We start from the raw sequence: 72,089 nt of genomic DNA, 5'->3' as shown, positions 1-72,089 counted from the left end.
CACCTATTTCCACCAAAAAACAAGTTTTGGTCAGGAGAACACTACAACACTCAGAAATCACCTGGTAGCTTCCCATCTTGGCTATCCAGCTTTACCTTCTGATACAAGTCGTAAAACAACCACACCTTTCAGAATCAACTATTCAGGCTTCAACACTCTCTTCGCTTCCCTCCCTAAGACCAACCCTTATCCTTCACTTTTGTGACCGAAACAAGTCTGGAACGACCATTTCTTGGTTTAGGCCGGATTTGTACATATTGATCTCTCGAATCTAAAGTACTCCCGTGCAGTACATTGTTTAGGGTTTAGACTCGTTTCTCACCCACACACGAAATTACCGAAATCAACACACAACTATTTTCACCCTCAAATACCAGGTCAATTCAGAAATTGATAAAATTATCTATTCAAATAAGACGATTAATCTTATTCTTAGCTTAATGAATATTTACAGAGCACAAGATGACAGATTGACACTCACGGAAATAAAAGACCTATAATTTATATTGATCTTACGACATCGTGAAATCGAAGCCAGTCCAATAATATGTGATGTTATGATCACGATTAATTACGAAAATCTTCATTCAACAGGGATCTGATAAAATCACGAATTTCAAACATTTGATAGATATAACACGCAACAAAAAAAACATCAAGAAACAAACCCTTGCCACTAATTTCCCCATCTCAAAAGAATACATGATGGGATGAATCCAGAATCTTGCTAACAAGAGGTTGGATGAGCAAGAATCTCACAACCCAATTTCACGTGATAGTCTTCAGGTTTAGTTTCTTTATCTTCATGGTGATCAAGAGATGATAATCCTAAATCATCTGGAGTGGTTAAAATTGTATCAAATGTGAAAGTTTTTCTAACATGACCAGGTTTCTCACACTGGTAACTAGTTTTTTCGGAGACATAAATACGAATAAGCACCTCCTTACTTATGATCACTGCAATGTATTCCAAGAACTCAAATGTTTTTTTAAAATCCATAAAAAGATCTTTGTCAACAGACCCTCTTATATTGCATTCCATAAACAGACTGTTTGACAATCTTTTAAGACAGCGAAGCTTTTTACTCTTAACAGGTCGTTTCTTGTTTTTAACAATTTCAGAGGAATTTCTGTTTTTTCATGTTGGTTTTTCATAATCATTCATGGTTCTTGGGTGAGTCAAGAGCATCCTGTGAGACACTAAGTCTTGAGTAAAATAGCCTACGAAGAATCGTTAAGGAATTCAGATGTACGTCTATAGAGACTTCGTCTCCGTCCATATAGTCAGACTGCTTCAAACACATACTTATTAGGTATTAAAGTGCTTGCCTGCTCTGATACCAATTGAAAACACTGGGGGTGAAAAAATACACAACAAACTTTTTCGTAGGCAATATGTATATATGGACTAACTCAACACAACTCCGAGAGTTAAAAACTCAATCAAGGAAAATTTTTAGAGATATATCTCTTACTCTCTCTTGTTGTTAGAACGTTTACAGGACTGAATCCGTGGACCTAACTACAAAGAGAGTTCTTGGAAAGTACCAAAGACCAATATCTAAGGATCAATCAGGTCTTATCCAAAAAACAAGGTCGGTCCTATCTACTGTGATTGATTAACGCACAAATTATGATATTTTAATTATAATGATAAATAATATAATGAGGAAAAAATTTAACAAAGATACCGGAGGTTTTGTTAACGAGGAAACCGAAAATGCAGAAAAACCCCGAGACCTAGTTCAGATTGAACACCAAACTGTATTAAGCCGCTGCAGACACTAGCCTACTGCCAATTGACTTCGTTCTGGAATGTATTTGAGCTCGAACTCCGTCTCCCACTGATTCAGGTACAGTCGCGCTCCTTATGCCTCTTGAATCCCAGCAAGGATACGCGTAATTGATTCACTTAGACGGTCTCACACCAATTAAGAGTTGCTTCAACTCAATTGAAGTCTTTAAACCAAATCTGACTCCCATGGGTTAATCCTATGATTGATTTCCTGATTTACGATCTAAACAAATGATCATATCAAGCAAAATATCCAGGTGATGGAAATCGATAGCAACTTGACAAAAAGTCTGGCTATCCTCAAAATTCGGACTTATGCAACCCGAAGTGCATCCTAGATTATTATTCACCTCACAAGTATAAAACTCGCGGAATCAACAAAGTTTGAGACGAAGAGAACTTTGATGATTACTATCTATCTTGATTGTTGGAGCGAGCTCTACAAACAATCAAGATCAGGATACTCGAGTTATCAATATAAAAGATAACCAGACCTGGCTTCACGAATCCTAATGAAGTTTTTGTAGTTGCTAAACGCTAAAAGCGTTTATGGAGAGGACGACTCTAGACACAACTAGGACATGCCAAAAAGTAGTGCCGGGATTCAAAGATCCCAGTTTCCAAGAGTTCCATATAGACTTCAAAGCCTAAGTTGCTTTAGGTTTAATCTAAGATAGCTTTGGAACCAAGAAAACAATATTCACCGTTAGATGAAAGCTTTGAATATTATTCACATATACAAGATATACACTCCGGTTAGGTAAACTGTAACCGAACCATGTATAAAGACCATGTCCAACTTGGTTAGCCGAAACTAGCCGATTTGAACTTTAGAAGCTTAACACTCATTTTCATGTTCACTAAGACATTAATATTCAGTCACAATTATGTAATAAAATGAGTCTAGCGTTAATTAGCTAGAGAATTGATCAAAAGCAAATCATTTCATTGAAATAATTTAACTGCAATTGAATTATAATCGACATAGTTGGTAAATGTACAAGGTACAATTACTTGAGTTGTTCATGAGTCGGCTGAGCCACGGTACACAAACCAGTTTGCAAACTTATAAGCAATAACCGAGTTCCTGAGTTAACAAAACTTTTTTAATTCACGTACCGGTTTGCAAACTTAAGTGCAACTCAAAGTTCCAGAGTTGATAAAGCTTTTTCAGCTCACGTACCGATTTGCAAACTTAAGACTCTATCCGGTTCCGGATTTCACATAACATTTTCAGTTCACGTACCGTTTTGCGTAATAAACTAGTTCGAGAACACAGAACTGTATTGACTCGCATACCGGTTTTATTAACTTAACCCGGTACCCTTACCACATTTCCAAAATGGTTTGCATATAAATATGCATACCTACCCGGATTATGAAACAAATAGATTTTCCCATGATGTACATACGAATATGCATATCACACAAATCTTAAAGTCGATATATAGCTACTCTGTTACGTGTACAAGTACATGTAACACGACTTCAGACATATAACAGTTTTCTCAGTTTTTAAGACTGATAACTTTGCCTTGTATTCCGAATATAATAGTTCTATATTTCTCTAAATCAATTTGAAACATTCCTGAATAACATCAATGACACATATCATTGTTCCAGCCTATTTTCGAATGATGATTTGGTTCCGAACAATAAAGCTCTCCACCGAAATTTGATCAAGTATGAACAAATGTTCATTAAGCTTAGTCATTATATTTCGAGAAATTCGTAAACTAATTAATTAGTTCTTGACTCGAAATTCTTGTCTATGCAATCTAGTCTAATTAGTTAAGCGACAATCGTCTCAAGGATAGGAAGGTGAATATAATTTGAGAAATAGGTGGTTCACTCTCTTTTTGTTGATGAAATTCTCCAAAATCTTGGGTTGATCTTCGCCTTCAAATAGTAGAACTCAAATGATGAATGGATCGTTTCTCAACTACCTCTATCCTAGACTGAGACTTAACTAATTGTAGACTAGAAATCAAGATATAGTTTTGAGAACTAAGTTTGAAAACAAGATTGATATAACAATACTTGTGAGTTTGATCGAGCAATTTTCTAACGCGTATGCCATGTATTTGCCATTTGTTGGCCTTATATTTGCGTAATACATAAATTATCGTAAAAATACCATAAATCAATGATCTCGAAGATGTAATAAAAAACAACCACCAGTTGGATAGATGATTTTGTTCAAAGCATTTCAAATCCATTAATAATCTACTCTTTAAAGGGGTTAAGGGGGTGAACAATGAAGCATGTGTCATTCCCCTAAGTGACTGCGACCGTCAGATGGGCTAATCGAAGGGATTTGGTCGTTGTATCCTGAAATAGATCATGGTTCACCAAATATCCACAGTAATTTTGGTTAACCAAATAGTCACTGATTTTTGGATTTTTTTTTTTACTAGGAAAAAGTAATTCATTAAAAGAAAAGGAAATTACAATCAAGCATTATGAAAGCTTGGTGGTACATGCAGCCACTCACCCAAGTTTCTGGTAATTATACTGTATTTACATGAGATGTTAGCTACAATAGTCAAATTCCTCTTCAGAAATTCAACGCTAACATAATAAAACCCTTAAATAATGCAGACAGTCATCTGAAATAGTGATATTAAACCAGCACAACTGTTGTTATTAGAGTTCAAATAATAAAGCAGTAGCTTTGCATCACTGATGATACAAATTTTATGTTTGTTAAGAGATTGCATCACTTTACAGCTTTAAGAAGTGCATAACTCTCTGCCTCTCCAGCGTTTCTCGCTACTCCAGGATGATTTTGCATCATAAATCTAATACCTGCCAGATTAGTATCCTTATTGTCGTAGGAAGCATCACAATAGACTAAGACACATTCAATATGTAGCTCTCTTAAAATATCATTGAGGTTTCTAGGTTGATTACTCACCAGATTAATAGATGGAAGTGCAAAATTTAGATATTAGTCTTCAACCAGCTTGAGATCCATTATCGCGGTGCTCTGGTGATTCAAAGCTTTGTTCTGAAAGATGTGAAAACATCTTTCTCTCCATATAGACCAAGCAATTGTGAAAACCTCTAGGATGTTGTCCTTAAGATCAGGAACATAAAGCCATTGTATAATCCAACCTCTTATACTAAGGTTCATATTACAGTCTAGTGTAATAAGATCATTATAGGGTGCCGCAGACCAAACATATTTAACAAAAAAACAATGAAGGGAAATATGTTCAGCTAATTCACCTACCCCTAGATTACACATAAAACAAGTAAAATCATGATATTAATATCGGAAAATGGGTCATTTGTCCAAATATTTTTAAATCACGGTTTAAATGGACGGGTAAAAAATAGTTTGGGTGAAATGACCAAAAAAAAATAGTAATGATGAAACTGGTTTTATCCTAGCTTAAATTTAAAAAATAACAAGGATGAAACTGGATACATCCTGTGCAAATTAAAAATAAGAAAAAATATTTGAAAATGGGCACGATGAAACTGGTTACATCCTGCCTATTTTTACATTTTTGTCCATTTAAACAGTATCAAAATCTAACTGTCCATTTCACCCAGGAATTGTTGATTTTGATCTTTTTAACCAATTTTGTGTATTAATATCTACTAAGAAGCAACTTACATGACAAAATATTTTCATGACACTTCCATACAAAATCTGATCCGAACTTTAGGAAGAATATTTAACCCCCTCAAATCTTTATAGGTTGCGATATTATAATTAGGATTATTCATGAATGCAATTTGACTAGAAATGACCTTGTAAGCTGATTTTACTGAAAAATGACAAATATTTTTCCATAAGGACAATTAAGTCTATCTTGACCATGTTAACTTTCCAGGTATTAGTGTTTTTTTTACAAAATCAGAAACAGAGTAGTCTGGGAAATGTAACGAAACAACTTGGGTTGAATGCCATGGGAACAGAAATATCAATTTCAAAATTTGACACACGAAAAATAGTACAATTCCACCTATGTGCGAACTACGTGCATGCCCACTTGATCATTGTAGAGGCATCACTGATCGAGATAAAAAAAATAATTATTTAATTTAAACAATTCTGAGATCGGAGCATCTAGGATCCGGCAGGAAAAAACCCAACCGTTTCCATGGAAGAATCCAGACTATATACCACATAGCTAATGCGAATCTAATGATTTACAGCCGTTCAGCTGATTTTATCAATGGATAAGCTATTAATCCAACCGATATGTTTCAATGTCGATAAAAAAAAATTTCTTCTTTGATACATGGTATAGGTCCGGACCTGTCCCCTGGTAGATTTGAAGATACCGAGCCTATCCCCTCCCTGAATAGACCCAGCCCAATCCAATAATTTATATAGAGGAATTTTCACGAGATTTCCGGACTCTCAACTTTAGAACGGAAACTTGATCCACTGACTGCAAGTATGAGAATCGGGCCAACTAGGCTAGCCCCTGTTAGTTTGGTGTCTATAATATTGACACATGACATGGTCTGGTCTTCCGTGCTCGTTCATGATAAAGGAGAGAGAGAAAGGGTGTGTGAAGCCATTAACGACTAACCAGCTTCAAATATTTTTTTGATTCCCAAATTCAAAGGTTTACTCTGAACCCAGTAAATAGTGTCACAGATGACCTATACTCTGCAACAACTCTCTCCAATTTTTGCTTTAAATCCATCAAGGAAGAGAAGAAGTACCATCAGTTTTCAAATTCACTGCTCTTCTGAATTCAGTATAGAAGAAAAAGAAGGGTAATGTTATGTTATTATCCTAATGACAAAAAATTTCTCGAAGATTTTTTGCTCTCTGGTTTAAGTTAATGGGTTTTCTTATTACAGATTTGAAGAGCAATCCAATGTGGTATTGGTGGAGAGATATCGAAATGGTACAGCAAAAAGGTCAACTTACTTTCCTTTCTTTTAACTTCAATTATATTCAGAAATGAAATTAAAACCAGAAATAACTAAATTTATTATTGGAGATTAACTTGATATGGTTTTAGTTTCATCAGTTGTTAATCTCAATTAGTCAGTCATGCACGGATTGATCTTAGTAGAGTTATTGTCAGAAAAATGTTATACCAATCAATCACAAAAATGTATTGAGGCAGAAATAGTGTCTTGTTGACAGTTTGTTAAGACTTAAGACCTATTCCAATATTGTCTAGGTAGTGGGAGATTGCGTAGTTTATTAACGCCTGGGCAAGCTAGCTAAAGAGTGTTCTTTCTTTTGCAAGATATGAATTTAAGAAAATGAGTGTCACTGAAGCGCGGTTCAAATGGCTTATTGAGTATTGATAAGAGTCTTAATTTGTAAGTGTGTTAGTTTATGGAAACTTGAATTGTTCTGATTTTGTGTTGTTTGTCCTGCATTTTTGTGTGACCAAACCAGGTATGTTATAGATGGCAATTCAAAGGTACAGACATTTTTGGAGGAGCAGAAAGCAGTGACAAATGACTCTGAGTTCTCTTCCTCGTTCAACACAAAAGTATCGTGGCTTCCAGATGGTATTAAGGTTTTCGTTTTACCTTCAGGATTTCCAGGTAATCATTCTTTTGCCATCAGAAGTGAATACTGATTAAGACTTTCTGGTTTTCAAGTCGAATTGATTCTTTATGATTTCTTTGTCTTTATTTCACCCGATCAAACACAGGTTCGGTGTCGGATGATTACTTGGAGTACATGCTATTACAGCTCCCTACTAATATTACCGGATGGATTTGCAGCATATTGGTCACGTCAAGTCTGCTAAAGGTCTTCCTTCTATAACCAGCAGTAACTGGTTGATATGTCTTTGGGTGTAACTGTAGTAGCATTCAGGCAAACTGAATTTATCACATCGAAGACTTCTTCATCTATTTGAAACTTTTATCCTACGATAAATGATTATTAACGGCATAAATATACCAGGCTGTAGGTGTAGGATCCTTTTCTGGAACTAGTGCTGCTGCAACTGCCGCCGCAATCAGGTAATTTGTTATTCTGCTGAGTTTGTACAGTATTTGATTAAAAGAAATTTCATGTGTAATGGCATATATTAAAAAAGGTCTCTTTTATATCTTATATGACTTAATCACTAGAATGGAACTAGTTTAGTTTGACTAAGAATGCTGCTACATTTCTAGAAGAACCTCATCGGGTTTGGAGCTAATCTTTGCACTAACTCCAACAGATGGGTGTCAAAAGATGGTCTTGGCACTCTTGGGCGCTTTTTCATTGGTCTGGCAATCACCACAGGAAGCACTCAGAAATTAAAAGATTATGCCTTTATGTATTCAACCTGAGAACCATTATTGCTATCTTTTTACAGGCGGGCGGTTCGGAGATCTTTTTGATAATGACCCAAAACAGTGGCGTATGTATGCTGACTTCATCGGCAGTGCTGGAAGGTTCTCATAAACACTTGTTTTGCTTTGAGCTGAGAATCATATTTGTTTGGAAGTAATACCTACGAGTGACTATAAATGAAATCGTTATGCAGTATCTTTGACCTAACCACACCACTGTTTCCCGCATATTTCCTACCACTTGCCTCTCTTGGAAATCTAACCAAGGTAAAATATCACGATGAGCTTATAAAATCTGCCTGTTAAATCAATGTACCATTGAACGCATTTTAGCACACTGATGTTGTCTGTACTGATTGATTTATCAATCTAGAAAGATGAATTTATGAGTAGGTTCTGTGTTTATCTAAACAGGCTGTAGCTAGAGGATTGAGGGACCCTTCATTTCGGGTTGTCCAGAATCACTTTGCTGTCTCAGGAAACCTCGGAGAGGTTGCAGCAAAGGTATATCCTAGACTTGGTTCAATGCATGTCCACTACGTTTCTCTTCTAGGCCCATCTTGAACCTGATTTCTTCTAAAAATCAGCCTAAAATTAACTGGAACCCGGATATTGAAGATCTGGCCCTAGCCAGAGGTTCAAATTCCCCAGGGTAAATTTTCCTAGTCCATTCTCTGGATCTAGGGTAGGGGAAGTGGTTTATCCCCGACACCTTACCCCATAGTGGTTGCATTTCCCTACTTTTCGGCACTGGTATAGAATTCATCCATGTCCTAGTGCTTGCTCTTAGTCGCACCAGTTCTATACTGAGTTCTAATACACAATGGATGGTTGGAACCAGTGGACTAATCCACTGTATCAAGTATGTAGGGGTTGTCCTTTGTACACATTAACATATATGCGTCATGTTACATGGACAAATTAGATTCTTATCAAGGGCACACATAAAGGATAACTCCCAATTGCTTATACCCCTTCAGAATAATTCTCAATTGATTTCTTCGGGAAGAAGTTTGGGAAGTAACAGCACAGCTTATTGGTCTGGGTCTTGGAGTACTGGTTCTGGTATATATTAAGATTTTTCTCAAGTTTTTTCGATGTTTATGACTTATTTCTTGTCACTTTCATTTAGTAGCCTTATTCTTCGTGGGACGACTGATTGCAGGACTCACCTGGCATACAAACATCATACACTACATTGACGCTCACATGGTTGAGCATGCGCCTGCTGCACCTTTTGTTACGTTACCAATCTCTTTCAGTTCTTGTATTTAATACAGTAAGCAAGTCTTTGTCGAGTTTTTTATGTAGTAATTATGTTGACACCAGACCACCTTCCATCATGGGGTATTCTGGCTCGAGTCTCCATGCCATGTATGCCATCACACATGGGTAGATAACGTTTATCGCTTTTCCCTACTTTCTTGCAGATAAATCTCAAATGTGCCCGTATGCTTGTGAAATCACATGTTTTGCATTCTGTTGTTCCAGGTGATATTTCACCCTTCTCGGGCCTCACCAGTCTCTAGCTGTTTCCTTGTTTTTTGAGTGACTGCATCTGATTGAACATGTTGGATTCAGGGTATTTGGAGTGCAACAAGAAGGAAAATTTTTTATCCTGGCAAAAATTCTTAAAACCAAGCATTATTTTTGGTGTATCCTTGGAAGAAATAATTGACGGGGAAAGATCCTTCTCCAAGGTAAAGTTAGCGTCTTCCACACTATCGTCATTTATAGCTTATCAATTAAACACATCTCTTAAACATAGTCTTTGGCTTTGCTATCCTATAATCTCAACTATAACTCAAGCAGCTTTTATTTGAACTGGTAACTTTAGAGGAAGCTGCACGCATGGATTTCCATTTAGTTTGATATGTGCAAGTAACCTGAGATTAAGCTTAACATGTACTTCGGTGTTGATACAGGTGAAGGCACTTCTACAATTATATAAAAGAGAACAATATATCCTAGTTGTGAATCAGCAACTGCAGACAGAATTCCAAGTCTTTATTTCATTCAAGGTAGTAAAACTCTCATTTCACATGTGCTTCAACTGTGAAAAGTTTGGGTGAAGAAAAGGACATGACTAGTAAGTTATTGTAACCATGTGGCAGGTCAATGCGACAGGTTTATCAGTCTTGAGAAGCATATGGCAGACATATTGGTTATATGAACACTGGCAAGGAAGAGATTCCAAGAATGTATTTGATCAACTTCAGGAAAGCATGTCGAAGTTGGATGCAAGGTTTGATGATTTTCTTAAGCAGCTTGAGGAAGCTGGATGGGATGTCAAGCAGATAAAACTGAAAGTACCCACTGAAACTTTATTTGAAGAAATGCTTACCACATAGCAGACAGTGTAAATGGTGATGATTTTAACGATTTATTTTTTAAAGAAAATGGTGATGATTTTAATGATCTATATTCCAAGAAATGGATCTCCCTGAAGCCTCATCTAACAGAGAAAGGATGCTTCAAAAAGAGAAAGTAAAGCATGGAAAATACAAGACTGGAATTAGCGTTCAAGCCTTCAACCGTAATGACTGAGAAGTGTCACAAAGTGGCTGTAGTTTAGTGGTAAGAATTCCACGTTGTGGCCGTGGAGACCTGGGCTCGAATCCCAGCAGCCACACACTTAATTCTTTTTTACGTACGGCATATTTCTTCATCATGAAAGGAAAGAAGATATTTGCATGAAGCTCAAAATAGTTAGTAAACTAGATTGTTCCCTTTTTCATGTGACATTTTGTAATAATACCACTGTATAAATAACCTTCATATTTCTCTCTTTCTCATCACCGAAGAAACCAACTTTTCTGTACAGCAACTATTCAGATTGATCCATGGTTGCATCACCAAGCGGAAGCCACCGGCTTAGGGCAGTTTCTGTGGCGATTTTCATCTTTTTCTTCATGTACTGCTTCCTTTTGAGTAGTGGATTAATCACTATTCGAATAAGAAAAATCCCATTTACACTGTCTGCTATGTGGGAAATTCATTAATGTGACCTATCTACTTATTTTGATGATCCTGCTAAAGTATTTTGTTTTTCATGTGATATGGATTTAATTCTAATTTCAGTTTTGGTGGTTGACTATCTTTGGGTGAAGATGAGCATACCTAACTAACCTGAACATTTTCTGGGAAATATATCGTTAAAGTCTTGATCATCGAAAAGAGATGGTGGGAAATTCAAAAGAGTGCTTCAGGCTATATATATTTTTCCTTACTACTAATGTAGCCAATTTGGGATCCAAATTATGCCCGTCTCGAGAACATTCAACTCTTTTAATAGCTTAAATCCTAGGCTAATATGTCCAGGTGTAGTTCTATCACTGTTCTATCTTATCAAAAGAAAAGTTATGCCCATCTCTAATAGCATTTCGCTACTGCTATATATTGTTTTACACAATGGATTGTCGTGCATATAGTATGATTATTTTTTTGTTTTTATAGGAAACAAGCGTTATAGCATCTCACCACACGCTTTACAAATCTAAAGTCTCGACAGATAAAGTCTTGGATTCTGGTTCTTCACCGGGCTTAAAATTCCACTTCGAAAAACTAATCGTGAAGAAATGTTTAGCGATCTCTTAAAATTCACAATGATTTAATTATAGAAAATGTTGATGATTGTGCTAATTGACAATAGGCAATGGTCCTCATTGTGGTTTGCAAGTAACTTTTTGATTTTAGGTTTCACAATTTGTGTCTTCTTCTATTGATACTCTTTGTAATTTTAGAAATTTCTTTGTTTAGCTTTACTTTTATTTTGTTACATATTATGTGGGGTTTTCGCTCTTTGTCAGTTGTATTCGCCTGTACATGGTTTGTGTGCATTTTAATATATCCTCGTTGACCGATCAAAAAGAAAATAAAAAACAAATATTTGCTGCTTTATCGGTATAAGGAGTTGATGCGACTAGTTTTAGTAAACAAAAAAGGGTCTAACAAAACATAACAATCATCCGTGATGGAGCTACTAAACCAACACAGATTGTTATTTTTATTTTTCAAATAATCCATAAAAGATTTTGCATCATTGTGGAGGATGATGGAGCTCAAATTCTTGATTTCTTCCCACTTGATGGCTTCTAACACAACCAAACTTCCTGCCTCTTCTGAATTCCTTGCTACTCCTTAACTGTTTTACATCCCCTGTAGGTACCTACAAGAGAATTCGTAAAAGTACCAATGCACATCATGTTCGTTAGTCTATTTAAACTCAATGAGACTCTTCACGCGGTGTTGACCAAGACCTTTACAAGTTTCATATTACAAGATTGTTTTGCTTGAATCAAACACGACTTTCATTGGTGAAACACCGCCTCTAGCAGATGGTGTTCATGTTGCATCTTAAATTGCAAAATAACCACATCCGTAGTTTGTCAAATTCCTACGTATATTTTGGAGATATCTTTTATTTAAGTTTTTTGTTATTTTCACGCACAAGGACGTTGATGTTGTTAGAGTATTGCTCGGTCAAACTCACATATTTTTGGCAGGTCAAGCTTGTTGTCAATTTTAGCTGATGAAAACTAAGTCTTGATTTATAGTTTACTAAAGTCAGTCTCCGACTAGGATTAGAGCACGATAGTTATGTATCAGATATCAGTAATCGACCTTGAAGAATTTGACACTGAAAACGGTGTTAAAGAAAACTTCATCAACAAAGGTATGTGAAGAGTGACTATCGTATTTGCTCATATTATCTATCATTCTATCTACTGAGACATCTAGTACGACTTTAGTATTTTAATGAACATTGCAAAAAATATTGCAAGTTATAACGAGTAGCCAAGTTAGTTCTTAAAGTTCACAAACTTTTTCGCCAGTTTACGAACTTGAACTTGTAAAAATAATGAATTGATTTTTAGTATCTCAATTAACTCATGTACATGACTGAACTGGTCAGTTCGCGCGAACTAATCAATTTTGAGATAGTACTGGACACTATTTATTTCAGCAAAATCGAACTAATTGCTCGATTCGTGAACTAGTTGGTTCTTGATGTTTCATATGCACTTTTATTTTCAAGTATACAGACTATTCTTCAAAGTTCGTGAACTTGTCAATATTAAAAACTCCAAAGTTACGAGACTACTTTTTAGTTCACAAACTGTTTTGAACTAAAATAATTGGTTGTAGAATTACTTAACCATGGCTCTATGGCAAACCATATAGGGACTCTGGTTGCATACATATTTGTAATTCAAAGTAACTTCTCACATGTTTCATGTACAATATATATAGAGATGTTTCACTTACTTAGCCGTTTTATACGAGGAAATAGTCCACGAAATTAGGTTTGTTTGTAAGCTACCAAAGTTGTTCACCAATATAAATAGAGGACTTCATGCACACTAGAAACTGAATCTTGTCACTTTTGTTTCCTAGTTATTGACTAGAGTCTTCCTATGAAAACATAGACTTCCTCTAAGAAACATGATTATCTTACGACTTTGAAAGACATCGTTCGTGAAGCCCGATCAGGCTATCTTTTACCAGATAGTTCATGTTATCCGGATTTTGTTCTTATTAATCTTTTAAGTTCTCGAAACTTTAGTTAGGAACTTTATTAATATAAACCACAAAGTACTATTCGTCTTAGACTTTGTGATTCCACAAAAATAGATATCTAAATCACCTCTGGTTAATTTCTTTAGATTGTTCTTGTGAGGTAAAATTAATTAGCCATCTCTATAACTTTTTGAAAAGAGTAAGTTCAACCCAATCTTAGAGTTTGCTTCATATTTTTTTCCTTGATGGTCCCTCATATAACATATTGATTTCCATACCTTGATTGAATATTTTTTTTTGAAGGAAATCAGATAGGCTTCCTATTAGAGATAAAATAGTCATGAAAGTCCTTACTTACGATGGAGAAATTCATATGCATGTAAAGGACGTTATCTAGGGGAATCGTGTTGCATAGGATCTTGCAAGATCCAAGAGACGTTAAGGAGCGCAACTGAAGCTGAATTTCTCATAGGGTCTATTCGATCTCAATTACATCTCAGTCTGTAGTCTGATAGTAGGCTAGTGTCTGTAGTGGCGTAATATAGTGTGGTGCTCAAGTTCTGGACTAGGTCCTGAGGTTTTTCTTCTTTGCAGTTTTCTTTGTTAACAAAAATTTGGTGTCTTTGGTTATTTATTTTCCGCATCATATTGTTTATCTTTAAAATTGAAATATCAGAAGTAGTAAGTTAAATAACTTAGACAGTTTTTAAGCCTAAAAGAATATATTGATCCCATGAGATTTATTATTGGGAATTCATATCTTAAAAGACATATTACAAGACTTGTCTTGTTGGAATTTGTTTCGTGTTACAGTTCGGGTAAACACTAGGTTATTACTTGGATATTGATTTATGGGATCGTCCAAGTTAAACTTGTCTCTATATAATCAGGTATCACATCTTTACCATTGACATGTGCTACTGGTTGTGATAAGTTTGTCCATACAAATTTCCGAATTAAAATTTGATGGTGTACTTGGTACCTCCTCTTTATTAGTTTCCATTAAAATTCTTACTTATTGCATTATATCAAATATGTTTATTTATATGACCCTAATTTTTTAAAGAATTGTTTCTATAAATGGGTACATTATTTATATGTCCCTACTTTTGACACCCAATAAATATATCCTTACACAACAATAAATATGTCCCTACTTTTTAATAACCCTATCCATTTAAAATTAGATTACCTTAATACCCTCACCCATATAATATTTTTTATTTATTTCAAAATGGAACAAATTTCTTCATCTACCACCTCACCACCACCACTAGCATCACCACCAGCAACATTCAACTATCATTCCACCACCACCTACCAACTACCACCACCACTAATATTTCACCGCCACTGCTTCACCACCACTATTACACCACCAACAGTCCTCCACCACCACTAGTCCGCCGCCACCGCCACCACTGGTTCAGATATTTTTGGATCAACAACAGTAGTTGATCCAAATAAAAATAGAACCAACAGTAGAAGTTGATCCAATTTAGGGGATCAACAATGGTAGTTGATCCAAAAAAGAAAGCATCAACAGTAGAAGTTGATCCATGTAAATGGAGTGAACTTGGCGCAAGTCGAACACGCATCATCTGACATGGAGTCAGTCATGCTACCGTTGCACCACAAGTTCAACATTGGAAGAAAATTACATGATTTAAGCTACAAGCATGATTTAAACTACAAGAATGATTACACTTATCCAAAGGAAATATTGTCAACAATAGGAGTTGAAAGGATCAACAACAGTAGTTGATCCCATAAAAAATTGGGTCAACAACAATAGTTGATCCCATAAAAAATTGGGTCAACAACCGTAGTTGATCCCATAAAAATTGGGTCAACAACAACAATTTATCATCACATGTAGCTTCATAAACAACAACAACTTCAACACCATTAACTCGAATCATTCATTATCAACACCGGTGCATATCCAGCCATTTAGCCATAAATCCCAAGACATCACCACAACAAACTCCACAAAATTCCGACTCTTATTTCTAAAAGACTTCCATCAGATTTACTATTATTTGACATGTTTATAACACCATAAATCACAAAATTTGGAACCATTAAGTGTACAAGAATAATATCAGATATGAGTTCAACAAATGTAAACTAATAGTCTATTAAGAAGTAGTTATGCCCAAGTGACAACTCAAACTAATAATCTATATGGGATCCAGAACTATTTTGCAACCAAGTGAGCAACTGTATAATCCGATTGTAACTACTCAAGGATCAAATGACAAACCTTGAAGACTGGAGCTGATATCAGTTGTGACCAACTTTACAAGCCTAGTTGTTTCGTCCAGAGAAGTTTGTACCGAAGATGACTTGTTAACAATAGCCACCCCTTTATATAGCTTGGTAGATTTCTCAATTGACACTAGTGCCACCTTGTTACGACTTTCAGATACGTAAACTTTGCTACAACCAAACATCAACTTCAACATTCCTCTTGTTTCCAACTCCACGAACTATAGAAAATAACAAAAAGGTATTAACAAGAAAAATCAGCATAATAATTCTTTAAAGATCACATTTTAGTCCAAGTAAAAGTTAAATATAAGTTGCTATTTCACAGACCACAATAATAATGAAAAAAATAAATTGTGTAATAGCATTGACATTAATCACATCAAACAACATAAACTGGTAGATTAAAATTCATAATTTTTGATCACATACACAAATTCAACAAGTGAAGAAAGAAATCAATACGAAATTATGAAAAAAAGCTACAGGTAAGGTAGATTAAGAAACAAAACAGAGTTTAGTTGATTAATCTTAATTCTTAATATAATCATCAATCTTAACTTAATATTCCATTAATTTGATCAAAAATCTTACATATATACATATATATATTCCTGGATCTTCAATATTGCCAGACAACAAAATCCTAAAACCAAATCTCAATGTCGTTAGATCTGATTTTGAAAATTAGTCTTCAAAATCCTGAATTAGTTGGCAACGACGAAGGTGGTGATAGTTGCAGGGTCGGTTACGATGAAGATGGTGGTGGTAGGATTGGTTTTGTTTGATTTTGAATCACAAATCTCTCTCAATTTTAAATCTTATCAATCTCAAATCTAATTGGTTCTTGAATCTGTTATAAAGATGGAGACGATGACTAAAGAGGTGATGGTGGTGGTTAAGGTACTGGTAGTGTTGGTTGTGGTAGCGACGGAGATTGATGTGGTGGCGACGGAGATTGAGATGTTGTTGTTCGTGTTTTTATCAGAATTGAAGAAGTTGAAGTATATATCACATAAAGGTTAAAAATGGAAACTAAGGAAAAATATGATTTTAAATAAAATTTTAATTATGCCATCAGGGACATTTATAAAGTCTGTTAGGGATATTTATGTTGGCCCATCAGAAGGACGGACAATAATTCAATTTCCACTCTACAAATTAGGTTATTTTTTATTTTTTTTGGGTGTTCATGCCTACGACTGTGGTAGCAATCCTTATAAAAAGGAGGGTGATCGGCGTAGTTCTCATTTTTGAAAATATAGTTGTTGGAAAAAATATGACGGTTTTGTCAATCCACGTGACTTTAGCGATCATGGGATGGCCGCCCAACAAAATGATGACCTTAGCGATCATGGGATCGCCACTTGGCAAAAGATGACCTCTAGTGGCAATCCAGTGACCTTTAAGCCTTTTTTAAACGCTCGATAAAATTACTAACATTGCCTAACCTCATTTGTCAATCCCTGTGACTTTTTTAATTAAGTATTTCGTCAAAATTTCTTAAGAATTGGCCTCAGAGGTTGAAAGTAAAACCTCAATATTATTATTTCTTTTCATGTGACCTGGCAAATATTAATTGGGAGTATAATTATATCTTATCATTATTATAAATGCCACAATTTGAATCATATACAGAAGTGTTAGATTGACGAGGTTTTGCAGTTTCAAGTGAAGTATAGATTGACGATGCATGGTTTGTGGAGATCATCCATGTATCGTCAATCGAAGTTTACACAACACTGTCAAACCAAATCAATACAAGTTCGGTTAATAAAACACGCTTCAAAACAAATTAAAGGTCTTTCTTTTTCCGCGGTAATCACAGTGGTAAAATTTTTAGGTGATAATAACAAAGATCTACGTTCGAAACTCATCAGCATCATGGTCGAGATTTTTTATTTCTTTACCTAGTTATCTGAGTTCGTAGGTGGTAGATTTTCTTCTTTTTTTTTGTAATATGGATAAAGACAACTTAAACTATAAGCAAAGTTTTGTGCAAAAATAATATAGCTATCTAATGTATAGGTTGTCCGGTTCCTGCTCCGGATATTAGATATATCTACTTTGAGATATTTCTTATTGCAAATGGGAGGTGTTCCTTCCCAATTCAATATAGATTTTAGATTTATTTTTATAAATTTAAAACTGAGATATTTTGGCAACAAGCAGTATATTTTTAGTTTCTTCCAAAAGAAGCCATGTTTTGCTAAAAAAAATGAAAAAAAATCCTTTCAAAACATCTATAAGGTTCCTGCAATCTCATTCCGAGCTGGAATTCATCATCTTCTCCTTTGTAGTCATGGTGCTGCCTTTAGAAGCTCATAGCTTATGCTTCTCTTAATTGTCTACTAAAGATAGTCTTTCGCATGCTTCACCAAAGATACATGAACCATTTCAAAGTATTAGTGCAAAACCAGATGATCAATTTTTAGAGGTCCATATAGCGCATCTGCATTTATTTTAGAGTTTCATGGTTTCATTTCAAGCTATTTATGTTTATCCTTAATTATTGGTGGAGTCTGGTTGTTTATATTTTTGTTTTAGACTACTATGGCAGATGTCCGTGGATATCATATGAAACACAGTGTTTTGTTTCCCTTGAAAAACTCGCACACCTTTTTTTTATTCTATATAAACCACATTTTAGTTTTTGATGTTTTTTTGGTATTCAAGTTTTACAGATATCAACGAATCAGAAGATTAAAGCATATATGTACAAGGTTTGGATCCAACTACTGGAAAAATCTTGCAAATTCAACAAAAAAAAATTCCTAAAGTTTCATTATCATCACATCCAAAGGAACAAGATGATGTGCACTTGTGTTCGAGAAAAAATTGATGTGCACATGGAGCAGCAACATGATCGAGTTTGAGGTTCGTGGATAGCGACATGATCGAGTTCGAGGTTCGTAGATAGAAACATGATCGAGTTTGAGATAGGGATTTCTTAGACCCTTCAATTTTTATCCTTGCATCACATCGCAAGCACCAAAAGCCACGGCTTTCACGTGAGCATTTAAATCTTGATTTCGCAAGCATAAAATATCATTTTTCATGCGAGTATGAAAGACTTGCACCTTGGCAAGCATAAAGTCTCGTCTCTACCACGATCCCAACGCCCGATGTTGGTCCGCACAAAGTATCGTCTCGATCAGGAGCCCAACGCCCGACGTTGGTCCAAAGACTCGTACTCAACACAAGCGACATCCATCCTGGCCGAGCAACAAGCGTTATAGCTTTGTTACGTTTTGAGTAAATTCCCCAGCTGCAAGCACGCACGGTACATTCCTATCAAGACTCGACTATCTCTCGAGCATCAAGTCCACCACGTGGCAAAAAGTCTCGCCTAGCACGTGAGCAAATTTATTTCAAATTACCACAGTTGGGGGCATATTTTAATATCTTTACAAACGCTTGGGGGCGAGTTACAACATCAATGGTCGACACAGAAGGAAAAATAATCTTCTTAATCCCCAACAAGTTAGAGGTTAAGAGGGGGCGACATTTGTACCGTCAATAAAATTGATGGAGATCCCGTTAGCGCGTATAGAAGATTCCAGAAATCTTGTTTCCCAAGTTTCTTGCACATCAAGTTTACAACAGAATTAGGGTTACATAAACTATATAAATACATGTATCATAAACCCTAAGAAGACATGGAATCCTAGGTTAGCTAACCATACAATAACTGTTGTAATCTCATATTAATACAATACTATCCCTATAGGATTCCTCCGTGGATGTAGGAAACACTTGCCAAACCACGTTAAATCTTTGTCTCCTCTATTTATTTTCAATTCGTTTTCTAATCCTAGTTTCACATCATCATCACCAATCAATCGTGTTTAGTGCCTAAAATTAATTTAGGTACAAACTCTTGTAAATAGAGAAGGAGACCAGAAATAGGGAGAAGAAAAGAGATATTTCTTATTCATGTGTATCATAGACAAACATTAAATCCTCTATTTATAGGGATAGACACAAAGACATCCCAGTAATAAACGAGATTCATCCTAGATATTCTTAACATAATTACACGTTTATAACACTCCACCTGGTGACATTGTGTCTAAGCTTATTGCCTCGTTAAAACCTTGTCGGGAAATCCTGAATGGACAAAACCTGATCGAAGGGAAAAGAGTACAACTATGAGTAAACTTAGTACAAAGACGAACATGTATATGTTGCCTCATTTAAACCTTGACAAGGGAAATCTAGTGGGAAAAACCTTGATGAAGGAAAAAGAATACAACATGATAGTCCAGTAAAATACCTTTTTAATTTGATACTCCCCCTGATAAGTACTTTAGTTAAATCTTGTCTTTCAAATCTTCGAGTCGAGATTTTCCAATTTCGATAAACGAATTTCATGAATCTGGAGATAACAATGCTTTCGTGAGAAATTTTCCAGTTAATGAAGTCTTCTTTCGTGTTAGTCTTCTAATGGTAGTTTTCTAGAGTCTTTACGCTTCTTTATATGCATTTAGGACTTGCTTCTTGGATTCCTAGCTTCTCGAGGATGATTTGGTAAAGTCGTTGATGGAGTTTTTCTACAAAAGAGCCAAGATGTCGATATATTAATGTAAGTGAACAAAACGGTATTTGTGTTCATACCTTATGTGGTTCAGAAGAACATTCAAATTTTTTAGGAGATTATTATGTTGATTTGGTCCAACAAAATGACCTAGTCAATGGTGGGAATCCACCAAGTAATCGAAATTGATACAACTCCCCCTTGGATGACCACCATGTTGAATTAATTTTCTTCCCTAAAACCTTGCCAGTAAATCCCAATGGTATAAAATCTGGATGAAGGAAAAAGAGCACAATATCAACATTTTGAAACGTCAGTAAGATGTCGCCTCGTTAAAACCTTGTCAAGAAAACCACATGGGACAAAACCTTAAACGAAGGTAAAATAGTGCAACTTTTGACGTACTTATCGATGCTAACCCAACTATATGAGTTTTTCAAAAAAAAAACATCAAAATAATAACTCTAGTCTATCTTAAAGACGAGTTTATGCTAGCATAATTCTAACCGCAGATTTAAGAAATAAAAGAAAAATAGAATTTATGCTGCTTTTTGTGTTTTTAAGGACTCCTAAAGAGACCTATATAGTTGATATCATCAACTAATTAATCCGTATTTTTGGTTTCGTACCAAATTTCTAAAAACACATAAAGGATTGTTAAAACTGACAAAATCGAGTCAAGTGGCTGCTTGAATATAATTTGAATCGTTCAAGGATTAAAAATTTGAATATGTTCTTCGACCACGTTTCTTGTGTCAATGTAATATGAGTCCTTCAAAGACTACCACACCAAGTGCATTGTATAAACATAACAATTAATGAATCAATCCTTGGGTCTGAGAAAAAATGAAACCCTTAAATCGTTTTTACAACAAAAAATTTCCCGTATAACGCATTATGACTACACTAGCCTGTAATTAATAGGCTTGACATTTTTAAAGTGTTAAGTTTTGGATCCAAAAATTGCGATAATTGAGAAACTAATCCAATTTAATTTGGATTGCATGCCAACCAATCACACAGTCGATATTCCTCTGCAGAGGGGTTCAAGACCACCATTTATTTCTAGTAACCACTTTAAATGAATATTCGACACTTATTAGTTTATACGATCTCACACAACTTCCAGTGTATGCATACTTTGAAATATAAAATATTACTGGTACCAGCGCCAGCAGACATTATAATCTCCCCATTCCATTGAGGAGATATGAACTATAGGAATGTGGATCATGTTTTGATAGACTCAATTGGAGTATTATCTGTAGCCTCTTCTAAAATGCTACTTGTTGCTATATGTGATTGGATTTGCCATTCAACATGCAAACACTTATATAAAAGCAAAATGAGATATTTCACACCAATCATATAATGACAGCCTTTACCAATTTGATCTTGATGGGAGAGAAACTGATAAAATATTTAAGTTAATTAACACAATATTTTGATAGTGTATAATCTCCCCTGATTATGGCGGGAAATATTTTAATCTCATATACGAAAACAAATTTCGTAAAGTATTATCTGATTAATTCGAGGACATATACTTATAATAATTTCTGGATGTTAACAATATCAGTCGGATTATAGATAATAATGACTTCAATAGTCATAAGAAATTGTCCTAAAAATAAAATAAAATTTGTAATCTTTTTGACATACAAATTTGACATCAATCATGAAAATTTATTGGTTACAACCAAAAAGCATATAATATATGCACACAAATCTCCAAAATTTTCGTCACCTGCAAGACCGACGATACACACTTTCTTTATCAAAAGAAAGTCAAATTAAGATCAATATAGTCACTACAAGGACTAATAATTAATATTATCTAACAAAATGGGTGCGCACTCATTGATCTTTTATGTCCTAGCTGTTGATGGTGGTTTTTAGCTTACGGTAAAAATCGTAACATTGTACATCTGACATAACGTCACTATGACCATTAGCACATTTATTGAATAAATCAGCATGCCCACGTAAGAATTACCGGAGTACCATTTTTTTACATGGGTCATGTTCCACGAAAGAACCCTTAACACTGACTGACATCATCTATGTCAAACCCTAATTCTCATGCTACCGCGCCAAGGCATGCCAACCATGCCAGCCGCGCCACTGTGCCAATGGCAGACCATGGCAGCCACATCTCCGCGTCAAGGCATGCCAACCATGCCATCCGCACCACTGTGCCAATGGTATACCATGCCGGCCACATCTCCGCGCCAAGGCATGCCAACCACGCCAGCCACACCTTCGCGCCAAGGCACGCCAACCATGCCAGCCGCACCACATGTGCCAATGGCATGCCAACCACCGTGCCGCGACATACCATGCCGGCCTTCCCTATGCGGCTACCAAAATGAAGACGTGTGATGATCAACGACCACCTTTCCATATTAGATGCAAATCTTAGCCGTCCAAGGTCCTCAAACAAAGCATGGTAACCTTTAGCCCAAAACCCTAGTTTTGGCCACGCCAAACCGCGCCAAGCCATGCCATGTCACATGTGCCAATGGCATGCCAACCACCTTGTCGCGCCATACCATGCCGGCATTCCCTATGCGGCTACTAAAACGAAGGCGTGCGATGATCAACGGCCACCCTTCCATCTTAGATAAAAATATTAGCCGTCCAAGGTTTCCAAACAACGCATGGTAACCTTTGGCTAGAAACCCTAGTTTTGGCCACGCCAAACCGTGCCACGGCATGCCATGCCACACGTTCCAATGACATGCCAACCACCTTTCCGCGTTATACCATGCCGGCCTTCCCTATGCGGCTACCAAAACGAAGGCCTGCAACAACCAACGACCACTTTTTCATCTAAGATGCAGATCTTAGCCGTCCAAAGTTACCAGCTAACGCATGGCAACCTTTGCCCCTAGTTTGTTCGCGCCTAAACAAAGCCAGAACCCTAAATTTTGGCCGCTCCTAAACTAGGCCATATTAAATCCATACTGATAATGCTTTCATGCCATTGGCTACCAAAACGAAGGCCTGAAACAATCAACGGCCACTTTTTCATCTAAGATGCAGATCTTAGCCGTCCAAGGTTACCGGCTAACGCATGACAACCTTTGTCCCTAGTTTGGTCGTGCCTAAATAAAGCCAAAACCCTAACTTTTGGTCGCGCCTAAACTAGGCCATATTAAAGCCATACTGATCATGCTTTCATGCCACTGGCTACCAAACGAAGGGTTACAATAATCAATGGCTACCTTTCCTCTTAAGATGAAAAATCTCGACCGTCGAAGGTCACCACCGAGTCGGAAAGTCTCCCAAGCCCAACTTGCCAGACAACAACAACATGCTACATGTTTTCCACGAAAACGCTCGAGACATCAACACATGTCATAAATTGGGGGATGCTCATTGGGTATTGGTTTGGCGGTTTACAGCATGCGGCGTACACTACGCCCGTTATAAGACAGTGTCATAAGGATGAGGTGGTTAGTAAATACAAGGAGTAATGGTGAAACACTTTATTTTATGGAACATCAATTCCAGGCGTTACCGGTTACCACCTCCTCCCATTTACTCACCCGTTTTCCATTTCTTAATGAGACCAGAGTACGTTTCACTTCGACTGGTATAAATAGGCATTACCTATTTCCACCGAACAACAAGTTCAGGTCAGGAGGATACAACACTCAGAAAATATTTGCTAGCTTTCCATATGTTAGCTTCCAACTTTATGATACAAGTCGTGAAACAACTACTCTTCCAGAATGAACTATTCTGGTCTCAACACTCTCTTCGCTTCCCTCCCCAAAACCAACCCTTCTCCTTCACTTTGTGGCCGAAGCAAGTCTGGAACGACCATTTATTGGTTTAGGCCAGATTTTTACAGATTGATCCCTCGAATCTAAAGTACTCCCTTGTAGTACATTGTTTAGGGTTTAAACTCGTTTCTCACCCACACACCCGAAATTACTAAAATCAGCAGAAATCGTTTTCACCCTCAAACACTATCGTATTCCAACATAGTTAAACGGTCTCAGTTTGGAGATTAGCACAGTGAAGAAAAAAAATAATGATAAAAAAAATTGCTCAATATCCCTCAGGAATGCAGTCATCCTTTTAGGATCCATAGAGAAATTTAATTCCAATTGGTTTAAATGATTCTTTTGAGAAAAATAAAGAAATCATTATTGCATTCTTTGTAGAGAAAAGTCTACTTTTTGGTTGATAAAGATTTCTTTGAAGAAATAGAAATCAGTAATCGAAATTGGCTAAGAGTTATTAGAATGCCAATTTTTACATCTTGTTATAAAGAATTGAAGAGAAAAGCCAATATTAATTGGTTTGTGTAGTTAACAAAATTGTATCGAAAAATAAAGGATATTATCGTTTTCATCACTGGATATGGAAAATCCATCTTATACCTGATGAATGGTTTCTTGTAAATAAATGGAAACCAAAAATAAAAATCCCATGATCTAAGTCCAACGGCTAAAGATACCAAATTTAATTGGCCATAGGTTTTTCAACCATGCATGTGATTCATTACTATAAAGGTATAGTCAAATTACGACAACACCAACTTTTGGTGATTACACTTTCATTAAGGTAATAGAAACCATAAACCATCATTTGATGGAATTTTATTTTTCTTTCTCTATAAAAAAGATAAAAATTATAAAAGAAAGGAAATCAAAACTTTACTTGCAAAGTTGATCAACGTACATGAAAATAGTATCGCCGTACATATTTGGTAACCCATACTTTAAACAAAAATAATTACCATGTAAGTTAAAGAAAGATTAAAAAGTAGATATATACTTAATCTATCGTCAATTATATTATACTAGCACCTAAATCCAAATAAAGGGGCATGTGCAAGAAACCATCACCGTACAAGATGTCGGTGGCTAACGAAACTGTCCAAAAGAATTTATTTTTTATTTTTATTTTCTTGTCAATAACACTTACGTTAGGTATAGAACCATGAAGTGATTGTTACCACTTTAATCCGTGCGATCCAATAAGGATACTGTAACTCTGTAACACTTAGCCGAGATTAATTCTCGGCGTATACCTAAAATAAGCCAATATAAAAACTTAGTTAGTCCCATAAAAACCCTAAAAAATTAGAGAAGAAAGAATAATAAAATCAAACCAAAAGAAAAAGTTAGATATAGATGTAGAGAATCTTCTTCGTTTCCATGGATCAATTGGTAGAACAACATGCAGAAGAAAGAATAATCAAACCAAAAGAAAAAGTTAGATATAGATGTAAAGAATCTTCTTCGTTTCCATGGATCAGTTGGTAGAGCAACATGCATGATAACGTCTTGTAAATAGAGAAGGAGACATAAAATAGGGAGAAGAAAAGAGAGATTCCATATTCATGTGTATCATAGACAAACATTAAAGTCTCTATTTATGGGGCTAGACACAAAGACATCCCAGTAATAAACGAGATTCACCCTAAATATTCTTAGCATAATTACACGTTTATAACACAAACACATTTAGTTATGATTTTTATCATATATGTTTTAATTACCAGTATTAAAGCATATCCCCTGGAAAATATTATTTGTTAATGTGCTAGACTAAAAATAAAAGTTTTCTATGAGAGTTTTCGTAAATATGGTTTGGCATTTATGTGGTTTTGGAATATCCTTGTTGTCCAAAAAACCTTGGTGTATAAATACTTGAGTTTTCATCTCTTGCAAACCATATATATCTTAAGAGCCAGGCAAACTTCATTTTTGATGTTTCTGGTGGAGCCGTCTATCTGGAGAGGAAAGTATCTAATTTTTGGGCATAAAATCTCTCAGTTTTCTACATTTCTTTGGTTCCCATAGTGTTGTGATAAAATGGGCATATAGAAACACACAATGGATTATAAAGATCTGGTTTAGAGCTATGAAATGTGGGGTGGAGTTTATACATGAACACTTTGGAGTGAGTTTGAGAGATCTCATTGCAATTGATATTAGGGTTCAGAAATACTGATGGAGAAGGTATGTCGATTATGTGGGTTTTATCTTTATACATTGCCGTTAGAACTTACAAAAAAAGATTGTAGGAAGAAGAGATAGAGGAAACCGAGTTTGCCTGTTTTGTGTTTTTATAGTAGAAAAGAAAAGAAAGATGAACTTATCATATTATTTATTTTGGTGAGATGTTTATTTTTTTGAGTTTCTTAATTGCCCGTAACCAGCATATGGGTATAATTTTTACCTCTGTCTTACTGAGTTTCATTTTTTTTTTCACTATTGTCTTGTTTCAAAGTTCTCATGATTTTTTATCTTTTTTTGCATATTAGTTGAAGTAGTATTTGGGAAATAGCTAAAATTATGTGTTTACAGAAATGTGTGAGCCAGACTAGTCTATTTGGGGGTTTTGATAGGCGGATTTCCTTGGTAAAATATGATAAGAAAACCGCACATATGCTTATGTATTGTTGCAGATTAGAAAGTAATTTTGAATGTTGGATGTTTTTATGTTTATGAGAAGTTAGAATGTGTTATTCAAGTGTGAAAAAGAAGGGGTCTAACAACCACACCCATTATTTCACTTAGAAATCTGTATGGACAACTCCAATATAATTCCAAGAGAATGAACTAGACAGTCAGACTCAATCAATGGAATATATCTAAGAATTGTATCTTTGTTTCACAATGTAATCAGCAAATCAAACATATAAAAATCCGTGAACCTAATTATTTTGTGAAACAACTTGAACGATACCAAAGACCAATGTTCAAGTGTCAATAAATTTATATCAACAACCAAAGGTTGGATTATCTAATTGATTGAACTACGTACAACCTGTGATATTTCTATTATATAACAAAATATAATGCGAAAAAGAAATAATACAGACACCAGAAATTTTGTTAACGAGGAAACCGCAAATGCAGAAAAACCCGGGGACCTAGTCCAGATTTGAACACCACAATGTATTAAGCCGCTACAGACACTAGCCCACTCCAGGTTAACTTCGGACTATAATGTAGTTGAGCCCCAACCAATCTAACACTGATCAAGGTACAATTGCGCTCCTTATTATATAAAATGTACAGTTTCCCTAACCAATTAAAGCATTTAATTAGGATTTTCATCATATATGTTTTAATTACAAGCAATTAAAGCATATCCTCTAGAAAATATTATTTGTTAATCTGCTCGACTAACAATAGAAGTTTTTTATGAGAGTTTTCAGAAATATGGTTTGGCATTTATGTGGAAATAGGAAAACCGAAATTAGGTACTTTAATGTTAATATCTTGAGGATATTTTCAGTTTTTAAATTTATTCGTTGTCCAACCAACCTTGGTATATAAAAACTTGAGTTTGCATTTCTTGCAAATTATCCTAATAGCCAGACAAACTTCATTCTTGTTGTTTCTGGTGGAGCCGTCTAGCTGGAGAGGCAAGTATCCTAATTAGGTTAAATCTCTTACGACCGCTCGTTTAAAGACTTTAGTGGGATCTATAAGCTCTACGAGTATCGTTAGTGGAAAACTAGATATTTGCATTGTTATTGTAGTTTTCGATTATTGATTTGATTGACTAATAGTTGTTGAAACTTTGATTGCACCTAGTTTGTTTATTCTTGAGAACCTTTTCTTCTGATATAAGGCTCACTCAAACTAGATCAAAGTATTGGCGGGATCTTTAGATCCATTTTTGGATCTAAGGACATCTTGTGATAATCCATTGTTAACAGACTTTGTTGTGTATGTGATTGATCACAAGAGGTTTCAAGTGGTGTTGTGCATATTATTTTGAAGACAAACAAAGATCTGAAGACGACGAAGTTTATTAGTTTTCGTATTTTATGAATTGTGTGCACAAACCTTGATCGGCTGTGATCCAACTAGAATCGTGTTTATGTTTGATATACTTGATTGATTAGTTGTGTGATATCGCCACCACCTTATAATTTCTCTTTGAGATATATATTGATTGATTGCGAATCTAGAGTTTGATTATTTCGGTAATCAAAAGATAGATTGATCTAACCGGACAAAAGAGTTTATTAGATTAAACAGAAGAGCCTTTGTCAACGACTCATAATATCTTATTACCAAGATTGAATAGAGTGGTTACAAAACATATTCATTTTTTACTGTTTGGATCTAAAGGATTGGTGATTCACGTGCGTGACTATAGAAGTCGAAGGCGCGGGGATACTGAGGAAACAAATAGCTATGGGTAGTCTTCTTAGTCTCAACTATACGAAGTTGGTGTTAGATTTTGTATGGAAGCTTAATTCTGAGAGTATTCAAAACTGGACTAGGCCCCGAGGTTTTTTTTTGCATTTGTGGTTTCCTCGTTAACAAAATCTTGTTGTGCAATTTTACTTTATTATTCTGCATTATGAATTTTTTTATTATAATTAAAGTAAATTGCACTTGTATGTTAATCCGGAACATTTGATATTGATCCTATAGAGTTTCAGTTATTACCAAACCTATTATGAAGTGATCACTTCGTTGTATTATCGTCTCGATCTTGAATCCATTGTCAATCACACAAGTGATCTTGTTGTTGTATTGCCTCGGTCCTATATCCATATATGATCACACGAAGTGTGTACCGCAGTTGTTGTATTGTCTCGATTCTTTCCATAGACGATTACACTTGGTAAAGTACTTATAGGTTGTTAAATAAAAGATTGTGGTGTATTTGGGCACCCTCGTCTTTTCATAAACGATAGGTGCTAAGGACATTCGTGATGTGAACTCATGTGTTAAAATCTAATTGGATAAATTATTGATTATAATACTGGTATTGTGAACCCATGATTGATTTACTGAATTGGATGATTTGCTGAAAATTATTAATACTGTGAAGTCTTGTTTTAAAAATCTTAATTATATGATTTATTATAGATATTAGTGGTATTATGAATTCATGATTGAACAAATGAATTAAATAATTTACTAAACATAATAATTATGTGGTAATCTTGTTGGTTGAATATTTGTATCATTATTGATTGTTTAAAATCATGTTGTATATCCATGTTGTATGTTATTTAACTCATTGATATTGTTATGCATGTTTTGAGATTGAGAATGCATTCTACTGAGCTGGCATCTCACCATAATTGACATTCTTGCAGATTTCATAGAAGTTGGAGGTAGAAAGTAAGAAATTAGTTTAATTATTTTATTGCATTACTTGAAAAGTAAGTTTAGATTGAAATGTTATTAAAGATGTTTAAATAGATAATTCTTGTCTTTAAACTTAGTTGTGCTTGGGAAATATAAATATATGCATAAGTCTTTCTCTGTCCCGTAATGCTTCAAGTTCGAATCTCCATATGGGATTGACCCTAGTCCGGAACTCGGGGTGTTATAAAGGATCTTTACTAAGACCGGTCCCAAGAATCTCTACTAAGACTGATCCCTGGATATCTAGCAGGACCGATCCTTAGTTTAATCAAGTTTTTGGATTTGTCTGTTATTTTAGGGTTTGCATAGATACCGAAAATGCATTTTTGGTTAAAAATAAAAGTTCACAAGATGTCGACATAATACTACATTTGAAACATGTGCTAACATGTTATTACTTAATGATCAAATATTTTCCTTGATACTCAAGGCGAGATCCATTCCGAAATATTCTAAATATCTTTTGGATATTAGAACTTATATGCTTTCCATATGCCAGAGGATAAGCATATCTCATGTAGCTATTTTAGTGAAGTATATGTCATATACTAGATAATATTGGTTGTCATCCAAAAGAGATTTCGGTACCTATGTTTGATTACAAGTTGGAAGAGAACAAAACATAAAATATGAATTTACGCCATATCTTGAGATTTTGGGGACTGTTGATCAAACATGCCTTGGTCATTATAAATAGTTAAGCTTGTATTCTTGCAAACTCATCCCTTGATAACGCTACTTAATTGTGGATGTGGGAAGCCCGCTGGAGTATTTTTGTAATACTTGTTTAAGAGGATAATATTCAAATTAAGTGAAATCTCTTATGTGTGTTTCGTTTAAAGTCTTATGTGGGATCAAATAAGGTCTAGTAGTACCGTTGATTGGACACTAAGAATCCTATTGTTAATTAGTTTTCGATTATTGATTTTATTGACTAACTTTAAAGTTGAACCTTGAGAAATCTAGTTTGTTTATTTCGTGATCCTTCTTTTCTCAAATAAGGTCACTCGAACTAGTTTAATAATCCATGATTTCATATCCGATCTTCTAATTCAAGATATGAAGATAAGAATTTTGATCATCCATTGTTCATAAACTCTGTTCTGTGTGTAATCGATCATTAGTGGAATCAAGTTGTTTGTGTATGTACTTTGAAGACTGGAAGATTTTTTTTTGATATTATGATCTTTTGTGATAACTTGGTGCACACTTAATTGACTGAGGTCCGATAAGATGTTTATCTCGAACATACTTTAAATCTTTTTATATAGATCAAAAATCTATCTTTGTGTTTCTCTTTGAGATCTACTTTGATAATTTGTGAAATAATATTGATTATTTCAATAATCTTTATCTTAGTTGATCTAACCAAACAAATGAGTTTATATTGATCAAACGGAAGAACCTTTATACTCAACTTATCTCTGATTAACTTGTTTGATATTGGATATTGATAAATGGACTAATGAAACATATTAGTCCTTCACTATTTTGGATTATGATACAAAGGAATTGAGTGTTTTAAGACTTTACAGCAGGTGAAACGACTTAAAATAGTGAAGTCTATCTTATGATTCACGTGCGAAGACCAAATTGGTTGTAGACGCATGGATACTTAAGAAACTGAGTAACATGGAATTATTTTTCATGGTTTCAACTTTAAGAAGTTGTAGTAGTCTTTGTAGAACGGTTAATCATGAGGGTATCCAAAACTAGACTAGGTCACTGGTTTTTTCTGCCTTGCAGTTTTTCTCATTAACAAAACTGTTGTATTTGTGTACTTTTACTATTTCTGAATTAAATTTATTTAATTGTAAAAGTATTATTCCAACTCGTATGATTGAAGGTTATTGGATTTAAATATTGATGGTGTACTTGATACCCACGTCTTTTTAATGTATTTTACCATAAACTCTCAAAAGTTTGATAAAAGTCGTCTGATTTTTTCATCCCTAAGATGATTCTTTGAGTCAATAAAAATACTTATTTTAAGAGCAACTTTAGTGTTGGGGTTCTATATTCTCAAATTGCTATCCCATATATAGCATTTTATTTGGAAATTTTGTTGTGTGACTTACTGGGAGACAGAAATTCTCAATACCAACGTAATTATAAACTGAGCTAGTTTATAAACGTAATCATTAACTTCGTGTGAACGAAACGCGTTTTATAAAAACATTAAAGCTTAACGTAATTGTAAATACCGTGTAAGGACAAACGGTTTTTATAAAGGCATTTTATACAAAGCATTTTTAAACTACGTTTATAATAGTATTAAAACAAGCATTTTTAAACTAATTTTATATAAAAGGAGTTATAAAATATGTGATGTGTAAGAAGTGGTTTTTAAATGAGTTTAGACAAAAAGGAGTTATAAAAACCGTCCATAATTAAGTAGTTATAAACTACTTTTAATTTTCAAAATAATATTAAAAATTACTTTTTGCATTCAACGTCTTTTAAAACTGCGTTTTGTGTTGGACGCACTTTATAAATGCGTAGTGCTATATATGAGAATTGCTGAAAAGAGTTCTCAAATATGGAAACTCAATATGTAAATATATTATTTTGGCAATAAAATTAGATTTTGGGAACCAACGCTGCGCCACGTTTTGTTTCCATATATGGCTTATAGCAACAACATTGCGGTTGCTCTAATAATTCTATTAGTTATGGTTGTAGGAAAAACTGACGAAATGAGGGTTGTATTTCACTTTTTTACTGTCTAGACCTATAAGATCTACAAAAGTGTTAAATAATTGTTTGAACTATTACAGAACTGTGTCTTGTTATCATTAAGATTTTGGATCCAATTGTCTCCCCAAATATTATCCATCACCTACTTCTCTGATACTTTTTGGTTAACCATAGGTATACATGGGTTTTCTCCTAAAATGTTGATATAGAAGGTGAAAACTACACTCACACCCATTTTCAAAAAAAATTACACTGAGATACCCACGGTCCGAAAAATTCATGCTCGCACCCGTTTTTTAAGAAAAAATTATTCCGAAATCCATATTTTCTAAAACTGTATTTTATCTTTTTATTTTATCAAAGAAGACGAGATAGAGAGAGGAAATATCCTCTCAAAATCAAAAACCTTTGTAGTTCAGAGCCGAGATTTCGCCTTAGAATTTTCTTTTTTAGGTTTAGTCCAATCTCAATTTCGCTTTTATGCTTTTTTAGGTTTTCGATCTATGCTTTGAGAAGCTAGAGTCACAAAAAAAAATAATCAGGAGGCTGAACTTTGAGCGGAGAATTGAGAGTCCGAAGAACTTCGAGCAGAGTCACGAACATACATCAGGTACTAATTTTTCTCATCTCTCTAATCTTTTTTCAAGGGTTAGTGGTGAAACCCTTGTTTTTTTTTTCTTTTCTTGATTTATTTGTTTTTTGAGTTGTTCTAATTATTGGTTGTACATAGATTGAGCATAATTATAAAGTTAATTTAATGTAATGGCCATTTCCCCTGACTTAGGTACCATATCTCTCTTTATCGGCTATAATACAAGTGTTCAAGGTTTGATTTCTCATCAATTCAACCAACCCCTCCTCAAAATAGGTATGTATGGATTTCTGAACTCTTTTTGCTTTTAAGTTGTATTACATTTACAGGGAAATTAAACAATACTCCCTCCCTAGATGACCAGGTCCTTACTGATTTTAGAATGATTTATTCTTACACCCATTTATCTTACTAATAATTCCAAAAAACAAACACAAATATGGATGATTACTGATTCCCATTCGTTCTTATCCTCAAATCTGTTTATTTCTCGTGGAAAAGTTCCCATTTGGAAAACCCACCCACCCTTCTAAAGATAGAGAGAATCTTATTAATGACACTTTACTATGCAATTAATGAAAATAACAAAAATGACAATTTCCAGTTCATTGTTCTCATCTCTAGACTAGACTAGGATCGCTGCTTATAAGCACTCATTCTATAACCTATAGTAGGGATGATACTAATTTAGAATTTAAATGGAGCGTGTACAGGAAAAGAGTTGCCATATGAGATTAGTCATAAACCTATATGTTAACTTGGTGGCAACTGTCTAGCATGAGTTGTGTGTGAGTTGATTGGCTTAATTTTATACCATCGAGAAAATCTATGGGTTGATTAGCGGTGAAAAACGCGAATTAGCCCTTCCGATTGTTTGTTGGTTTGCTATATATTTTATGCATTTATGAATTTTCGACTGGTATTTGAGAATGAGTGTTTTTGACATTTAATATCTTTTCACATGGAAAGGATTGCAACTTGTGTATCGACGAAGACAACTTACTATTGTAGATGCCAACATCAGAGATGATTTTGCAGTTAGTTTGAATGAGAAGCTGATGCAAGTTAGGTATTGAGTTATCTGTGGTTGTGGTGGTAGTACTGGAAATGGCAGTGGTGAATGGTTGGCTGCATAATGGTTGTTGCAGTGGTAGCTGCAATAGAATAGAAGATGGAGGTGCTTGTAAAGCTGCAACAGAAGAATACAGGGAGATGCAGCTGCAGGGATTGAGCTGAGCTACTACGAATGGATGCAGCTATAGGTGGAAGTGCTTTACAATAGCTGATTAGAGTTAAAAGGATGCTGCAGTGGCAAGGAAAGGGAGATGGAAGTGCATATGGGTCTGGTGTGTGTGTGATGTGCATTTAAAAGAAAATGGAGGTGTGAATAGTGATGCATAACAGGTTATGCATCAAAATTTGTTGCATAACTTGTTATGCATTCTCGAAATTGGTTGCATAACACGTTCTGCGCCTTTTTTTTTGCATAACTTGTTATGCAGTCCAGAAAACGGTTGCATAACACGTTATGCAACTACTTTTTTCTTAGTATTGAAACCAACAAAAAATAAGGCTGCATAACTTGTCATGCACCTACAATAATAATATCTACATAACATGTAATGCAATCGTGAAAATGGATGCATAACATGTTATGCATCCGAAAATATGACCGCATCATGCATTATACATCGAGAAATTGTTGCACAATCTTTTATGCATCGAGAAAATAGATGCATAACCTGATATGCATCCGTAAATATGGATGCATACTGCATTATGCATCAATTTTTTATGTACGCACTAAAATCAACCAAAACAATGGTTACATAACTTGTTACAGATGCATAACTTTGCTATCCAAATGCATAATTTGTTATGCAGTGGAGAAAATTGTTGCATAATTCGTTATGTGTCTGCAGAATGTGTTATGCATTTTTTTTGGTGGCTGCATAATGGTTATGTATCAAGTTTTCGAAAATTTTGCCTAAAATGATGATCACCTCCGATTTTTTCGTGAAAAACAAAAATTTGATATTCTTGTTTGTACTCATTGCGTAGCTATCTTAAAAAGATTTCCAACGATATAAAATTTGTAAAATTCTAAGGTGCAGATTTTTAGATATGTTATATCCAAGTTATGTTGCCAATTATACCCCTGATGCATAATCCGTCATGCGGATGCGTAATCCGTCATGCAGACATTTTTAATAATTTCATATAATTATGGATGTCACGGAAATAATTATGGGTGTCACGGTTCCTAAAATTAATTATGGGCCGGACAATGAGAATATTCAAATTTTCCCATATAGAAGCCCATTGAGATTTTGGGCCATTTAAGAGCCTCAATACCATTAGCCATATTTGTCAGATGAGCATCTCTGAAGCTGTATTAGTAAAAAAGAAAATGGGCGCTAATATCACCATTTTGTAGGTCGGATAAGGTGGCGTTCTTCAGTTTTCAGTTTTCAGACTCTCAGTAATGGAAACCTTAATTCCAAAATTATTACCGAAGAAGACGAATTTTTTCAGAAGCAGAAAAACAAGAAAGTTTCCACTTTTACCCTTCAAAGCAAAATGGCAGCAAAATTTTAATCAACAGCAAGCAATGGAAACCCTAATTACAGAATCAACAACCAAAACCCAAAACCCTAATCTTCTTTCACTTCTCGTTGATTCATTTACCACATACAAGTGTGATCCAACACCATCTGCATACTCATTTATCATCAGAAACTTAACCCAGAACTCCCAATTTGATCAAATCCCATTAGTTCTCAACAGACTGGAAAAAGTTGAGAAATTTGAAATCCCAGAAAGATTTTTTATTAATTTGATTAAGATTTATGTGGATGATTTGAATCAGATTGAAAATGCTATTGATTTGTTTTATAGAATCCCTAATTTCAGGTGTGTACCTACTGTTTATTCACTTAATGCATTACTTTCAGTACTTTGTAAATCAAAACAAGGTCTTTCAATGGTGAATCAAGTCTTATTGAGAAGCACTGAATTAATGAGTATCCGATTAGAAGAATCGAGTTTTTGTATACTGATAACTGCTTTGTGTAGGATTAAGAAATTCGGTTATGCAATTGAGTTATTACATATGATGTTGTCTGAGTATGGGTATGAACCTGATTATGAAATCTATTCTAAAATTTTCATGGAGATTTGTGAAAGGGGAGATGTTGATGAGGTTATGGGGTTCTTGGAGGAGTTTAGGAAAGTGGGGTTTGTTTTAAATGGAGAGAACTACAGTGATTTGATCAGGGTTTTGGTTAAGAGTGGGAAAGGGAAAGAGGGTTTAGATATGTTGTATCAAATGAAGAGTGATGGTATGAAGCCTGACGTTGTTTGTTATACTAGGGTTCTAGAAGGGGTTATCAGTATAAAGGATTTTGAGAAATCCGAGGAGTTGTTTGATGAAATGCTTTTGTTAGGTGTAGAGCCTAACGTTTATACTTATAATGTTTATATTAATGGTTTATGTAAACAGAATAAAATCGAAGAGGGTTTTAAGATGGTTGAGTATATGGAAGAGTTGGACTGCAAACCTGATGTGGTAACGTATAATACACTTCTTGGAGCAGTATGTAAATATGAGGAAGTAAAGAGAGGGAAAGAGGTTTTGAGGATGATGGGTATGAAGGGTGTTGCGGGGAATGTGCATACCTATAGGATTTTGATTGATGGGTTGATTGCTAAGGGTGAATTGGTCGAAGCTTGTGAGTTATTTGAGGAGATGTTTGTGAAAGATTTTGTTCCCCGCTCTTCAACTTTAGATACAATGATAGCTGGTATGTGTGAACGGGGACTTGTTGGAGAAGCATTACAGGTACTGAACAAAATCGTTGAAAGGAATGTTGCTCCTGGGGAAAAGACGTGGAAAGTACTGCTTTTTGAATCAAAATTAGATTTCAATGATGCAACACGGATGAGTTTTGAACAATTAGTTTTGAACCATCAGGTTGGAGTATAATTTTCTTATGTTGGAGGAAAAACAAGGTAAAAAATTAAATTGCTATATTTAATTTTTGTACGCTATTCCAAGATAATGTACAAAGTCTCATTGCATATTGTTTCATAATATGTTGCTTATTCAGTTAAGGGATGATTACTACCACACTGTATCATACATGTGTTGCTGATTAGGAAATGTATATCAATTAGAGTTCTCTAAGAAGCCACACAAAGGTTCTTATGTATATTAACCTATTTCTTATTTATAGTGATGACTCTCACAATAATCCAGATTTTGTATTTTGTCTACAGAGTATATTTTGGATACCATCAGAGGTCATTGCTCGTCTTGGGAAACAAATAAATAGATGATCCAATTTCATATATATATACTGGGCGCACAAGGTAAATGCTATTTAAGGATGTTGAGTATGGAAAGCGTTTTTTCAGCAGCATATGTAGCCTATCAAATCTTTTATTTCACCATTTTAGCAAATCAATGTGCCAAAGATAACGCATTGGCATAATCATCATCCTGTTGGTGTTATAGTTGAACTACCTCTGTGGGTAAATAATGATTTGTTTGTCTGTTGTTTATTGATCCCCCTATTGGAATGAAATGGTGTATATGAATGACATGGATCTAGATGCATAGAACGGGGCAGTTAAATAGCGTAAACAAAGTGTGGGATGTAACCCGCACAAATGTATTTATGGATCTAGGATTATAATGAAACACGGTTTTTAGTTCTTCATTTGACATGTAAAACAATGTATTAATTTCTTATGTATTTTTTTGGTATATAACCAGAACAACACACCTGTTTCGTGCCAAAGCTTGATGGATAGTTCTATAACGGATGCTATGGTGCCATGTAATGTAGTCCACAATCCATTGGAAAAACAACTCAAACAAATTGGGAATGGCAGAACAATCCATTGGAATAACCGTAGAAAGGTTCGTGTAATGGCAGCTAATAGAAGTTCTAATTTGAAGCTCGAGTTCTTCTTGTATCACCTGAAGACGCTCCAATCAAGGGTGTAAGTTTTTTCCCCTTCTTATAATTTAATTAAAGATCTAATTAAATTTTACTTACTAAATAAAGTAAGATTTAAGGCCAGTACAGGACAACTTTCCAACCTTGACAGATTCAGGCTAGTACAGAGCAACTTTCCAACCTTGACAGATTCAGGCTAGTTTTAACACAAACATGTACGTATTATAGCATCACATGTTACAAAATGCACCTTAATCTGTCTTTCAATTGTTAATGGATTGCTTCTAAGCAGTGTTTAAAAAAGCGTTTCATAGCGCGAATCGGAGCGCGCTTTTTTGCGCTTTGAATAAGAAACGCACTGAAATGTGCGCTCTAGAAAGTAGAAACAAGAGGGATACTTTTTTCTTCCAAAAGGCTATTCAGATGTTGTCTTTATACATGAGCTATGGAAGCTAGATGTCAAAATAGAATAATGACAACTACTGATCACATAAAAATGTGTATGGCTTGTAAGAAGCCAGCTGTCCAAGGTCTAGCAACCTGTTACAATTAGTAAGAAGCCAGCTGTCTGGTTATGGCAAAGAAAATAGAAAAACAAGAAACAGTTGTCATCAAATTCAAGACATTTCTTATTCTCATTAAGACTATTTTCCCTCTTCTTGTGCGTACTTCTTAGTTTTCATGTAGAAAAAAACTATACATATGTGTTGTGAGGCAGCGCTTCAGTAATGCTTTTTAATGGCGCTTTACTCTTTACTAAGAGAGCGCATCGTTTTACGCTTTCGCTTTTTTAAACACTGCTTCTAAACTTCATTTCTACAAAAAATTAAAGCATTTTTATCTGATTCTTAGACACTCATATAGATATGAAACTTGTCCCCATTTTTATCTGTTCTCCTCAAATTTTGGGATTATGTATAAGAGAAGAAAGAATCATGGGGGTGAGTTTCATATCCATATGAGTGTTTAAGAAATTAGACAAAAATGTTTTAATTTTTTGTAGAAATAAATTTTTGAAGCAATCAATCAACAATTGAAAGATAGATTAGGTAGACTTTGTAACATGTCATGCTATAATATGTACATATTTCTGTTTAGTCTTCATCAATTAGAAAAATATTTTTGTGTTTATTTTACTTTTGAGTAGTAATATCTAAAGTTAGATATCGGGAAATGCTAACGTGCAGTTCTCTGAAGGAGATGCATGGTACAACACCCCTTAGATTTAAGAGCGATGCGCCGCGCAACTCTTTGAGGGAGCTGCATGTTAGCTCTTCTCATGAGGTTGTTTACATACTAGCTATGGCTTGCCAATCCGCTATGCATCACAAAAAAGTGTCTGTAATAGGCGTGCTATGCATCACAAAAAAGTGTCTGTAATAGGCGTCCTTTAGCAAAATATAACAGTAGATGACAGATTGTGGTAATGTTATTTGGATAAATTGGTTGTATTTTCTGGGAAAACTTTTATAACTGTCTTTATTACTTTATAACAGCCCAAATAATGGCTGTAATATCAATTATATCGGTTTGTTAGATGGAATCCAACTTTGTTCTTGTTCGTTGGAACTGTTATAACGAGAAAGGCCGTATATCATTACACTGCTATAGTGGTCGTTTTTAAACATTGTTTGTGGCGATAATTGTGTCATTTTCATATCCATAAGCAATGTTAAAAGCAGCTGTTATAACGATGTAACGGTATATGGGATTGCATAACTTGGGAAAGGTATTGGTAAATTTGGCGTGTTTGTGGGAGTATATCTTTCTTGAAATATAAGATACACACATTTGTTCTTAAAAATTTTATTTGTGCGAAATGAATCCTGGGGTTTTGTTATATAATATCACCCTCACTACACTATCATGTTTGTTGCTGAACAGAGTGATCACGAATTTCAACAGGTTAGGAATATGCAGCAGCTTGGGGACACAGCGGTAGGCATTTGGTCGCAACCAACACTGAAACGTAAGACAAAAGTTGTCTGCATTATTGGTCCATCTACAGATACACGAGAAATGATATGGAAGCTATCTGAGGTCGGTATGAATGTTGCTCGCATGGATATGTCTCATGGAGATCATGCCTCACATCAAAAAGTTATAGATTTAGTTAAAGAATACATTGCACAATCCGAAGACAGTGTCATCGCGATCATGTTAGACATAAAGGCAGGTTTTCTTAGTCTCTCGGTCAAGTATGTTATTAACTGGCTTGGGTTTTTCGTTTGCCATAAGAACTTCAGATATGCAAGTTGCTGTAGCTAATTACAGTAGAATAGTTTTACGAGTTAAAACTTCTATTCCATGATACGCACTGTTCAATAATCTTGCTGACTTAATAAATGTCTGTAACCCAGTAAATTAAATTGTTTGTGTTCTTTCTTATCAGGGTCCGGAGGTCAGGAGTGGTGCCTTACCAAAGTCAATTACTTTAACAAGCGGACAAGAATTTACATTCACGATCAAAAGAGGGGCTGGCGCTGAAACTTGTATCGGCGTAACTTATGACGATTTTTTTAATGATGTTGAAGTTGGTTATATGCTTCTAGTTGATGGTACAAAACAATACCTTTTCTTGGATATATATTTGATAATCTGTAGTTAGAAACATGCTATAAACTCTCCTGCCAATTCATCTTCTGTCATATTTTCAAAAATGTAGTCTTGTTTTCGTTTTACACCTCAAAATTTTTGAGCTTCCATGTGAAGCGTGATCAGTATTTCCAAAAATTACAGATGAACCAGCCAAATCATTATTTCCTTCTTCTTAAAGATGTGAACATATGCTTATTTGTATTTGTTTCTAAGGCATATAACTATAATGGTTTCTCTTTGAGTGCAAACACTGTGTTTTTTTCTAATAAATCCTCGAGCTCGTAAACAGTATCCTGATATACTGTTTTTAATAGGCTTCTAATGAAGTACAATGATCCCATTATTTTATGACCAATTGACATTATAACAGCTCTTAAATTATGAACAGTTTTTTACACTGATTACATACTCTAAGTGGTGCTTTATTTGTTTCATTAGGTGGGATGCGAGGATGTCATTTGTGGTGAAGTCCAAGACAGGACTCGGTGAAATGTGAAGTTGTTGACGGTGGAAATCTGAAGTCTAGGCAGCATCTGAATGTTCGAGTATTCAATTGCTTTGTTGTAGACAAGGACTGGGATGATATCGTTTCTGTTGAATTGAAGCTTTGTTGTGAAAGATGCAAAAGTGGTCCATGAATTGAAGGATTATCTAAAAGGTAAAGTCCAAGAACACTCACACTCTTATTTATGCGCTTCAGTGATCAAACCTAAGTTTCCTTTGATGGGAATTCTCCTTTTAAGATTAAAATCACGAGTTTTTTCGTATTTTTTCAGGCTGTGGTGCAGATAGACATGTGATTGTAAAAATTGAAAGTGCAGACTCTGTTCCTGATCTTCATTCAATAATCACTGCATCTGATGGGGTGAGTGAAATGACTTCCTCTGGAGTTCCATACCAGTACTGTGGAATAGCTGTAGGCACTATATATATTAATGTGTCATCTTGAGCTTTGCAGCATGTTTTCTTTTATAATTTTTTTTTCAGTTTTCCGTATCGTAGAAATATTTCTGTAAAGCAATAAAAACTAAGTGAATGAAAGGATGAATGCAGCAAATTTGTTGAAACTAACTTGGATCACCCCTTTTCACACTCCTAGGAGTTAAGAAGCATAAAGAACTCCAAAGAACCGTATTTGATTGCCATTTAAATGCTCATTTATGCAACGTAAATTTTGGTTAGATTGATTGATGCAACCTCAGGTTTCATTGTGATCGTCTGGCCTCTCAAGAGATTTGTGGAATATAAATTGCATGATAATCTGATTTTATATTGAAAAATACACACCTTTGTGATAAACCATTGTATTATTTTGGAATTTCAGTAAAGAGAATAAAATGTTGAACGGCTGGGAGAAACTCACAAAGTTTCGCTGTTCAGGGGCAAACCCGCTGATGCAATATGACCAACTAAGCATAATAACAGTTCTTGTTCTGTCATAGAACAAGAAACCACTTGAAGCAACCTAGCAACATTCTAACATATACTCTGGAGCCGTTTATAAAACCTTCATGGCTTCATGGTATTTTCTTTGTTTTGACGTTTCTATTATTACGTCTTTATAATGCCAAAATGAATCTTGCATATTTCTTTTTATAGTGATTTCCTAATTACTATTGCTGATTCTTTTTTGCTTCATATATTGAAGAAGTTGTTAGTTTCACAGTTACTAAGGCAGTCTCTTTACTGCATATATTGTCTTGCACGTTGCAAGAGCCTTATTCTCAAAAGATTTAAGTGATAGTTGTGTGACCTGTATAGCTGTATGACAAGTTAGTTTCGATGTATGATATAGCAAATATTTTAATATCTTTCTAAGTTAATAACATTCAATAGCAATAGTGTTCGTGATTCTAACAGTTGGTTTTGCCGTAACCAGGGTAAAGCTGTTATTGTAGCAACAAATATGTGCGGAAGCATGATTGTTCATCCTACACCTACTCGAGCTGAGGTCTCAGACATTGCAGTTGCAGTTCGTGAGGGAGCTGATGCAGTTATGTTGTCTGGAGAAACTGCTCATGACTAGTAGGTTCTTGTTCTTATATTGAGTTGCAAATAACGTAAACAACACCAAAATTTGATTACCATTACAAAAAAAAAGTTGTACTACAAAATATGTTAAATTTTTCCCTAGATTTTTCCTCCATCTGGAGATATACGTTACACCTTAGGCCTAGAACGTCAATTGCGGGTTCTGTTTATATACCTTTCACGTTATGGAAGCACGGATGTCTAGATCAATCATTTGTTCTCCCAATGTCCGTGGCCTACAGTTCATCCAAATTCAACTCATTTGTTTTCCCAATGTCCGAAGAAAGTCAGATATGTACAGATATCTTTGGCAGTTGACTCGCATATATGGGCTTGATTTTCTGCTGACGTGTTTAAATTTTTTAATCCATTCCTGTTGATTGTTTGGTGTAGTATTGGGGTAACAATGAAAGTTTTCCAACTCGTGCAGGTTTCCACTGAAAGCTGTAAAGGTTATGCACATGTTTTTTTAAGGACCGAAGCAACCATCTTTGGTAGTGAAGCACCTCCTAATCTTGGCCTTCAAGGTAAGCTTTTCACTATTTACTTAATTTTTTGTTGTTGGAGGGAACTCTAGATGTGATGCAGCTATACTAGACTTTCTTTTGACACAATCAACCTACATTTTTTGCACTCCGCAGAATCATATGAGTGAAATGTTTGCGTATCATGCAACAATGATGTCCAACACTCTTGGCACCTCAATCGTAGTCTTCACCAGGAGGCTTTATGGCTATTATATTGGCCATTATCGACCCTCATGCACTATATTCGCTATTACAAATGAGTAAGTCTCATGCATTTACTCTGCATCACGAGGATACTCTTCCACTATTTCTTTTCAATCAAGTTCAGTTATTGTAGAGCAACTCTACTTAAGTGAGTAGAGGTTTTGCACAGTCCATGAGATATATTGTTCAAATATACCATAACTGGGGTTTCTTTAGGATATATACTATTAAACTTAATTCCACTATGGGCGTGCGGGTAAAGAGTCGGATAAAGACTGTCAGAATTCGTTCCTGCATAAAAATCTTGTGCCGGATCCCAATTGTAAATTAGTTGTAGGTATCATTTCTAAAACTGTCAACATTGTTGAAGCCATTAAATCTAGCCAAGTTAGCAGTACTTCTAGGGATGTGTTTCAAGTATGAAGAAAGAGTTTGATAGCATTTGAGCTCTCCGACATGAATGTGGGTTTTGGCTTTCTCGGTTGGATGAGCTTGCGAAACTGGCCTCTGAATGAAAACAAACAGTAGATCTGAAAAAAAAGGTACAAAGGTGTCTTCTTCTATTTTTGGCGTAACAATGTAAGCTTGTTGTTTACTCAATACAGGGAATGTAGACAGAAATCGGCATTTCAGAATTTTGTTTTTCTTATCGAAATGTGTAAATTTTCTGTGTGTAGCCAGACAATCGGAAATATATGAAAACTGAAATGCTAAATTTCTATCTGGTGATAAAGGAGGATTGTCGAACATGGAACTTTCACATTCTAAGCAAAATTGATACGAACAGATCCATTTTTATTAGCTACGAACAGATCCATTTTTATTAGCTTCCTGCAACAGATGAGCCAACCTTACAGCTGCACAATTTAGACATGATTCATTGTTCTTTTACTGCTTTTATTTTCAGTACAACAAGCTACATTCTTGCTCCCAGTCTAACAATATGTTTCACTAATGGAGTCTAGTATTGCACAATATATACAACATGAAACATGATACTTTTGTATTGATTGGAAATATTGATCTGAACAAATCCATTTTATTAGCTGGAGCAAATGAATGAACCTTGCCGATTATAAAATTTACTGATACAGTTTAGATATGATTTATGTTAGGATTAATACCTAATTAACTCCACAAGAAACTAGTCCTTCGGATCAATGTAAAACTAAAGAAAACAAAAACAAGATGCACTAAATGAAGCAAGAAAGACACAAGATTTAATGTGGTTTGACAATATGTTTACGTTCACAAACGGCTTCGATAAACTATTATTATAGAACAATTTACAGAGAGTTGGACCCCAACGATTGATGAATCAATCAACAAATGATGACCAATATGATGTTGTTCACAAACACCAAAAAATTCTCTATATGAGGACCCTCACTAGATTGTATAGTAGGAAACTCAAACATAGCCAAATAAGGAAACCTCTAACTTAACCAAATCAGGAAACCTCTAGCTTTACCAAAATAAGGAAACACCTAAACAATTGTAGATTATTCTAGAAACTTCCTAAAACATCGATATCATCTAACAATTCTACACCTTGCCAATATTTCCACTAAATTGAGCTGATCTTCAAAACAAGTTAACCGTAGTCTCAAATGCCCCTAGGGTCTCAACAACGAGCGATATTGATCAAGTTGAGACACCTCTCAAACTTGACTTTCGGAACGACTTTCGTCAACATATATATCTGTTGGATTACCTTCGATATCAACCTTCAATAGTTGAACTACTCTGTTACAACCACTTCTCGAACCTTAAGATAATGAACATCAATGTGCTTGGTGCGTGCATGAAAACTTGGTTCTTTGCTAGATGAATAACACGTTCACTATCATAGTTTACAACAACATTCCCTTTTATAATCCCCAAGTCTTCAACAACACCGTCAAATTAGACTAATTCACAGGATTACCAGTTCACACCTTTATATGTGACTTACACTTAAAAAAATATTGATGGTGATCGACTCACTAAATAACACGCCATATTAACTGCTTCAGCCCATCAAATCTTTTTCAAATTTGTGTTTGACAACATGTACCGTGCTTGCTCAAGTAATGTTCGATTCATTCGCTCCGCTACTTCATTTTTTTGTGGTGTACCTTTGACTGTGAAGTGCATAATGATACCTTGTTCCTCAGAAAAATCCTTCAATGGGTCTTCAATGTATTCACCGCTATTATCGAAACGTTTCTTAACCACAAGATCAAGTTGGTTCTTTACCATGGTCTTCCACTTTTATATACCTCAGTGACTTTATTCTTATTCTTCATGGTGTAAAGCCAAACTCTCCTCAAAAAGTCATCGATAAAGGTCACAAACCACCTAACACCTCCATTAGAAACTGTACGAGAGGGACCGCAAACATCCGAAGCATGTAATCTAACATACCTTGTGTATGGTCTACATCGGTACCAAAAATGCTCCTATATTGCTTACCGAAGATACAGTGCTCACAAAAATTAATCTAGCAAGTCTTTACTATTGAACAATGACATACCTTTCTCACTTATATGACCAAGACGCATATGCGACAAACGTGTTGATTGACAAACCATGGCTCCACCATAAATTGTATCTCCTTGTAGAAAATATAAATTATCATGTCTTTCACCCGTCATCTTCAAACTATCATCGTAGTATATCTTCAAGAGTCCATATTCTGCAGCATACTTATCCCAAGAGATTCAAGTACTCCTGATGAAATCAAACTTTTTCTCAAATCTGAAACATGGCTGACCTCTGAAAGTGTTGTCGTAACACCATGCGAAGGAACCTGTACCGTACCAACACCAACTCTTTACAAGCATTAGAATTACCCATCATAATAGTACCACCATTCACCTCCCGGTAAGTGGTTAAACAATCCTTAGTAGGACACATATGATACGAAGAACCGGAATCAAGCATCCAACCATCATTGAGATAACTCTTTGAAGTAACATTTAATAATTCCTGATCAAAACCATACATTGGGTCTTTTAAAATTTCACTTCCTTCAGCAACGAAGCAACAACATTCTTCGAATCTGATTTATCATGTTTCTCATCTCTTTCCTTAAGCTTGAGATTATCAACACGTATATGACCAGATTTGCGACAATATTAACACTCAATATCGTTCTTCTTATAATTGGAACGATTCATTGGCTTTAACTTCTTATTAATATTAACATTATTTTCTCTATCAACAAACAATCCCTCGGTGTGTGCTTCATCGATAAACTCTTGTTTCCTTAACGCCTTAGCTTGTAAAGCAAAGACCACATCATCAAAAACCAACTTATTGTCTTCTTCGGTTTTCGCACTCAGTAAGTAGTCGACGAAGCGTCATACGGCGGAGGTAAAAAACATAATAAAATCATAGATTTATTCGTATCAAATATAGTGATACTGATATTAGACAAATTAGAATATATCTTATTAAACTCATAAATATGACCAACCATAGACTTACCTAAAGACATCTCAAAGGCATGGTACTACGCTTCAAAAGCAGTTCTGAAGGCAAATCCTTTTGCAAGTAGAGCTACTCTAAAATTATTCCACAACACCTCTGCAGAGATTTCACTCGAAAAGTTATGAATGATATTCTTCGACAAACATAAAATAATATTTGAACACGCCTCCAAATCAAGGTCATCCCACTAAAATTATACTAGGAAACTTAAGCGTAGCCAAATAAGGAAACATATAACTTAACCAAATCAGGAAACCTCTAGCTTTACCAAAATAAGGAAACTCCCAGACGATTCTAGATTATTCTAGAACCTTCCTAAAAATCAACAACATCTAACAATTTATTATTCTTTCTCTCCTTTATTTTTAGTGCAACGAGCTACATTTTGCTTCAATCTCATACTCTATTTCACTTAAAGAGTTCGGTAGCAATGTGCACAACATTTTGGGGTTTTCCAATTCAAAATCCAGAGAAAAACAGGGCTTTTAAAAGTTCTTTTTTATCTTTGTGATTTCATAGCTTCACAACTTGCTGGAAGAAGTTTGGGTTATCACTGTGATTTTATTTTTCTTCTACTTCTTTGTTTGGTTCTTATTTTTCTTCTTCCTTTTTAACAATACCCAACAATCAACATGTCTTTCCATAAAAATTTTAATTGATTTCTAGTAACACCCTATTACTATCAATTTCTATTTGGATTTGAAGATAAAAATTTCTAATTACACAACTCATTGATTTGTTTGTGTATTTTTTTATGGTTTTGTTTGTGAGATCTATTTGGACTTTGGAGTATGGATCAATTCTTTGGACTTGATGCTCAACAACTAACAACAACAATTGATGACACAATTTGGGTTTCCTATTGTATGATTGATACTGTTAATAAATTATTGTTCTTACATGGCTATTGGAAGAAAGATTTTATTTTTTTTTTGAAAAGAATCTAGTAATACTCTATGTATTGCCGCTTGTTTGTGCATAGGATTGTTGTCAAGTTAAAGATATTGAGATTGTTCACGTTTAAACTGATATTAGATCAAGAAAATTAATGATGAGAATAATAAGTGTCACCGACTTGAGAATGTATTTGGTTCCCCTTAATATCTCTAAGTTTTGCAGAAAAGTTCATCTTTATGTGCAATCTAACCATTGTTTGGGCTTAGTGTTTCTGTTGTTTTTATTTTGCTGGTATAAAATCCTTTTGAGGTAGTGCAACTCTTACAATTTTGTTCGTAATATGATTTTTTTTGGATTAATTGTAGGGATTTTCAGTTTATGGGTTTGAGCTTAGCTGGACTTGTGAATGTACACTGGTTTGTCGGTTCAAATGTACATTTGTTTGTTTATTTTTTTTTGTTAAGATTGCACTTGTTAGTTCAAATGTATGTATGTTTACTTGTGAATTTATAATTTCTCCATGCATTTTCATTACTAGTAAATTTTCAATACCTCCAATGTTAATCAAGTTTTGTGTTTGATTTCGTCTTCCTCCGTGTTTTTCGATTTTTATGTTTAATTTTGTCTTTTGTTTGATGTTAGATGCATTTTAGTGTCATCTTATTTTAGATTAGTACCGGCTAGATCCCAGTTGTTAATCATATTTAGTTTGATTTAATAAGATTAGATTTTAGTGGATTTGTCATCATCGGTCACCTTGATTTCAAAGTAGAAGAAATTTAATTCGAATCCGATGTAGATATTAGCTAGAATTGACTAAAAATTCTTGATTTCCAAAATTTAAAAAGATATAGTGGGTGGATACTAAATGTGAGACATTTTTTATGATTTTCTTTGAGATTATTCGAGTTTCCAAAGCATAGTCATACCAAACTTTGAAAGGTCCCTAGGCGAAATATGAAAATATGGGTTATATATATATATATATATAATTCTGTATGGATAAAACTAGATAAAAGTATCATGTTTGGTAAAGATTTGAATTTTTGCATTCTTTAATGTGAACACATCTATTATTACATCATAATTCTACCTTATAAACCTGATATATAGAAATATACCGAAACAAAAAGACGAAGTAATTTATTTACCTGAACACAAACACAATAGCTATTAAAAAAATAAATAATGTTTGCACAAAAATATTAACGGTAATTAGAGTTTACACAAAAAAAACTTTTAGAAGATGTATTTACCCACAATATTAGGTATTATTGTAGTTAATTAAATATAAGGGTATATATGTTTTTCCAACCAAACAATATTCCACTTTTGTCCTCCAATGAATATTTATCCACATCTATTGTATTTTATTTCAAGACTTTTTTTCTTCTTCGAATAGGTTCCTTTTATTATGATTTCAAAATTTTCTTTTTAACACATGAGACACATTTTCATAATTAAGCTAGTATTAATACACAAATATAATACATTAAGATATTTTGAATATTTTATTTTCGTTTTCAGAATATTTCATGGTTAATTTTAAGAGTTGAGATCTTTATGTAGTCTTTGTTAATAATATATCTTTAAGGACTGCAGAACATAAGAGCGAGAATCTGTTAGAACTTCTCAGTAAATCATCGAGAGCTCCTAGGATTTTTGAAGAGGCTTAGGAAACAGTTCCACCAAGATAATTCCGGAAGAAGGTTATATCCAAAAAACTTTTTTCATCCGAAGCTCTTTGAAAAACGACTCCTGATCTTCTCAATTCCAGTACATTGGGGGTGCCTTTTAAACCCTCGCAACAACAAATTGGTGTCGAGTATTTCTTAAACATCTTAGGAAGACATGGTTCCAAAGTTGCGAAAATACAACCTTTGATCTTTGGACACATTGACATTGGTGGAACCGGTGCCTCTTCAGCAACACTAGGAGGTCTCAAAGACTTGTGGAGAAATTCTAGGAAACTCCTACTTCCATGTTCTCCTAACCTTAATTCACTGAGAGTTTTCTTCTCCTTCTTCAATGTACATAACATGGTTAAAAAATTGAAACATAAATCAGTTAAAAACCTTTCTTCTTGAAAATTCTCGGCTGCTGTTAAGGTAAATAGTTTTTTCAGGAGAAAATACGACATCTGATTTTCATAAATCAGAAAATCCAAAAAACACTTTTCCAGATACCAGATAGTCTGGGATAACAATTGTGCTTGAGACCCATTTGATTTTAGCATCTCCATGATAAACAAACTATCTATGATGAGAACCATTATCATATCTTCTTTCTTCAAACTTGTTGAATAACAATCTTTAACCTTCTGGAATTTACTACTGACCACTTCGTAGCACTCTTGATAAATATCAGAAGAAGTAAAATTATCACATGGGAAAGTTTGTTCTTTCAGGAAAACTATGTTTTCCATTTGAAAAAATATTGTTTTTCAAAGATCAACACAAAAAATTACACAGGCAAAATCCTAGTCTGGTTTTATGTATTTTCTTCTTTCGAACTTGAAAATTATCATTGTCTTATTTTTCATCTCGAGAGAATCTCTCACTCTGTTTTTCTAATTCTCTTTATGATATGTGCTTATTTTATATATTGTTGTTGTCTTCGTATTTCACATGAATATTGTAAGCAAAAAAAACAAACAATAGAGACCCTTCATCATTGATTATAATGAGAGAGATATTGTGGATAACACACCGTGTATGAACCATTGAGACATGTGAGAGAGTGTATAAGAAGGGCTCTTATTGTAGAAAAGATGATTAAAGTCCACAGGAAACTAGACATTGACTAGTATAGTTCCTCTTGACGTTAATGTTCGAAACATGCCTGGTACTTCCTCGCGACGGTTTCCCAGATTGGACTAGACTGTTTGGAACAACTAGTAATCCATTACTACTAACTTCAACTTCCCAGGGTTGATCTAAGATTATCTCCAAAGCATTATTTTGAAGCATTATCTTATGTATTGAAAATCATTTAGTAGTTTTAAAATGAAACTCTTGGATTTAGAGTGAGTTAACATCAGGAATTGGCATGACTTGTGATATGAAATCTTTTATGAAGGAAACAATACTTGAATATCACATTGTCATGGATTTGCTGAGATTTAATTCACCATCTGTTGTGTTACTGTATTTTTATTTGTTCTCACGATATAGTTAGTTTACCATCATCCATAAAGTGAGTTGTGTCTTTTCCCTCTGATGAGTTTTACCAAGCGAGTAACCCTTTAAAACAAAAAGAAAAACAATGTGTAACCTCCAGCCGTAACAACTAATATCAAACTTGACCGTAACATAAAAGAATTTTCTTTTTCATTAAATTTGTGAGGCCGAAGGGTATTCTAGTCGTGGAAAAATATGTAATTCCAAAGTCAAATCAAAACTTTCTATTTTCTACATGAAATTTTGTATTTTGGGTTTTATATATACACTATCTTAATGATGAGTTTCTAGAAGAGAGAAAACTCAGTTTTGGGTTTTCTAGAAATTTTTACTTAAAGAATCATATAAATCATAGAATAAACATTATGATTAATAGAAGATGAAAAGACAAATACTATAATTAAGAAAAAAATAATAAATATGGTTTATTATTATTATTACTAAGAGTGGTATTAGTGTAGGATTTATACTTAAGTAGGGAGAAAAAGAATTAGAGAATTTAGAAAACCAAAGCTAGAGAGAATGGAGAAGGAGAAGAAGATGGGGTTCTTAAGGAGAAATTTTAATTAGGAAAATCCGTGGAGGATCATTGGAATTGAGGTAGAATGCGAACCCCCCTTCTATTTGATGTTTTACTTTGGGTGCTTATTTCGTATGAATATATATTATTAGGTTTCAACCTTATTCATCTTAACAATAACTAGTTCAAATGGCTCAAATCAAACTAGTTAAAGAGTTGTTCAATTGCTATATTCTCATAGAAGTATACAAGAACACAATTGAAGCAAACTCGGTTTGATTCGATCGAATCAATTCATGAACATTATAGCCACAGTTTGCAAAGATTGCATTCCTTATTATATAAATGTATTTGTTCATGTTACAACCGATTTTATAACTTCAACCACTCAAGTATGCAAACGGGTACGCATACTTAAGTAGCCGGACCAAGTTTGGTTTTCGCCAGTATGCGAACGGGTACGCATACCTCCAAACCCAACAGAATTTCTCGGACAATAACCTTACGCTAGTACGCATACTTAGGTTCCCGGAATTCACAAACCAACAGGTATGCATACGGGTATGCATATTGTGGTTCCTGAACATGGATTACATATATGCAAGAGTGCATAACATGTTTAAAATCCAATGTTGGTTAAGTGTTCTAAACTATTATTTCAATCATTGAAACTTTCTTAGAGGATGACAATAATTGTTTTCACACACTATTAGCATCAAAGCAATTTTCAAGTTATTGAAATAATCATAATTAAACATTCCAAGTCTACACTAAATGATTGTATCACACAAACCATGTAAGACGTTACTCGGAAATTTTCACATGATCATCTTTTGACTTTCGGCAAGAATATAAGATGAACTTGGTCGAAGCGAAAGCTTGCCGACACATATTTCAAGAAATATGTAAGCGAGTCAGCTCGAAATATCAAATGTGCATAATAGAAAACTATATAGCACTACGGCTTAGGTCTCAACATAGGAGATAGAGTATAAATAGACTTTCCAAGTGATTGATGAGTTTCAGTCTCCATATACCTTTTGTTGATGAAGTTCCACAAGCTCTCCTTAGTAGTTCTCCGTCTTCAAATGATGAATGTCGTGAAGTCTAATGCTCAACTATACAATATATCCTAGTCCGAGACATGTATAGGTAAACTAGCAATCAACACTTATTGAAAAAGCGGGGGTCTAAAAACCACACCCAACAATTCGTTTGGAAATCCGAGAGGACTTACTCCAATATACTTTCAAGAGAATCAACTAGACAGTTAGACTCAATCTATAGGAAAGTATATCAAAGAGCGATATCTCTATTTCTCAATTCAATTCCCAATCAAACAAATAAGAATTTGCGAGCCCGATTGAATAAGAAAAAATAACTTGAACGGTACCAAAGACCAATGTTCAAGTGTCAATCAATTTATATGAACAACCAAAGGTTGGATTATCTAATTGATTGATATTAACGCACAATTTGTGATATTTCTATTATATAACAAAATATAATGCGGAAAAGAAATGACACAGATACCATAATTTTATCAACGAGGAAAACCGCAAATGCAGAAAACCTCCGGGACCTAGTGCAGCTTTAAACACCACACTGTATTAAGCCTCTACAGACACTAGCCTACTACCAATGAACTTAGGACTGGACTGTAGTTGAACCCTAATCAATCTCACACTGGTTCAAGGTACAGTTGCGCTCCTTACCTCTCTGATCCCAGCAGGATACTGCGCACTTGATTCCCTAAGCTATCTCACCCACAACTAAGAGTTGTTAAGACCCAAAGTCGAAGACTTGATAAACAAATCTGTCTCACACAGAAAAGTCTATTGGAATAGATAAATCTGTCTCCAACAGAAATACCTATGAGTTTTGTTCCGTCTTATGATAAATCAAGGTGAACAGGAACCAATTGATTTACCGGACTTATATTCCCGAAGAAAAGCCTAGTATTAATTTTAATCGTATGGAAGCGAAATAAGATATACTGGAATCACAAATGATGAAACGAAGATGTTTGTGACTAATTTTTATCTTGCCTATCGGAGAATAAATCTCAAGTCAATCTTAAAGAAGATTGTACTCAATACGATAGAAACATCAAGATCAGATCAGGCAACCACAGAGAAAATAGTTGGGTCTGGCTTCACAATCACAATGAAGTCTTCAAGTCGTGAACCTACAGGGTTTCGTGAAAAAGCTAAGGTTAAAGGAGAATCGACTCTAGTATCACACAGAAGTGTGGGGATTAGGTTTCCCAATTGCTATAGTTCTCCTTTATATATTTGAAAAATCAGGGTTTGCAATCTAAGTTACCTTGGTAACAAAGCATTCAATATTCACCGTTAGATGAAAACCTTATTAGATTCAAGCTAATATCTTTCAACCGTTAGATTGAACTTTGCTTGTTATAAACAAATGAAATGTAGCTTCACTTAGGTTTGAGTAACCGTACCTGAACGTGTACACCAAGTTGGCTCAACAATAGTTAACCGAAGTTAGCCATATGAATACTCTCATATCAGCCTTGTTCATCTAAACCATAACTAGTTCAAATGACTCAAATGAAACTAGCTAAAGAGTTTTTCAATTGCTATATTCTCATAGAAGTATACAAGAACACAATTGAAGCAAAATCGGTTTGATTCACTCGAATCAATTCATGAGCATTATAGCCACGTTTTGCAAAGATTGCATTCCTTATTATATAAATGTATTAGTTCATGTACACAACCGATTTTAGAACTTTAACCTTCAAGTATGCAAATGGGTACGCATACTTGAAATACCCGGACCAAGATTGGGTTTCGCCCGTACGCAAACGGGTACGCGTACTTCCAATCCCAGTATAAAAACTCGGACATGAACCTCACGCCAGTACGTGTACGAGTACGCATACTTAGGTTCCCGGATTTCTCAAACCAACAGGTACGCACACGTGTATGCATAATATGGTTCCCGTACATGGATTACATATATGCAAGAGTGCACAACATGTCACAATTCAATAATGGTTAAGTTTTCTAAACTCTTATTTCAATCATTGAAACTTTATTAGAGGATGACAATAGCCGTTTTCACACACTATTAGCATCAAGGCAATTTTCAAGTTATTGAAATAATCATAACGAAACATTCCAAGTCTACACCAAATGATTGTATCACACAAACTATGTAAGATGTTACTCGGCAATTTTCACATGATCATCTTTTGAATTTCGTCAAGAATATAAGATAAACTTGGTCGAACCGAAAGCTTACTATTGATGGTGGTTTTTAGTTTAGGGTTAAAATCGTAAAACCTTAGTCAAACAGTGACGCCACGCCAGAGTAATAATGTCGCCACTAGCACATTTATTAAACAGTTCAATATGTTTGCGTAAAATTACCGGGGTAACTTTTTTTTATGTAAATGCCATGCTCCACGGCAGAGCCCTCGGTACTGACTGGCATCATCTCTACACATGCCAGCCGCGCATGCTATCCAAACGTGCCAATCACGCGTGCCACATATTTTAAACTAGGGTTTCGACACGCTAAACCCTAATAGCCATATCTCCGCGCCAAAGGCATGCCAACCATGCCATCCGCACCACCATGCCAATGGCATGCCATACCAGCCACATCTCCGCGCCGAAGGCATGCCAACCATGCCAGCCACACCACTGTGCCAATGGCATGCCATGCCAGCCACATCTCCGTGCCAAAGGCATGCCAATCATGCCAGCCGCACCATAGTGCCAAGGGCATGCCATGCCAGCCACACCTCCGCGCCAAAGGCATACAAACCATGCCAGCCGCACCATAGTGCCAATGGCATGCCATGCCAGCCACACCTCCGCGCCAAAGGCATGCCAACCATATCAGCCACACCACCGTGCCAATGGCATGCCATGCCAGCCACATCTTCGCGCCAAAGACATTCCAACCATGCCAGCCGCACCACCGTGCCAGTGGCATGCCATGCCAGCCACATCTCCGTGCCAAAGGCATGCCAACCATGCCAGCCGCACCACCGTACCAATGGCATGCCATGCCAGCCACATCTCCGCGCCAAAGGCATGCCAACCATGCCAGCCGCACCACTGTGCCAATGGCATGCCATGCCAGCCACATCTCCGCTCCAAAGGCATGCCAACCATGCCAGCAGCATCACTGTGCCAATGGCATGCCATGCCAGCCACATCTCAGCGCCAAAGGCATACGAACTATGCCAGCCGAACCATAATGCCAATGGCATGCCATACCAGCCACACCTCCGCACCCAAGCCATCCCGCCATGCCGGCCATGCCTCCATGTCGCTGGCTTCCAAACGAAGGGTTGCAACAATCAACAACCATCCTTCCTTCTGAGATGCAAATCTCAGCCGTCCAAGTTCGCCACCAAACGCGTGGAAAATTTTGGCCCAATGCCAAGCCCTAATTTTGGCCGCGCCTAAACTATGCCAAAACCCTAATTTTGGTCGCGCCTAAAGCTATGCCGAAATCCTAGCTTGGCCGTGCCTAAACCATGCCAAAGCCATGCCGGCCATGCCTCCATGCCGCTGGCTGCCAAATGAAGGGTTGCAACAATCAACGAACACCCTTCCTTCTGAGATGCAAATCTCAGCCATCCAAGTTCGCCACCAAACGCGTGGGAACTTTTGGCCCAATGCCAAGCCCTAATTTTGGCCGCGCTTAATCTATGACAAAACCCTAATTTTGGCCGCGCCTAAAACTGTGCCAAAATCCTAGCTTGGCCGCGCCCAAACCATGCCAAAGCCATGCCGGCCATGCCTCCATGCCACTGGCTGCCAAACGAAGGGTTGCAATAATCAACAACTATCCTTCCTCCTGAGATGCAGATCTCAGCCGTACAAACTTGCCACCAAACGAATTGTGGAAATCTCTAGGCTACGGTGCCAAAGCCTTAATTTGGCCACGCCAAAGCCATGTCGGACATGCCTCCATGCCGCTGGCTTCCAAACGGAAGGTTGCAACAATCAACGACTATCCTTCCTCTTGAGATGCATATCTTAGCCGTACAAACTTGCCACCAAACGACTTGTGGCAACTTTTGGCTACGCTGCCAACTCTTTGGCCACAAAAAATACTTAGCTATGTCAATTCTTTGGTCATGGCACCAAACCCTAATTAGCCATGCCAAGAGCATGCGCAAGCCATGCCAGCACCGTGGCCACACCACTGGCTACCAACGGAAGATAACCACAATTAACGGCTAACCTTCCTCTCAAGATGCGAAATCTCGGCCGTCGAAAATAACCACTGAATCTGCAAGCCTCTCAATCTTAACTTTCCAAACAATAGCAACATGCTAAACTTTTTCCACGAAAACACTCGAGACATCAAAACATGTCACAAACTGGGGGATGCTCATCAGGGTATTGGTCTGGCGGTTTACAGCGTGCGGCGTACACTACGCCCATTACAAGAAAGTGTCATAAGAGTGAGGCGGTTAGTAAATACATGAAGTAATGGTGAAACGTTTCCCTCATTATGGAAACATCAATTCCAGGCGTTACCTGTTTCTTCTATTTACTCAACCGTTTCCACTTCTTACGAGACCGGGGTACGTTTTGTTGCGACTTGTATTAATAGGTCTCACCTATTTCCACCAAAATACAAGTTTTGGTCAGGAGAATACAACACTCAGAAATCACTTGTTAGCTTTCCCATCTGCTAGCTTTCCACTTTCTGATACAAGTCGTCAAACAACTACTCTTCCTGAATCAACTATTCTGGTCTCAACACTCTCTTCGCTTCCCTCCCTAAACCAACCCTTCTCCTTAACTTTGTGACCGAAGCAAGTCTGGAACGGCCATTTCTTGGTTTAGGCCGGATTTGTACAGATTTATCTCTCGAATCAAAGTACTCCTTTGTAGTACATTGTTTAGGGTTTAAACTCGTTTCTCACCCACACACTCGAAATTACCAAAATCAGCAGAAACTGTTTTCACCTTCAAATAATTGGCGACCATAGTGGGAGATTAATCTATCGGTCACAATATGAATTCCCGATTTCTGATTCCATCTTTTCAAACCAGATATCGAGATGATGGAAGCATACTAGCCGCCGCTTCGGTTATCAAACGACTCTGGAACGACTGAGGACTTAGGAATGATTGGGAACTTTTCACAGTCACGGCTCCGCCGCCCATAAAAACTCAGATTTACATCTGGGAGATCAATTTTGTTGGGAGACTCTAAAAAGCAAGTAAATATCGTCAGACGAGTTGCATGTTATACTACCTAGAATTTTCACATAGATAGTAGAAACCGACAGCCATTCTATCCCCATGTTTCATCCCATACTTTATATTGACAACACAATATTCACAACTCCATGACTCTCCTGGGGTATTTATGCCACATATAGTCATAACCAAAAACATCATTATTCTAAAAAAAAAAAAATCATTCCAAAAGAATAATCCAAAACCCTCATAGGAGACGATTATCTATCAATTCAAATCGAACCATGAACCAGGCACTCTGTTCGCCTTTCAAAAAAAAGAGCCTAAATAAAGAAGTTCAGAAGACAGGAGTACATTCAAGGAAAACCATTTAGTAATGGCTTGCTCTTCTTGGAGAAAGCCTCCTCCATGCTTTCGAGAGCCGTCCGTTTCAGCTTCAGCTCCGTGGACAACCTTTTGATCTCCGCCTCCTGTTGTGCGACCTCATCTGCGGAAGAGCCTTCAGCCGCTGTGGTCTGCAACTTTTCGATCTCAGAGAAACCTTCAAAAAACCAGGGAATGTTGAACCTGTGGTCTACGCACAAATCATGATGGAACTTCCATCTTGAGACCACGTCCTCAGAAACGCTATGGCCAGTCACTTTGCACATGTCGTCAATCGAAGATAAAGCTTCCTCCATACGCTTGACCAACGCAAACCGACTAGTAACATTTTTTGGTTGTGGCGATGTGTCCATACCTTTCCCATATCTTGGTATATAACGTCTCGTATTTGGCTGGCACGCTGAAGCCGCCGATCAACACATGATCTGGATAAGGAACTAAGTATGGAGGAGCGAAAACGGCGCCCGCATCCGAAACGACAACTGGAAAGGTATTCCTAACTACAATGGCGCCAGCGGTCGCTGGAGCACTCTCCTCTACTTGAGCCGCACATCTTCATCTTGATCGACCTCCATTTCCGGGTCTCCAGACGCATCTGCCACGGTTGAAGAGCTGTATCTCCACGGTTTTCCGCCTCGGGGCCATCTTCAGGAGCGGGTTCTCCCTGCGATATCGTGGTTTAGACATTTTTCAAAATAAAAAAAAAAAAGAGAAAGGAAGAAGAAGAATGCGTGGAAGACTCACTGATTCACTTTCAGACTGACTAGAAGAAGACTCCGCGTTGCTGTTGGAAGAGTTATTTTCATCATCACTAGATTCCAAGCTTTCCTCCTTTTCGAGCTCTTCTTCATCGCAAGAAGGCTCGGCATTGGCACCCTCTGCCGCGAGAGCCGCCATTCTCTGAGGCGCAACATTTCCACCCTCTGCTGCAAGAGCCTCCGTTTTCTGACTACGTGCAAGTTGGGCAAAGGCGTTCACGCCCTGGCTAAGGAATAAGGAAAGATTTTCATAACGAAAGAACTGTGCAATCCGACTGAGTGGGCAAGAAAAAGAATACGTACCCGAACGTTGGAAGAACTGAAAGTCACAAGGGCCGTTGAATCTGATCAAAAACCACCCGCGCGATCTTTTGACCTTCGCTCCTTCTTTTGGGGACTGTCCGTGTCCGTGTTGGGAGATTTCCGTTTGGGCGAGGAATGATCCCTTAACAATGGATGTCTTGCTAAAGTTGCAGCAGAAGGCTTACCACATGTATTCTTCACTACGTCGTTCACGAATCCATGAATGGCAAGGAACTCGTCCTGCCATAATATGTTATACTTAGAAGTTGTTGTCGAATTATGTGCCGATGGCAAGAAGGGAAGACTTATACTCGGCGCAAGAGCACTAGCATCAAGAACAGCTGGCAACAATTTTGCTAAAACGGCCGACTGACGAGAGAGCGGGACCCCTTGGTCAAATCCCATATGTCGAGCCGCCCTGTCAATGTTGTAAGAGACTGCCTGACAAGATCCTCGAAAGAAAGACGATACATAACCAGGCGTGAAAATTCGCATTAACACAACCTCCCCAATGCTCATATTTTTTTTCAAAAATCAAAGATGTATTCAGAACAGAGGAAAAAGTGTCTATTTGAACTATGGAGCCATGCACCGGAGCCCATGGACGAAAGTTGATTGTGTAGGAGTTGTCAAGGAAGTCAACCAGGTTCGAGCCAGATCTTGGGCGCCTGTTCACCCAGCGAAGTATCCTAGAACCACCCCAAGACTCGGGAAGTAAAGCCAGCGGTTTGGGAGTGCATTTCTCGAAATTCTCTTACAAACAAGCTTGAAGAAAAGCAACATGGACGTACGATTCCACTTTCATGTATCCGTTTGAAGCACGCATGTCCGCAACCAGATGATCCAAATGTGTGTACAAAGAACCGAGAAACAAGCCGCCAATGGGGAGAACAACACCTTTCGCTAATATGATTGAAAAAGTAATGAGACCATGTCTTATTTCCTTCTTACCAGAGCCGTCGTCAAAAATGTCCCTGGATAACCAAAGAACCAAGAATGCCGCGACATGAAGCGTACTATTCTTTTGATCTGTCTCTGACTCATCTGGGAACCATTGAGACACCCACCAGCTATAGAAACACCTCGTCTCGTTTTTCTTCCGGACAAAGCCTTTTGACTTCACAACGAGAGCAGCGTGCATTTGTTCTTCATCTTCAGACAAGGTGATATCAAGATTCCCTGTTATGGGAAGGTTCAGCAAGACAACCATACTTTTCAAAGAGACAGTCATTTCACCCACCTTCATATGGCCGTGTGAGTGTCTGGACACCATCGGGAGATGAAAGCAACTAAGCTCGGGATATCTTTCCTGATTTGAAGCGCCGCAGAAGCTGTGACAGCGCCAATGATTTGCGCTTTGATCAAATTTGCTTTTACGCAATCCTGACTTATCATGAATTGCATCCACGTGTCGAAATAATGCAACAGACTCTAACAGATTCTGAAGTAAATGGAAGAAGCAGGATACTTTTTCCTCTGAAGGAAAAATCGTATTACACAACCTGGTCGAACCGACTGGGTGTCTCCTTCACCCTCTGAACCGGTCAGAAGGACAAGCACAAACTTAGGATGATTTCTACTAGCTGTGGCGGACGTTGTGAAAAATTCATCATCTATGTTTGGCTTAGAGCTGCCAATATTTTTCAAAACCACGGCATGGATTTTCTCAGGTGACATCCTAACGAAACCTTCTTAAGCTGCTTACGCTTTCAACTACAACAAAGAAAGGGGTATGAATAGAAGTTACTACAAAGTGCATGAAAATTATTTTATCAACAACGGAGAATCCATTTTGGACGCGGACCAATTTGTTTTAAGTTGTAAGCCATAACGCTCATAACCAAAGAAATGGGAACTGACAAACTCTACGTTTCCGCTGAAAGAACGCCCCTTGCCAAAGTCGCACCTTGCAGCGGAAAGTATGCACCCATCCAAGAAAGCGCGCCCCACCGCGGAAACTATGCACACAGTCACCCCAAGGAAAAGGAGGAAACCTTAAAAACTATGTTTTCGTGGGAAAGGAATTGGTGGCAGTCACCTGCCCGTGCACGCCTATTTTGCATAATAATTGAGGTGGCTAACATTACTGCGGTGTGCACGCTGAAATATTTCTACAAGTTAATGGAAGATACACATATGGCTAGGGTTTGCACCAATACAAAAAAAAAAGATTGAAAGAGAAACGCTGGAATACATACCTGGAATATGCTTGACCTATTTATTTCTACCACTCTACCGCTAGCGCAAGGACGTGAGAACAAAGATACGAGATAAAAAGGAGAGCAAACCCTTTTATAGGCATGATACTTTGGAATTTGAATAAGGAAAGGATATTTGAGTTATGTATGGAAAAAGGCACTTGGGACTGCAAGAACAAGATTCACGGTGCCAACAATCCGCGCCACGCCAAGCCAGCCCGTGCCAAGCCAACGTCGCGCCATGCCAGCACCCACACCGTTCCCTACCAGCACCCACGTCACACCAATCCAGCGCTGGAGCCCATGCCAACGCTCACGCCATGCCAAGCCCATGCCAACGGCTTTCCAAACCAAGCCAGCAATGCCAACAACTACGCGTTCCCCAGCCTAGCCAAGCTGACGCCAACTGCTTGCATACCGGACATCAACAACCACTACCACTCCGCGGCCTAGCTAGCAGCACAATGAGCAGAATCTACGCAAAGCCACCAACACAAGAATCACGAATTCTCCTTACCTCTCGAAAAGGTTAGATGGATCTTCCTGACCATATTTTCATGACTTGCCATTTCGTTTTGTCCTTGTCTGTCACCATATTATGCTTACCTCACAACATGTCCCTGTTCCGAGATAAGCAGGGGACTTAATGTTGATGGTGGTTTTTAGTTTAGGGTTAAAATCGTAAAACCTTAGTCAAACAATGACGTCACACTTGAATAATAAAGTCGCCACTAGCACATTTACTAAACCATTCAACAACATGTCTGCGTAAAATTTACGGGGTACCTTTTTTAAAATGTAAATGTCATGCTCCACGGCAGAGCCCTCAGTACTGACTGACATCATCTCTACACATGCCAGCCGCGTATGCTATCCAAACGTTCCAATCACGCGTGCCACATACTTTAAACTAGGGTTTCGACATGCTAAACCCTAAAAGCCATATCTCCGCGCCAAAGGCATGCCAACCATGCCAGCCGCACCACCGTGCCAATAGCATGCCATGCCAGCCACATATCCGCGCCAAAGGCATGCCAACCATGCCAGCCGCACCACTGTACCAATGGCATGCCATGTCATCCACATCTACGCGCCAAAGGCATGTCAATCATGCCAGCTGCACCATAGTGCCAATGGCATGCCACGCCAGCCACACCTCCGCGCTAAAGGCATACCAACCATGCCAGCCGCACCATAGTGCCAATGGCATGCCATGCCAGCCACACCTCCGTGCCAAAGGCATGCCAGCCACATCTCCGTGCCAAAGGCATGCCAGCCGCACCACCGTGCCAATGGCATGCCATGCCAACCACATCTCCACGCCAAAGGCATGCCAACCATGCCAGCCGCACCACTGTGCCAATGGTATTCCATGCCAGCCACATCTCCGCGCCAAAGGCATGCCAACCATGCCAGCCGCACCACTGTGCCAATGGCATGCCATGCCAGCCGCATCTCTGTGCCAAAGGCATGCCAACCATGCCAGCCGCACCACTATGCCAATGGCATGCCATGCCAGCCACATCTTCGCGCCAAAGACATACGAACCATGCCAGCCGCGCCATAGTGCCAATGGCATGCCATGCCAGCCAGACCTCCGCACCAAAGCCATGTCGGCCATGCCTCCATGCCGCTGGCTGCCAAACGAAGTGTTGCAACAATCAATGGCCACCCTTTCTTCTGAGATGCAAATCTCAGCCGTCTAAGTTCGCCACCAAACGCGTGGAAACTTTTGGCCCAATGCCAAGCCCTAATTTTGGCCGCGCCTAAACTATGCCAAAACCCTAATTTTGGTCGTGCCTAAAAATATGCCAAAATCGTAGCTTGGCAGTGCCTAAACCATTCCAAAGCCATGTCGGCCATGCCTCCATGCCGCTGGCTGCCAAACGAAAGGTTGCAACAATCAACGGCCACCCTTCCTTCTAAGATGCATATCTCAGCCATCCAAGTTCGCCACCAAATGCGTGGAAACTTTTTTCCCAATGCCAAACCCTAATTTTGGCCGCTCCTAAACTATGCCAAAACCCTAATTTTGGCCGCGCCTAAAACTATGCCAAAATCCAAGCTTGGTCGCGCCTAAACCATGCCAAAGCCATGCCGGCCATGCCTCCATGAGGCTGGTTGCCAAACGAAGGGTTGCAACAATCAACGGCCACCCTTCCTTCTGAGATGCAAATCTCAGCCATCCAAGTTCGCCACCAAACGCGTGGAAACTTTTGGCCCAATTCCAAGCCCTAATTTTGGTCGCGCCTAAACTACGCCAAAACCCTAATTTTGTCCGCGCCTAAAACTATGTCAAAATCCTAGCTTGGACGCTCCTAAACCATACCAAATCCATGCCTCCATGTCGTTGGCTTCCAAACGAAGGGTTGCACAATCAACGACTATCCTTCCTCCTGACATGCAGATCTCAGCCGTACAAACTTGCCACTAAACGAATTGTGGCAATCTCTTGGCTACGGTGCCAACTCTTGGCCACGATGCCAAATCCCTAATTTGGCCACGCCAAAGCCATGATTTCCATGCCTCCATGCCGCTAGCTTCCAAACGGAAGGTTGCAACAATCAACGGCGATCCTTCCTCCTGAGTTGCAGATCTTAGCCGTACAAATTTGCCACCAAACGACTTGTTGCAACCCTTGGCTACGCCACATACTTAGCTATGTCAATTCTTTGGTCACGACACCAAACCCTAATTAGCCACGCTAAGAGCATTCGCAAGCCATTCCATCACCGTGGCCACGCCACTGGCTACCAACGGAAGGTAACCACAATTAACGGCTAACCTTCCTCTCATGATGCGAAATCTCGGCCGTTGAAAAAAACCACCGAACCGGCAAGCCTCTCAATCTTAACTTGCCAAACAATAACAACATGCTACACGTTTTCCACGAAAACACTCGAGACATCAAAACATGTCATAAACTGGGGGATGCTCGTCAGGGTATTGGTCTGGCGGTTTACAGCGTGCGGCGTACACTACGCCCGTTACAAGAAAGTATTATAAGAGCGAGGCGGTTAGTAAATACAAGAAGTAATGGTGAAACCTTTCCTTCATTATGGAAACATCAATTCCAGGCGTTACATGTTTCTTCCATTTACTCAATCGTTTCCACTTCTTACAAGACCAGGGTACGTTTTGTTGCGACTTGTACAAATAGGTCTCACCTATTTCCACAAAAGGACAAGTTTTGGTCAGGAGAATACAACACTCAGAAATCACTTGTTAGCTTTCCCATTTGTTAGCTTTGCACTTTCTGATACAAGTCGTCAAACAACTACTCTTCCCGAATCAACTATTCTGGTCTCAACACTCTCTTCGCTTTCATCCCTAGACCAACCCTTCTCCTTCACTTTGTGACCGAAGCAAGTCTGGAACAGCCATTTCTTGGTTTAGGCCGGATTTGTACAGATTGATCTCTCGAATCAAAGTAATCCCGTGCAGTACATTGTTTAGGGTTTAAACTCGTTTCTCACCCTCACACTCGAAATTACCAAAATCAGCAGAAAATGTTTTCACCCTCAAACACTTACCAACACATATTTCGATAAATATGTAAGAGAGTTAAACTCAGCTCGAAATATCAAATGTGCATAGTAGAAAACTATATAGCACTACGACTTATGTCTCAATATAGGAGATAGAGTAGAAATAGACTTTCCAAATGATAGATGAGTTTCAGTCTCCACATACCTTTTGTTGATGAATTTCCACAAGCTCTCCTTAGTAGTTCTTCGTCTTCAAATGAATAACGCCGTGAAGTCTAAAGTTCAACTACACAATCTATGTCCTAGTCCGAGATATCTATAAGTAGACTAGAAATCAAGACTTATAATTTTGATCACTAACATTGAAAAACAAGCTTGAGATAGCAATGCTTGCGAGTTCGACCGAGCAATGCTCTAACACTTATAGTTTTGATCATAACATTGACAAATAAGCTTGAGATAGCAACGCTTGCGAGTTCGATCGAGCAGTGATCTAACAATCTCCCCCTTTGTCAATTTTAGTGACAAAACTATCTATACATATGGATTACAAAATAAAATAACTTTGTAGCTTCTCATCCAAATGCTTGATCTCCTTGGTTCTTCAACATTACTCTAAATCTTCGTCACTTCCAAGTACTCCAGTGATTCTGAACGTGTTCAACTCAGCAACATAGTTGTTGAAGATCCTAGCAATAAAAATGAGAAAACAATTACTTTCAACCATTATTATACAGTGTCATAGTATTATTATATAGCATCGAAGTCCAATTGCATCACAACTTTGACAATAATATTATGGTGATATGTATCACTCCCCCTTATTCAATACTTAATCTCACAATGAAAACCACTCCCCCTTACATAATGATCCATAAACCATATGTATTTGTAGTATGAAACTACACATTAATTCTCCCCCTTTTTGTCAATATAAATTGGCAAAGGTACGAAAACTAGTGGGATCTAAATAAAATTTGCATAGATACTTCACGACCAAAAGAGAACAACATATCAAATTTTTGTATGCAATCATATAGTCGAAGCTAAATGCATTCATAAAGGATTTTATAAAGATATAAGAAAAATCCTACAATATTCGCAGCCGCACTCCCAACAAAGATATGGCAATTAAGCACAAGTTCAAATAACAACTGTTAGAGCACTGCTCGGTTGAGCTCGTATGCGTTTCTATCTCAAGTATGTTTGTCAATGTTAGTGATCAAAACTATAAGTCTTGATTTCTAGCCTATTTATATATGTCTCGGACTAGGACATAGATTGTGTAGTTGAGCATTAGACTTCACGACGTTCATTATTTGAATACGAAGAACTACTAAGGGAGCTTGTGGAACTTCATCAACAAAAGGTATGTGGAGACTGAAACTCATCTTTCACTTGGAAAGTCTATTTCTACTCTATCTCCTATGTTGAGACATAAATCGTATTACGATATAGTTTTCTATTAGACACATTTGAGATTTCGAGCTGAGTTTAACTCTCTTACGTATTTCTCGAAATATGTGTTGGCAAGCTTTCGCTTCGACCAAGTTCATCTTATATTCTTGATGCAAGTTAAAAGATGATCATGTGAAAATTTCCGAGTAACATCTTACATGGTTTGTATGATACAATCATTTGGTGTAGACTTAGAATGTTTCGTTATGATTATTTCAATAACTTGAAAATTGCTTTGATGATAATAATGTGTGAAAACGGCTATTGTCATCATCTAAAAAAGTTTAAATGATTGAAATAAGAGTTCAGAATACTTAACCATTATTGGATATGACATGTTGTGTATTCTTGCACATATATAATCCATGTCCGGGAACTATAGTATGCGTACCCGTACGCGTACCTGTTAGTTTGTAAATTATGGGAACCTAAGTATGCGTACCCGTTCGCGTACTGGCGAGAGGTTCAGGTCCGTGAATTTCTGTTGGGATTGGAAGTACGCGTACCCGTTTGCGTACTTCCGGAAACCAATCTTGGTCCAGGTATTTCAAGTGCTTACCTGTTTGCATACTTGAAGGTTAAAGTTCTAAAATCGGTTGTGTACATGAACTTAAACATTTATATAATAAGGGATGCAATCTTTGCAAACCGTGGCTATAATGTTTATGAATTGATTCGAGTGAATCAAACCGATTTTTCTTCAATTGTGTTCTTGTATACTTCTATGAGAATATAACAATTGAACGATCTTTAACTAGTTTCATTTGAGTCATTTGAACTAGTTATGGTTAAGATGAATAAGGTTGATATGAGAGTAATCATATGGCTAACCTCGGTTAACTGTTGGGTACGGTTACATAAATGAGGGTACATTTCATTTGTGTGTAACAAGCTAAGTTTGATCTAACGGTTGAAAGATATTAGCTTGGTTGAAACAGGTTTTTCATCTAACGGTGAATATTGAATGCTTTGTTACTAAGGTAACTTAGATTGCAAACCTTTGGTTTAAAAACTATGTAAAGGAGAACTCTATCAACTGGGAAACCTAATTACCATACCTCTTGTGTGTTACTAGTTGCATAATCTATAGTCGATTCTCCTTTGACCTTAGGTTTCTATTGAAACCCTGTAGGTTAACGACTTCAAAGACTTCATTGGGATTGTGAAATCAGACCCAACTATTTTCTTTGTAGTTGCATGTTCTGATCTTGACCGATTCTATCGTTTGAGTACTATCTTCTCTAAGATTTGCTCGAGATTTAATATTCGATAGGCAAGATAAAAAGTAATCACAAACACATTTGTCTCATCGTTTGTGATTCCAAAATATCTGGTTTCTCCATCATACGATTTAGATTATTGTGAGGTGATTGATAATACTAGGTTGTTCTTCGGGAATATAAGTTCGGTTCCTGTTCACCTATATTTATCAAAATACGCAACAAAACTCATAGGTAATTCTGTGGGAGACAGATTTATCTATTTCAATAGACTTTTCTGTGTGAGAAGGATTTGTTTATCAATTCTTCGACTTTGGTTTATAGCAACTCTTAGTTGTGGGTGAGATCAGCTAAGGGAATCAAGTGCGTAGTATCCTGATGGGATCAGAGACGTAAGGAACGCAACTGTACCTTGAATTAATGTAATATTGATTAGGGTTCAACTATAGTACAGTCCGAAGTTCATTGGTAGTAGGCTAGTGTCTGTAGCGGCTTAATACAGTGTGGTGTTCAAACTGGACTAGGTCCCGGAGTTTTTCTGCATTTGTGATTTTCCTCGTTAACAAAATTCTGGTGTCTGTGTTATTTTTTTTCCGCATTATATTTTTTTATATAATTGAAATATTACATGTTGTGCGTTGAATCGATCAATTGGGAAATCCAACCTCTGGTTGTTGATTGAAATTAACTGATCCTTGAACATTGGTATTTGGTACCGTTCAAGTTACTTCTCTAATATCCAATCGGTAATACGAATGTAAAATACTATTATCTCGGTAAGATGTAACAGGAATTGACCAATGAATTGATTCATACTTAGAGGTGGTACAGTCGGAAAACTCAGACTTTAACTCTTCTTGTAAACCGTTCAGTTTGCAACTAGTTGGATTACACAGAGGAGGAGCACTTCTCTCACTGATTAGTAAATCAATGTCAATCTCAACATAAATATTATTCATCACGAATAGATGTAGCTTACTAAGGGAATCTTTCTCTTTCTGGAGGTATAACTCAACATCAAGATATAATCTTTCCAGTTTCTTTTCAAGCCCTGAAAACACTTCAAGGGATTTTAAACCTGGAGAAGGTTTAGATAGAATTTCTTCAACAGATTTAATCAAATCAGTCATGGAAGAGAATTCAGAAATCCCTGGATCTGGTGGTGCATTTAGAGAGATAGCACTTCTGTCCATATTCAGATCGCTACAAACACAGACTTATAAGGTCTTTAATTTGTTTGCCTGCTCTGATACCAATTGAAAAAGAGGGGGTCTAACAACCACATCCAATATTTCGTTCGGCAATCTGAGTAGGACAAAATCTAATATACTTTCAATAGAATGAACTAGATAGTTAGACTTAATCTGTACAAAAAAATATTAGGGAGCGATATTTTTATTTCTCAATTCAATCCGCAATCAAACAAATAAGAATTTTCGAGCCCGATTGAATAAAAGAAATAACTTGAACGACACCAAAGACCAATGTTCAAGCGTCAATCAATTTATATCAACAACAAAGGTTGGATTATCTAATTGATTGATATTAACACACAACCTGTAATATTTCAATTATATAACAAAATATAATGCGGAAAAGAAATAACACAGACACCAGAAATTTTGTTAACGAGGAAACCGCAAATACAAAAAAAACCGCGACCTAGTCCATCTTTGAACACCACATTCTATTAAGCCGTTACAGACACTAGCCTACTACCAATGAACTTCAGACTGGAATGTAGTTGAGCCCTAATCAATATCACATTGATCAAGGTACAGTTTCCCTCCTTACGTCTCTGAATCCCAGCAGGACTCTATGCACTTGATTTCCTTAGCTGATCTCACCCACAACCAAGAGTTCCTACGACCCAAAGTCGAAGACTTGATAAACAAATCTGTCTCACACAAAAAAGTCTAATGGAATAGATAAATCTGTCTCCCATAGAAATACCTATGAGTTTTGTTCCGTCTTTTGATAAATCAAGGTGAACAATAACCAATTGATAAACCGGACTTATATTCCCGAAGAACATCCTAGTATTATCAATCACCTCACAATAATCTTAGCCATATGGAAGCGAAACAAGATATTGTGGAATCACAAACAATGAGACGAAGATGTTTGTGACTTCTTTTAATCTTACCTATCGAAAATGAATCTCAAGCAACCCTTAGAAAAGATAATACTCAATCACGATAGTAGAAGTAAGATCAGAACACGCAACTACAGAGAAAATAGTTGAGTCTGGCTTCACAATCCCAATGAAGTCTTCAAGTCGTTAACCTACAGGATTTCATGAAAAACCTAAGGTTAAAGGAGAATCGACTCTAGTCGCAACTAGTATCATACAAAATTGTGGGGATTAGGTTTCCCAGTTGCTATTGTTCTCCTTTATATAGTTTTCAAATCAGGGTTTGCAATCTAAGTACCTTGGTAACAAAGCGTTCAATATTCACCGTTAGATGAAAACCTTATTAGATTCAAGCTAATATTTTTCCACCATTAGATCGAACTTAGCTTGTCATACACAAATGAAATATACTGACATTTAGGTTTGAGTAATCGTACCTAAACGTGTACACTATGTTGGCTCAATAGTAGTTAACCGAAGTTAGCCATATGAACACTCTCATATCAACCTTATTCATCTTAACCATAACTAGTTCAAATGAAACTAGTTAAAGAGTTTTTCAATTGCTATATTCTCGTATAAGTATACAAGAACACAATTGAAGCAAAATCGGTTTGATTCACTCGAATTAATTCATGAATATTATAGCCACAGTTTGCAAAGATCGCATTCCTTATTATAGAAATGTATTTGTTCATGTTATAACTGATTTTAGAACTTTAACCACTCAAGTATGCAAACGGGTGCGCATACTTAAGTAGCCAGACCAAGTTTGGTTTTCGCCTGTATGCAAACGGGTACGCATACCTCCAAACCCAGCAGAATTTCTCGGACATGAACCTTATGCCAGTACGCATACTTAGGTTCCCGGAATTCACAAACCAACAGGTATGCATACTATGGTTCCCGGACATGGATTACATATATGCAAGAGTGCATAACATGTTCAAAATCCAATGTTGGTTAAGTGTTCTAAACTCTTATTTCAATCATTGAAACTTTCTTAGAGGATGACAATAGACGTTTTCACACACTATTAGCATCAAAGAAATTTTCAAGTTATTGAAATAATCATAACGAAACATTCCAAGTCTACACCAAATGATTGTATCACGCAAACCATGTAAGATGTTACTCGGCAATTTTCACATGATCATCTTTTGAGTTTAGTCAAGAATATAAGATGAACTTGGTCGACGTGGAAGCTTTCTAACACATATTTCGAGAAATATGTAAGCGAGTTAAACTCCGCTCGAAATATCAAATGTGCATAATAGAAAACTACAATGCACTACGATTTACATCTCAATATAGGAGATGAAGTAGAAATAGACTTTCCAAGTGATATATGAGTTTCAGTCTCCACATACCTTTTGTTGATGAAGTTCCACAAGCTCTCCTTAGTAGTTCTTCATCTTCAAATGATGAACGCTGTGAAGTCTAATACTCAACTATACAATTTATCCTAGTCCGAGACATCTATAAGCAGACTAGAAATCAAGACTTATAGTTTTTATCACTGACATTGACAAACAAGCTTGAGATAGCAACGCTTGCGAGTTCGGCCGAGCAGTGCTCTAACAAATTTATTTACATAAATATGTATCTCCTTTTGATAATAAGGCTGCTCCAATTGATAGATAATATGATTAGGTATCTATGGTTAAATTTTGAAAATAATATACCGGGAATTCACTATTGAATATTTATTTTAGTTTGGATGATATTTTTTTTATTTTTTTGGACAGTTTCGCTTTATCATGTTTTTGATTGATTTGCATAACCTTAACGATGTTAAAAAAATTGTAATCTTAATGAAATTTTAGATATGCATAATTGAAAAAAATGGGGGTCTAACAATACCACCCAATATTTCGCTTAGCAATCTGTATGGACTAACTCCAATATACTTTGCTAGAGAACCAACTAGACAGTCAGACTCAATCTAGATTAAAGTATATCAAGGAATTAATATCTCTTGCTTGATTTGATTTACTCGAGCTAATAACAATCGGCGAGTCTCTAATCAAATACAAGGAATAACTTTGATGGTACCAAAGACTAATATCCAAGGATCAATCAATGAAAGTCAACAACCAAAGGTTGGATATTCTAATTGATGATCTACAACGCACAACCTGTATTATTTCAATTATAAAGATAAACAATATAATGCTGAAATAGAAATAACACAGACACCAGAAATTTTGTTGACGAGGAAACCACAAATGCAGAAAACCCCGGGACCTAGTCCAGATTGAACACACACTGTATTAAGCCGCTACAGACACTAGCCTACTCTATGCTAACTTCGGACTGGAATATAGTTGAACCCCAATCAGTCTCCCACTGATTCAAGGTACAGTTGTACTCCCTACGCCTCTGATACCAGCAGGATACTGAGCACTTGATTCCCTTAGATGATCTCACCCACAATTAAGAGTTTCTACGACCCAAAGTCAAAGACTTGATAATAAAAAAATCTGTCTCACACAGACAAGTCTATCAAAGGATCAATCTGTCTCCCACAGATAAACCCTAAAAGGTTTTGTTCCGTCTTTTGATAATAATCAAGGTGAACAGGAACCAATTGATAATCCGGTCTTATATTCCCGAAGAACAGCCTAGAGTTATCAATCACCTCACAAAAATCTTAATCGTATGGTAGCGAAACAAGATGTTGCGGAATCACAAACAATGAGACGAAGATGT

General features: G+C 36.6%; 2 protein-coding genes, 1 non-coding gene and 1 pseudogene across 5 annotated transcripts; all 4 read left to right on the top strand.

The window, feature by feature from the left end:
* Positions 1-6,286: 6,286 nt before the first annotated feature.
* Positions 6,287-11,127, top strand: LOC113323714 (protein root UVB sensitive 5-like). 2 transcript variants are annotated; one of them, XM_026572058.1, is made up of 15 exons: positions 6,287-6,538; positions 6,626-6,685; positions 7,179-7,330; positions 7,441-7,541; positions 7,698-7,756; positions 7,960-8,006; positions 8,098-8,176; positions 8,269-8,341; positions 8,489-8,578; positions 9,080-9,139; positions 9,240-9,353; positions 9,505-9,565; positions 9,656-9,774; positions 10,000-10,095; positions 10,189-11,127. In XM_026572058.1, the coding sequence occupies exons 1-15, from the start codon at positions 6,417-6,419 to the stop codon at positions 10,423-10,425; spliced, it is 1,470 nt and encodes a 489-aa protein (XP_026427843.1). In that variant the 5' UTR covers positions 6,287-6,416; the 3' UTR covers positions 10,426-11,127. The 2 variants fall into 2 exon arrangements, with proteins under 2 accessions (XP_026427843.1, XP_026427845.1); XM_026572060.1 differs by lacking the exon at positions 9,080-9,139.
* Positions 10,635-10,706, top strand: TRNAH-GUG. Its single transcript has one exon. It is a non-coding gene; the product is annotated as a tRNA-His (tRNA).
* Positions 11,128-35,260: 24,133 nt separating the features above from the next.
* LOC113323752 (pentatricopeptide repeat-containing protein At2g38420, mitochondrial-like) lies at positions 35,261-39,833 on the top strand. Of its 2 annotated transcripts, none has more exons than XM_026572094.1 (4): positions 35,261-36,848; positions 37,116-37,208; positions 37,615-37,844; positions 39,707-39,833. In XM_026572094.1, exon 1 carries the CDS (start codon positions 35,323-35,325, stop codon positions 36,820-36,822), a length of 1,500 nt encoding a protein of 499 aa, XP_026427879.1. In that variant the 5' UTR covers positions 35,261-35,322; the 3' UTR covers positions 36,823-36,848; positions 37,116-37,208; positions 37,615-37,844; positions 39,707-39,833. The 2 variants fall into 2 exon arrangements, with proteins under 2 accessions (XP_026427879.1, XP_026427878.1); XM_026572093.1 differs by having other exon boundaries at positions 39,686-39,817.
* LOC113323753 lies at positions 38,966-43,908 on the top strand (annotated as a pseudogene).
* Positions 43,909-72,089: the final 28,181 nt, after the last annotated feature.

Source organism: Papaver somniferum, chromosome 11, assembly GCF_003573695.1.
Source record: "Papaver somniferum cultivar HN1 chromosome 11, ASM357369v1, whole genome shotgun sequence".
Lineage (NCBI taxonomy): Eukaryota > Viridiplantae > Streptophyta > Magnoliopsida > Ranunculales > Papaveraceae > Papaver > Papaver somniferum.
This window is presented reverse-complemented; position numbering and strand designations above follow the sequence as displayed.

Coding starts and splice junctions, on each gene's coding strand:
- LOC113323714 (XM_026572058.1), top strand. CDS start 6,417: ATGACCTATACTCTGCAACAACTCTCTCCAATTTTTGCTTTAAATCCA. Junction 7,331..7,440: donor TTTACCTTCAGGATTTCCAG/GTAATCATTCTT, acceptor GATCAAACACAG/GTTCGGTGTCGGATGATTAC. Junction 8,579..9,079: donor TCGGAGAGGTTGCAGCAAAG/GTATATCCTAGA, acceptor TGATTTCTTCGG/GAAGAAGTTTGGGAAGTAAC.
- LOC113323752 (XM_026572094.1), top strand. CDS start 35,323: ATGGAAACCTTAATTCCAAAATTATTACCGAAGAAGACGAATTTTTTC.